Source organism: Meleagris gallopavo, chromosome Z (genome assembly GCF_905368555.1).
Source record: "Meleagris gallopavo chromosome Z, MGAL_WU_HG_1.1, whole genome shotgun sequence".
Taxonomy (NCBI): Eukaryota; Metazoa; Chordata; class Aves; order Galliformes; family Phasianidae; genus Meleagris; species Meleagris gallopavo.
Window position 1 is genome coordinate 1890146 of NC_139435.1, and position 52612 is coordinate 1942757.

Sequence of the window (52612 nt, forward strand, 5' to 3'; positions counted from 1 at the left end):
GCCTTGCCTATTGATTATTTACCCCCAAAATGGAACATGAATATTCAAGATGCATGAATATTTTCAGTAAGAGTGTGTTTTGGAAGGATTTATCCTGGCCAAAAGCACAAACTGTGTATGACTTACAGCAAGTCATTAATAGTAAATACAGATGGAGCCTTTGAAGCTCTCCAAGTCTGCCGTTTCGCATCTGCCCATAGTTTTTGAATGACTAGATATTTGGACACAGAAGACACCAACACTGTCATAACCGTGGCCTTTGTGTAACATGTTCTCACCTGCAAAAAATAATGGAGCACTTTGAGTTTGTGGTCCTGGCAGACCGTCGGTGCTGCATCGTTGCTTTTTTTTCCTCCCTGGTTCATAGAATCACAGAATCATTAAGGTTGGAAAAAACCTCCAAGATCCCCAAGCCCAATCTCAACCCACTCCCACCGTGCCAACTGACCGTGTCCCCACGTGCCACAACTCCAGGGTTCTTCAATACGTCCAGGAACAAGGACTATTTCTCTAAAAAGAAATTATTCCTAATATCCAACGTGCAGTGGATGGATATTCACATTCCAGATGAAGAATGCCATTTGTGTAACCTCAAAATATAATCTATCTTTACTCCAGATAAAAAAAACCTGCCGCTAATCAGAAAGAACAGAGGTACGAAAGTGGCTTTGGACACTTTGCCTCTTTCTACCCCTAGACAGCAGCCTTGAGGTACAGTTAGATTTTTGACTAAATTGAAACCAAGCCTCTCTGAAAGCAAACTTAGATGCCCATACATCTCTGGGTCTGCACAGCTTTTGTTTTCCACCGTGCTGAACGCAACTTTGTGCATAGAGAAGGCCCAAGAGAATTCTGGTGGAGCTATTAGGAGGGGAAGTGATTTTTTCGTAGGCTGATTAAAATTCGTTGGGCTTTCTGTTTGTTTGTTTTTAAACACCTATTTAGCTTTTAATTAACATTTAAGAGAAAGGAAGCTGGTTAAATATTCAATACCTCCTCCCTTTCAATTAAGGTATAACAGTACACAGCACTTGATGAGGCCTCTGGGAAGTATGGAAAAACAGAAGAGCAGACTCCTGATTATCATTTTGAGGGGGACTGGGAAGGTGAAACTCATCCGATTGCTGCTATTATTGCCATTAACAATAATAATGTCGAGGCCCTTTTATGAGCAGCACAAAGCAGTTTAAGAGCAAGGCTGATTCTTTAAAACCCAAACGCAAGGATTTGCATTTAAATACCTTTGCTTTTCCCATCCTGTTCTTTACTTATTTGGGAAGCAAGAATGGTTGATATTTACAATTTAACAAGTACTCTTCCTAAAATTAAATTCTTTCTTTTTGATTGTGTGTTCTCATTTATTTTAGACTTATCTAACAAAATACTTATTTTATTAATAACCCTGCTTAAGACTGCATTCTATTAAATTAAAAAAAAAACATTTTACATTACGGGACTACTTCAAAGAACTGCTTCAAGACTGATATATATTTTTCTTCTCGTTTCTTTTGCTTCTTTTAATTTGAGAGACAGCTCACCTGCAGAAAATGCTTTGTTCATATCAAATACCATACAATAATGATTTTTTTATTAATTGTGCTATGTAAACAGATTTAAATGGCACTAATGGCAGCAGGTATCAGTTGTGTAAATGTGCACATCTGAATGAGTTTATTTTTATTTTAAAGAAAGAAGTAAGAAGAGAGAGCAGATGCTGAAGTGCTCAGCTACTGGATATGTTTCATACATTAACAGTTCAAGGTTTATGGGACATAAGAGTGCATTGGTTTTTAAAAGCAGAAATAAATGTTTTGTGAAAATATTTCCGATTGCATAGAAAACAAGATTTTCCAATTCAACTTCACAATTAGCTCACTGTAGTGACCTGCTATCGACGGTCTGTGACTGTGAGCTTTTGAGTAGCTGCTGTCTTACCTGTTGTGTTCAGTGCTAGAGCTTTTCATTTTCCCCCAACCCAAGATATTTTCTCCATCTCTTTCAAATACATAAGTAAATGAACAGATTTACATATGTCTTCCTTGTGGTTATTCATCAGTAGTTAATGATGTGCACTTAGCAGCTGGACAAAAACCAAGAATTAGTCCAATTAGCTCAATAAATGCCTCCTTACAAAATATTTCTTAATTATTAAGAGTCCTTTTATACTTCAAGTAATAGAAAATCTTCTATTAATTTCAGTGAGAGTGGTATTTTGTCATTTAAAAACCTGTTTCCTGGCTTCTTTCAAAACCTCGTTCATAGAATCTACAGGAAAAAAAAAAAAAAAAACCAACACATTATCAGAGGACAATCAAACTAAACCCTTAAGCCTTAGAAGCCTGTACCAGGAAAAGTATCTTTGGTCTCAGCTAGGGTTGTGTTTGTAAATGACATCTGGATGTTGTAGAGAAACCTTAATCTTAATCGTTTTTTCTTCTTTAATTTTATTTTTTTTCTCCATGTTTTCTGAAGCAGTTGCACAATAAAGACAATTCTGATGAAAAGTGATATTAGTAAATCAATAACTTTTTTCCTTTCTTTTTTTAAGGTGAACACACACAAGAAACCAATTCACCTCATTCGCTGAAGAAGGATGTAGAAAACATGGGGAAAGGTAAAATAAATCAGGGTCTCTTCTGTTATAAAACTGCTCTTTGTTTTAATAGAATATGAGGATAATAGGGGGCATTTTTGTTCTGCACCATATTTTAAGCTTGTCAAGTAACATATGAATAATATATGGACCTTTGGGTGGATATAATTGAGATTAATGCATATATATCAATCAATACATGACACTGTAATATAATACTTTAAAATAATATATTACATTGATTTATATTCATGGCTTTCTGCACAAAATCTATCGTAGGTCTATGCAACACTTTTTTTTTCTTTTTTAATAACTACTAAAATATTTTGTCTTATCGTAATGAATTGCTCAGTAACTGTTCTCTCAAGAATTATTTCCACAGATTAGTAACACCACTTTTCTTCTCTCTTTTCTTTTTCTTAGAGGAACTCCAGAAGGTTTTGTTTGAACAAATTGACTTACGGAGGAGGCTGGAGCAGGAGTTCCAGGTGTTGAAAGGAAATACATCTTTCCCAGTATTCAGTAAGACACGTATCTGTGATTTTGGCATTTTTTTTTTTGAGAGTTGTTGTTTGTTGTTGAGTTGTGAAAAACAGGAGAAGCATGTTCTCAGTTCTATTGCCAGGATTTTCAGCTGAGGTTGACGGCACTTCCACTGTGGCTTTTCAGGCTTTTCAGGCTGCCAGCATCAGTTTTTTGTAGGAAAAATCTAGATGTCCCTTTTGGTGTGCATTCTAAAATGAAAGAGACAATTAAAAAGGTTTTCATGAAATTATCAGGAAGTTGAACTGCAGGCACAAGGAAATAGTAAAAGACATGAAGATGGGGGAAATGTGCATTCATGCAGAAGTTGGCTTTTTGCTAACTTCTCTTAAGTCCTGCATGACGAAAATATCTGACCAGCCCTCAGGTTGGTTTCCTGGAGCTTCCTGAAGAGTTCAGAAGCTCTCGGTTCTGTTAGAACTCCGAGTTGCTTCCTAAAAACTCCAGGGACAAAACCCACCATTGCAAGCACCCCAATTCAACAAACACCTCTGCTGCAAACTGAGGAATGTTTGGATCACAAGAAGAGGTGGGAATACAGATTGTGTTTTCTTGTTATTTAAAGAAAATACATTTTTCTGCTTTCTGTAAATAAGATAAATTCAGAGAAGTGCAAGGCAGGTCTCTGGAAATGACTCCAACTTTAGCTCAAATCTCGAAAGCTTCATAAATAAAGGAGAGCCTGAAGTGGTATAGATATTAATGAAAGGAGATAACCTCATCCTTCAGTATAAATTCAGTCATTACGTGGGTTTGAGAGTGAGGTAATTTTCAAATAATTTGTATAGATCAAAATGCTTGATGTGTGGTATTGGTAAAATGGCATCTTGGAGTTTTGCCATTCGGGTCACTCATTTATCGTTTTGTTCTTCTACAGTAAAATTAATGCTCTGTCATTGCCATGTAAATAAACAGTGCAATTAAACCACATGAAATACAATTCAAATAAAAGAAAAGAACACATATGGCTGACCAAGGAAGTGGCGACTGCGTATGCCGACTTGAAAAATATGTGGTTTCAGCATACCACAAAGCAGTGGTCAATTTTCTTCAGGATTAAAATAGAAAACAGATAATGTGCTATAAACAATATATGTAAGTGACCGTAAAACCTATTTACAGATTTAGATTTACCAAAAAAACCCTCCTCCACATATAATAAAACAAGGAAATGGGTCTTTGTCAAGCAAGTAAGTGTAAAATCTGAGATAAGTGCGGTTTGTCCTCTAGAACAGTGTGTGGTGCAGTGAAAGAGATGGGGCTGCTGCCTCAGGTCAGGTGTCAGAAGCTATTTGTCTTGCAGGTTTCCCTAGTAAAGTTTCTAACTGCCCGTGATGATGCTGGATAGGAAAGAGGTAGAGAGAAAAATCATAGAAAACCCAATTAAAAGAGAGAAACCTGAAAAGCGACTAAGGAAGGTACAGTTAAAATCGTGCTGATGGACTTCTCGTGGCTTGGAGACATGTGGGTCTGAACGAGGAAGAGAAGAGCAGGTTTGCGTTCCAGTCCTGAGCAGCCATGAGGGCTGTACCTCGGCCCGCCCCGAAGGTGCTGAAGGCAGAATCCTGCACCGCTTTTACATCTGGTGTGGACCGGCTCACGTTTTGTCCGGCAGCATTTAACGATGTGGCAGTAAAACAGTAGAAACGTAGCCTGGGTAGTTAAAGTATTTAAGTTTGTGTTAAGAAAACTCTTTAAATATTCATCTCTTTTCTCCTGGGCATTGCTCATGGCTTTGTCTGCCGCAGGAAGGAAAAAAAAAAAAAAAAAAAAAAAGCGTTATCCTCACCATTAACCCCATTTGCTCAGCGAGTTTGCAGTGCAGGACTGAGCAGGATTTCTGAGCTGTTTGTACCGAGCCTGTGAAGAGATGTTCAGGGAGGAGAGGAGATGAGGAGCATTTCTTTGCATAGCCTGCTCCTATTGACACGAAACTGGAAGAGGACCTACAGAGTAGCTAGCACGGTGACAAGAGACCATCACCTTTTGTCCCACATGGCTATTTTGGTAAGCAAAGGAGAAAACGCAAACTGGCTTGGATTCTTTTTCTTTTCAAGTTGGAGAGGAAAAAACAGGCTGATAAAATGAAACCTGAAGGAATTCCTGAAGATGTCATTGCCTTCTTTTCAGTGTAGCCATGCTGGACTCCTGCTGGTTTTAGCTAGATTTTCTCTCCATTTGTTTTCCTGGTATTTTCTCGCCATCCTGCACTGCCTCCATGCCTCTTAAGCAACATCCTTTGCTTTTCATTTAGACAGGACCTAATTACTGTGTGAAAGACAACAGAGCTCTGCCCCCTTCTAGTTTCCCTGTGCCCACATCTGATGAGGACACATCTCCTTTCCCCCAAGGCAAGGCAGCTCCTGCCACTCCACTGTGATGTGCTCTGTCTTCTTGCCTCTGCTTTTAGGTTTGAGAATGTAGTGAGCTTGTAGGGCTCTGCAGGGAATGAGTGTGTTCCCAGGCCCACAGCAGCACACGGAGCATTGATAGGAGCCACATTTCTCATCTGGGATCAAATCTTTCCATTGCAATTTTGGTATTTTTGTGACTCCCATTACTGCCCTATCAAAGTATCCCACAGTCATTTAATCTATTAATCCTCCCTATGCTCCAGGCAGATGAAGCAGTGCTATTATTCCTGATTTACTGGTGAAGAAACGAAGCGTGGCGAGACATATGCACAGAGCTTGGAGAGCAGATACTGAACTGAGGCTCCATGAGTTCTGGAGCCAGAGCCCAACAGCCAACATGACTGTTGAAGTCTTTTAATGTAAATAAGCCATTCTGGTTGCTTTGGCTTTATGGTACTCTTCAGCAGGACCCTACCAGAGCTGAAAGGTTGTGCCATAACCCAGCTGATTGGGAAGGCGTGGTCTGTCTTTCAATGATTTCTTCCTATCTGAATTCCACGTCACTCTTTAAGGGATTTGAGCTGCATTCAAAGTTGTCAGCACAATGTTGTAAACTGCAAATCAAATCCTGCATCCTTGAACACTTTCTGTTCTCACATCCTGGACGTCCCTATTGACGTCAGCAGATTTATACCAAAGCAAAGCAGCTTTTGCTGTTATCTCCAGTTCTTGTAGGAGTTTGACTGATGACTGCAGTCTGGTCCATTGAGAACATCACTGTGGGTATGAAAGTTATCAAGAGAAACACTGGAGCTTACATCTTAAAGTGGGGGGGAGGACAGAGCTGGATCAGTTTTTTTCCAAAGCTTTTTTTCTCATCAGCAGTGCCTCCTATCAGATAAGTTTTTGGTAAGTATATCGTACAAAAAAGCTTCGGTGTCCTTCAGTTGGGTTTGGTTTCATTTGATTTATATGAATTCTGCTATGGTCTCTATTTTAATTACTGCATTTACTTGTCTTTTTTTTTTTTTTTTTTTCCCTCTTAATAGATAATTTTCAAGATCAGATGAAACGAGAGCTGGCATACAGAGAAGAAATGGTGCAGCAGCTACAAATTGTGAGTCTATGTCTTTGACTAAAACTGTTATGAACTATCACTTTGATTTTTTAAGTACACCCTCAAGTTTTTCCTCTGGAAGCCATGTAGATGTAATATTACAGAGCTCACATTCCCTTATGCTTAGGAATATGTTAGCATGCAGTTCTTAACTGGTTTAGAGTTCAATTACCTGGAGATTTACTTTCATACCATAACCAGATGGGTCTTCATCTTTCAACTCAATGGAATGTGCTGACTGAACACTGAGACTACAGCTTTCCTGAGACAGGCTTGCCAAAAATCTCCATGTCTGAATCAGCCTTCTGCTTGAGAAGCTCACTTTTCCTCTTGCTGAAAATGGGAGGAGTTGTTGTCTTCTGGTGCTGTCATTTTCTACTTGATGGGTTAGGACATAAAAATAAAGCTGAAGGCCACGATTGTCAAACATGTGTACTGAGCTCCGAGGCATTTAGAGTGGCCTTATTTTTAGAGCTCTGAGCTCCCTGTTCCTGCTGACTTCAGAGATTTCAATGAGAGATGGAGGGTGTTGGAAGGAGGTTGTTTCCAGACCATTTTGGAGGGGTTTTTCTTTTGCTGGTCTCCACTCTTCAGCATGTACAGTTGTTACTGTGTTCCCCTTCATCTCCCAGTATCTGGCAGAGAGTTTCATTGGAATCCCATTGGCCTTCTTGGCTCACGCCATGGATAAACTAAATCTTTTGGTTCGGGGCACATTAAAAAGCAGGACTTATTTTGATATATTTTGTCTGTTGTTTTTAACAGGGATGAGTTATTTTGTTTTGTATGTTCCTGGAACACTGTAGCATTGCTTTCACAAAGTTGCCCACATGCAATTTTCTTGTCAGTGTGGTGCAAAGAAAAAAGATGAAATTTTTCATGCATACTCAAATCACAATTTTACTTTCAGCTTCATAGATATGTAGGGTTAAACACGAAAATTACTGGCTTAACTAGCCACAGAATTTGGCTTAGTCATTTTTATTTTTAAGATTATATAATGAGTTGGTTTGTTGTTTGTTTTGTTGTTGTTCTTGTTGAGTTTTTTTGTTTGTTTGTTTGCTTTTCTCACCATTGTGTGCATATGCAACTTAAAGTAGCTCTTCCTGAACGTTTCAGTAAGACCATGAAGACATCTATTTGTTTAAAAGCACTTCTGACATTGTGAAACTGCAATGCAGAGCACGATGATAAATTGCCACCCCAACAAGCACGTGCTGGGGAGTCGCGCTGTTGGATGGGAGGCGATGGCTCAGACTCCAAGTGCCCTCTGCTGTCACTCCGCAGCCACTGCACTCACAGCAACGAGGATGTGGCACGGGTTCAACATTGAGAGCCTCACTGTTTAATCAATGAGTTGTAATTTTAATGCTTTGTCCACTCCGGACTTCGAAAAATTATTTTATGGCTTCCTGAAAGTCAGGAGCGAGGCCCAGGTCTTTGAGAAAGCGTTCTGTTACAGCATCTGAAATGGATATTGACCTCTTTGGACACAACCTGGCTTGGTAGGTGGATGGAGTGTTGGACTCTGTGTGGCCATTGGCAATTTCTGTTAATAAGGAGTTGGTCCGAGTGCCTGGAGCAGCTGCCAGGAAGCACTGCAACCATATGCCAAGCTTTCAGCCAAGTGCCAAGAAGCGATCAATAAATCATCATATTTAACAAGAAAATTGATCTTAAATCACCGAGTATGTTTTTCTCTTCTTCCTGCCTCAAAGCATCATCTACCCAAATGGCTGAGTCCATGCAGGTCCCACTTTGCTTCAGGCATGGGTTGTGATCAACCCTACTACTTTTCCATGGGGATAAAGGCAGTAGTTTTTGAGATGTGTTAGAAATGTGAATTGTTCTGACAGCCTTTTGTCTTTCCATCTGGCTTAGATGGGTTTTATATTCACTACAGAGTCTTGGCTTCCACCCTACTGGCCAACTGTGGGGTGATAATAATGCTCAGTCCTCAAAATTGGATCCAGCTAGAACTCCTCTGATGTTCGATATCCTCTAGCCCTCAGTATTACTTTCAATCAGCTCTGTTCTTTGAAGGCAGACAAGAAAATAAATCAGGAACTATCTGCCTGCAAAATTGATTTCTCTTCATCATCTTCTATCCCGATCTTTAAAGGTTTACAAGAAGTCTTTAAAAGAAGGAAAAATCCACCCTGGTATGGCATTCTTTGGAGGTATGAGATCATGTTCCTTGGAGTCCTACTGTAATTAAGAACAGCTCTAATAGGTTCAGTTCCTATTTTATGCTGTACATGGAAAGTTGAGGCTTCGTACAATGAATGTATTCATGATACATGCAGGGAATATTCGCACTGTTATGTAGGTTTGCAGAGATGTTGGTCACTGCATGCTTGTCACTCCGTGAGTGAGAAGGGAAATGGGAAATAGTGGCGCTTTAAAATATTGATTTGATTTTGGTGGAATCATCTGTAGTTAAATTAGGATGGAAATTAGTTCTACATGCATAATGCCAGGCAGAGTTCAGTTCCCAGGAAGCCAAAGGGGGAATCTTATCAAAGGCATCTTCTTGCCCTTTTAAGTATTGATCCTATCTTCATCTGAACACTCACTCTGGATGCACAAAAAGGGAACAAACAGCCCTAAATATGTTCTATTGCAGCACTGGATTCACAAAATGTTCGTGCAACTCGAAAAGCAGAAGACATTGCACGTGATTTAACTTGTGAAAAACTGTCCCTGCTGAATACCACCCCTTCCACTTCCATTTATTACCGGGAGCATGCACAAACCAACACACATTGAAAAGACACCGATGTGCCAAATATAGCAGAAAAAAACGGATTGAGAACAGTCCCTTTCTGACAGAATGTACTTCGTTGTGTTATCTAGGTCAGCACAGCTTGGGAGATGTCCTATATAACTGACGGCCATGCAGAGTGATGTTGGGAGTGAGAAGGAGGTAGTAACATCACAGTCTCAGCTGAAACGTGCTTATTCAGCCACTTGTTGGTGGCTCCCTTTGCTCCCAGATTTGGACTGATCCTGTTAGCTCAGAAGTCAGGAAAATGAATTCACGATTTCAACACATTTGACATTATTTCTGAATATATCACAGAGTTCCTAGAAGCAGAAGCGGGTCACCTCAGTCTGCAGCAGCACCGGGAGTGGAGGTGCATAAATTTTGTGATCCCAATATGATTCTTTCCAAAAAACAGCTATTCACTATTGAGGAATAGTGAACATGTAGCCATTTGGATTCCCACCTACAGGGAAATCTCAGAGCAATTTAGTTTTGTTGCATTTTAAAGAGCTGTCCCATACTGCATTCCCAGCAGCCTACGAGCACATCATCCCACTTTGTTCCTAAATATAACTACGTTCCCTAATATACCTATGTTCTCTGTTTTGCTTTAATTATTTGTTCCACTTCAGTGGCTTTCCTCGGGTTTGTGCAAGGCAGAGATAGTTATTAAGAACTTCCTAATTATGGGGATATAAATACATGCAGACTGATACTCCCAACTTGCTGTATTTTGACTGTGCAGAGATTCCAGCCTGCATATGTTGTTAGCCAAACCTTGGCTTAAAACAGTGGCTTTGTTTCTGTGTCGTTGCAGATTCCCTATGCAGCAAGCTTGATCAGGAAAGAAAAGCTGGGTGCACACCTCAGCAAAAGCTAAAGGTAAGCTTCTGAAAGAAGGGGTGGGGGAGTATTCTGACCAGCCTGGCCATCAGATTTTTCTCTGCAGCCATTGCAAGAATTTAGAGAATTTTTTTGCTGTGTGCTACTGATCCATTCCCATCACGCCCACTGACCATGTGCCCAGCTGCCACATCTCCACGGTTCTTGAACGCTTCCAGAGACAGGGACTCCACCATCACCCCGGGCAGACTGTGCCAGGGCCTGACCATTCTTTGGAGAAGAAATTGTTCCTAATATCCAGGACCTCTCCTGGTGCAACTTGCCATTACCTCTTGTCCTAAATCATCACCCAAATTGTGGGACATAGTGTTGGTTGAACACAGGCTAATGGCTTGAACAAGAGCTTCTGCTCTCTGACACTAGAAAGTGGCTTCAAGGAAATGTACCTTCAGCAGAAAGTGGGAAACTGCCTTGACATTCAATTCCAGGTGCTAAAGACTTAACATTTAAATTAACATTTACTTAGAGAGCAACGAGGCCCTGGCATTGCTGCCCAGAGAAATGTTAGTGCTTCACTATGAGAAGAACCCAAGGCTGGGTTGGTTGGATGGGGCCCTGGGCAGCTTGAGCTGCAGACAACAGGGATTTCTTTGAGTAGGTCCTGGAAGATTAGTTGTATCTTAACTGCTAAGCTAAACCAGTAAAGCAGAGAATCACAACCCTATTGCTCAGAAGCAACTTCAGATTCTCAATGTACCAAGCAGGAAAGGGTTGTCTTAGTAAGAAATGTGCGTGCACATCCATACCCATGCAGTGCACCAAGGGAGTGAAGACCCTGTGCACTGCAGAGCAACCACTCAATTAATGCCCTATTTTCCAGAAATCCTATACTGCTCTTGTTGGACCTGCTGTGCCAAATCAGGTCTTGTTGTATTTAGTCATACTGCAGTCAGTTACTCCTTATCTGTAATGGAATATTTCAATGGGACTCTGAATTTTAACTAGCTAGTCTCAGAGGATGCTTATCATAGAATCACAGAATCAAGAAGGTTGGAAAAGACTTCCAAGATCCCCAAGTCCAACACACCCCCACCATTCTCACATGTCCCCAAGTGCCACATCCCCACAGTTCTTGAACACCTCCAGAGATGGGGACCCCATCACCTCCCTGGGCAGCTGTGCCACTGCACCACATTTTTTTGGAGAAGAAATACTTCCTAATATCCAACTGGAACCTCCTGTGATCCAACCTGAACCTCCCCTGAGCAGGTGACTTTCGCGTGTCTGTTTTCTTGGGACTGTGAGTAAATGTTGTAATTCTGTGAGTAAAGAAATGCCAGATTCAAGCTTAGAGATGGTAACACTTTCTCTTTGTTTTGTTTTGTGGATTTTTGTTGTTTTTTTTTTATTCCTAGAAGCGCAGGACCTTTTGCAGCTGTTCCCTTGTAAATAATAACCCACCGTTCTGAAATCTAACTTGTATAAAGACTGATAAAATGGAAGTGCTTGGGGATATAAAGAACAAGTAAAACAAATCAGGTTCCTCCGAACTCAAGGACAAGTGACCTCAAAACATCATGGACAACCATGTAAAATAGAACGTAGCAGCCATTTATTAGTAAAAACAAAACAAACAAACAAACAAAAAAATCAAAAAATGCCTGTCCTGGATCTTTTTTGGTGGTACCAAAGTTTAAGTCTTTGTGTTTTTAGAAGGACTACTAAACCTATTAGAGGAAACGCTTTTGATGAATCACACACATAAGCAGTGAAGAGAACTGATGATCCTTCCAACGCTACAAACACTGACACCATCCGCCAGATCATCTTTTGCTTTTGCAGAGTGATTGTTTTATGGAAAGAAACACGTGGCTTTGAGATGGAGCCTCACTGGGATGGAAGGATAAAAAAGCGTGAGCCATACACAGTGCTTTTTAAAAGCAGACTGGAAACTCTCATACCCCCCCTCCTTGGTCCCTTTCTCCTCTGGTATTTTGCCTGCTGTATGAATTAAGATTGTACTCTTCTGGAAATATTTTACAATTTAATATTGAGTGTAATTAAGAATATAATCACTGTTATCAAAAAAGGTATTTAACTCTGTTGTAGTTTCTTTATCATTCATGTGGATAAAAAGTCTATAATAAAACAAAGAAAACTATGAGATAATAGCCGAGCTTCTCTGTAATTCAATGCTGTGCTTATTCCCCTGGAAAAAAAGAAAAAGAATGGGGAAATTTATCCCCAAGAATAGCTGTTTAGAAGTACTTCGGTTCACAGGCCTGACAGTGTATTAACCAGCTGCCAGCTGTGTCCTTGTCACACCTGCCCACCTTCTCTATGCCAAAATGGTTTCATAAGCAGCCACTGAGCCTCTCTGGTTGTCTTTCTTCCAACAAATTGTCGTTGCTCCTCCAACAGAAGCAATCCCACAGCTTTCCTCTGCCTTTTTCTGATCAGCTGTATCCTTTGTGAGATGGGGAAATATTTGCATAGCACTCAGGACAAGGGATATCATATAGATCGTAGTGTAGAGTGGCACAGTGATGTTTTCCAATCTTTTCTGTGAAGAATGAACTCTTCTGTAGTGTCGTGGTAAAATGTCTTACCACTACAGATCAAAACTTTTGCCCAGACATAAAGCAATCCCATTGCTCAATAAGAAATTACTGCCTTAATGGCTTCAGAGTGCCAGAGCTCCTGGATGTGGTCAGGCGAGCGGAGCAGCCTGTTGTCTCCCACCATGTGTTCAACCCCGGGAGCAGACACAAAGGATCTGCATCAGATTTATTGCTTCTCTCTATTGTTCCGTTCTGTTCTGTTCAGCAGAGCTCAGACCATCATATTTCCCACTGCAAGCCGTGCTTCCACATGTTGGTTTTGCAAAAGTAACCGGCATGCACTAACTGCATAGCTCACACAAATGAAGGATATTTAACTAATACGATTCTAATTTAATGTTCAAACTTCAATTTTGCACTCTTACTTTGTTACCTACGCTAAGCCCCCAGACAAAAAACAGAAGCACCACTTGCCTTGTTGGTAAATAACCTGCAGATCTCCGCTACAAATGTGAAGGTGGAACGCTGGTGAAGCGTGAACAAAATCTCTTGAATTAAAAACTCATCCCTCACACTGCTCAAGAATGTGATCCTAGAAAACAAACACAGAGCAGTCACCGCCTAAGCAGCTCTCCTTCAACAAACATCCCACGAAGCTTCTTATCGCCCACTGGCTCTTGTTTGCTTTCCTCTTGCAACAAAATTGTACACGTTAAAGTGATGAGGTTCCCAACGCAGCAGTAAGCTGTTGTGCCCTACAGACTCAGCCCTCAATGTGTTGTTTTTTTTTTTTTTTCACCAGCTGGTGTCATAAAGAAAAGAAAAAGGATGACCTATGTAGCTGACCTGTAGGATGACCTACGCAGGATGACCTGTGTGTCTATCCTAACGCTGTTTGTATTGAATGCAACTCTGTAGATAGTTATAGAATCATAGAATCAATATCCCGAGTTGGAGGGGGCCCCTAAGGATCACTGAGCCCAGCTCCTGGCTCCACAGCACAGCTAAAAATCAGACCATATATTACGATGGTGGCCCTGATAGGTGAGATGCAGACATCCTGGGGAGCAGAGCCTGGCATGGTGAGTCAGCCCAGCCTTATCCACAGGAGGTGGCCATGCAGAGATGAAAGGTAAGAGCTTGCTGGTGAGCTATTTTTATGGGTGTTGGGTAGCAAATCCATACACATTCAGCTTTTGTTACATGCAGCCTGTCAATACCTCTAAAAAAACTACAGTTAACCAAATCTCAACTTCTACAGCCACTAACACGACAGGTGAGAGGTACTGCAGATCTTGGTTTTAGCCTTTCTTTTGTCCAATCCCCCGAAAATGCAAATTAAACACAATGCAGACTGCATTTGGAGCTGTGATTTGAATTGTTGGAGGATTTGGATCAATAATAAATACATGCAGAAAGCTCATCAGCGGCTAACTATCCCTTTTTCTTACACAGAACTGGTCTACCCCTTACCACACACATCTCCAAACCATCTTGAGCTCTGCCCTTCAGACGTACTGTTGCTTCTCCAGGACCCAGCTCCCAAACCGTTTGCTTCTGTGATACTTCAGCACCAAGCAAAAGCATGGAGGTACGTGCTTTCTCTTGCTCAAAACATAGGAACAAATTTCTCCCATCCAGAACAGTAAGCCTAGGTGCTTTCAAAGCATCTCCAAGACCATTGATTTCCTCCAAATGTTTTCTTCCCATAATTTTTATGTAAAACTTTAGAATCATAGAAACACCAACGTTGAAAACGACCTCAAAGGTCATTCAGTCCAACCACTCTTTAAGGTTGTTACACCGAAAATTCTGGATAAATTGAGTAGTAGACAAAAAACAGCACCTTCTCAGCAAATCTGCATGTTTAGGGCTGTATAAAAAAGGAATTAATGGAAGCAAAGATCAGCACTGGCTCAGCACTTTTGCCCCACTGGGTTTCAAAACAGAATGAAGCTGTACTCTGAAAGTACTACCTGCATTCAGGGTGAAGTTCTATTCACAAGAAAAGTTTGTGAGGAAGGGCTGTGAAGAGCTGCTTTGGTGCTGTTGATACGTGCAGGAGGAGCTGTAATTGTTTTGTGGCTGTTTACCTGCATGCAGCAAAAATAAAAAGCATCAGTCTCCATTGTTTTGAAAGCCCTGCTTACCTGCCAACCCAAAACACCAGAGTGTACAGATGGAAAAAGGAGTCTCCACCCTACGGCACCCCACCCTGTCTGCTCACAAAGCACAAATGCTTTGAGCAGTGACGAAGGTTGGTTTTTTTTTTTGTTTTTTTTTTTTGGCAAAAAAAACTCAATATAGTTGCCAGCTCAGCTCCAGCAGCAAGGACAGAGAAAAAGCAGGTCCTGATCTGCAGTGATGCCACTTCCCTGGAGAGGAGTGAGAAGAGGCAAGCGCTGCAGAATGAGATTCACAACACCCTGCTCGTGGTACAATGAAGAATAAGCAAATTAAAGCTAAGCTAAGAATAAGCCAACACCAAAATAAAGCACGTTTCAATCTCAGTCCTCTCCAGCAGCCCAGATCTTGGCCGTCATGGAGAAGCAGCTTGACAGCTGCTCAATGAGGGACACGGTTCGTGGGCATGGATGGTTGGGGTGGATCTTGGTGATCTTTGAGATCTTTTGCAGCCTTAATGATTCTAGAAGTCTATGATTCTAACACTGTTCCTTTCAGTGTGAAAGCCAGACTGGTCTGTGTAGCACCAAAAAAACAAAGTCTGGGTTCAGAGCTCTGTGCTCCTGTAGCTGCCCCTTGGCCAGGAGCCTTCTTAGCTGATTGGATTTCAAACCAGGAGGGGACCTCCACCAAACCTGCCGGTATGACCCAAAGGTCCTGGATGTGGCACATTTCTGCAGAGACTTCTGAATGCAAACAGCAGAGGCAGCTTTGTTGCAGCAGGAGAGGGTGCACGTGTGGCTGCTGGAAGGAGCCCAGTGCTTGGAGAAAGCTCTGGAGGCCTGTAGGTGGAGTCCAGCTGCGTCAACCGCTCTGCAAGCAAAGCATTGCTTCACAAGAGGACAGTGAGTAAAGCCTCTCTTTGATCCACCTCCACACTTTATTAACTGCCTGTGAAAGGAGATTATTCCGCCCTAAAAAAAAAAAAAAAAAAAAAACCACCTAAAAAAAAATAAAAAAACATGGAGGAAATAAAACAATCAGCTGAGGCAAATGAAGTGAGCAATTACTCTGGAACCATTCAGACCAGATTGACTTTCACTTCTGGTCATACCAGCTTGATGTCGACGCAAGGATCTCCAGCACCCACAAGGTAACCCAGAAATTTGTTATTTTTCTTCTCAGTCTGCTCTAGATTTAAACGGCCATGGCTTATTTTGTAACATTTTCAAGCTGAAGGGTGGGATGGAGGTGCTTCTTAGGACATCTTTCAACGTGAGTCAGCTTGTATCATGGAAATCTGGAGGAACTCCCTCACAGGAGTTGTTGCAGACAACTCTGATGCAGGTGGCATATGAGATTTCATTCTGAGCATCATTTCAGAGCTGGTACCGTTCCTCATATACAAGTGAGTGACTTTGGTTTATAAGATCTCTCTTTTTTTTTTTTTTTTTTTTTCTATAGGGTAGTATTTTCTTCAGGCACCTGGATTTTCTTCCAGAACTTGTGGCTACACAGATTTTTCACAATAATTCCACTTCAGCTTAAAGCTTTTTGGTGCAAAGAGAATAGAGTTGAAAGTGTAGTAGATAAGTCATTATAAACAAGCTGTTCTGATACCCAAGAGCACACTAGTGGACAGTTTATTAATAATGTATTAATAAAACGAATGTTATAGAATACAGCTTGTGATTGCACATTTTGTTCCTATCCTGAATAAAGGAACTAGAAGGGGGTAAAAGAGTGAATGGAAGCCTTTGCATCACACATGCAAGCTGGAAGTAATGTGCGCTTATTTCTCTTATTGCCTTAAAAGGAACATTCCAGTTTTTGGTGTCAGGTTAAATTCTGTTTGTGGGATTTGTCCCTCAGCTCCTCTATGCTTTAATTCCATGTCTGCAAAACCGTGCTATTGTAATGCTCCTATCTCACAAGGAAGTTGTAAAGATAATTCACATTAGAGATGGTGAAATACCCTGAGGGAACACAGGAATCTAAAACAGATACGCTGATTTTGAACATTAAAATGTGACCTGATTGTTGGCTTGCCTTTTCAGGATGCTTCATGATGCTGAAGAAGGTTTTCACACCACTTCCCTGTCCAAGGAAGAAGGTGCTTTATTTTCCTGTTTGTTTCCACTGGCATTTAAAATCAGCTGTGTTTGTTGGTGAGGTAACAGCACTGAGAGGCCCCAGGCAATAGCAGTGCTGACAAACATTGAGGATTTATCAGAGACAAAATGGTGAGCGGGCTCAAAAGGAATGAATGAATGAGCCGTATTCAGTCTATTTCTGTTGAAGTTTTAGAGAGGGAAGGACAGTGGAAATAAAAAGGGCTGTCACAGCAGAAGAGAGGAGGGAAAAGCTTGGAGATGGGTGCACATGGGGGAATCCAAGCCGCCATGCCCACTGACCATGTCCCTAATTCCCACATCTCCACAGTTCTTGAACACCTCCAGGGACGGTGACTCCCCCACTCCCTGGGCAGCAGTGCCAGTGTATTTTCACTCTTTCTGAGAAGAAACTGTTCCTAATTCCAAACCGGAACCTCTCCAGTGCAACCTCAGGCCATTACACCCTCCACCCACAATTTGCAGCAGGAGAACCTGCTTGCAACCTGTGACAGTTTCCCAGAAGGCTGCATTTCCTAAAGCTGTTCACTGACAAATCTCACCTGTGGTTTCCATCTGCTCTTCAAGGTTCGTCATCCATTATTTATGAAATCATCATGTTGTCTCTCTGTGGAGGTCTGCTGCTGCTCTTTGTGATCAGTGCCATCGTGAGAATTGTCCAGAGGTGAGTGCTGTGGCAGAGGACAGATCTGGGCTCTCCAAAGAAACGTGGGCAGTGATTATAGAATCATTAAAGTTGGAAAAGACCTCTAAAGTAGCCAAGTCTAACCTTAACCCATTTTCATCATGCCCACCAACTACGTCTCCAAATGCAGGCACCCCACATTTGAGTTGGAAGGTTGAGTTGAGTTAAAGTTGCACTCACTACCAATAGAACCTGGAGGATGAAAGGATTAAGAGCAGCCCTGCTGAAAAAGACCTGGGGGTACGGGTGGATGGGAAGATGAGCCAGCAATGTGCCCTTGTAGCCCAGAAAGCCAAACATATCCTGGGCTCCATCCCATCTCTGGAGACTTTCAAGGGGCCAGGCTGGATGATGCTCTGGGCAGCCTGATGGAGCTGTGCTGTCCCTGTGCACTGCAGGGCAGTTGGACTAGAGGGCCCTCAGAGGTCCCTTCCAACTCTAAGCATTCTATGATTCTATCCTATGATTCTAAAGAGGACCTGTAAACTCTTTAGATTCCATTTAAATTGAGATTAATATTCCAGATCTGACAAATACTAAAAAATCCTAAATCCATAAATAACCAGAGGTTAAATGAGATATGTAGACATGAACTATTCTTTAACAATTCTTTAACTATTCTAAGTTCTTCAACTGCTGCCGAGGTTTTACCTATATAGATGTACAGTGACATTTTACTGAGGAAAATGAAGTGACCCCTAATTTCTGACTTCTGACAATACTGCCATTTTTTTCAAGAAGTCACGAGATGAGGAACGTTCCTTGAGATGCTTATTTCCATGTGGAAAAAAATAGAAAATGTGTTTTGGGAAGTCTCCCCAAACAAACATTTTGTTTTGTTGAGCTTCTGTTTGAATGCAGCTATGGCCAAATGGAGGAGGGAGATGGGATCAGAAGAAGTGTTTTGTGCTAAAAGGACAAAAAGATAAGAGGGAAAGGGAAAAGGACACCTCTGTGATTATTCTTATCACCAGCACCACACTGCTGTTAATTATATCTTCTTATAAACTGGATTGGGTTCAAACTACAAATGGCTCTCCATGATAATGTGATACTCAGCGATCAGCTTTGTTCCATTTCTGTCTCGCAGCCACTGCACTCCACATTACTCTTCCAAAGACCTCAGTGCATCCACAGTTGCTCTGGAAAACACTGCAATGACCAACATCTGCTCTGATAAGATTTCAACAGTGAATTTGACTGGCCCGGTGTGTCTGAGTTACATTTCCAGCAGGCCCACTGGAGGTACAGAAGAGACAATTTCCATTTCTGAGCTCCCATTCTTCTCCTCTGCTGTGTCGATCACACCCCCGAATTCACCACTGGAGCAGTGATGGCTCCTCTTGTCAGCTGCTTTATTCTGGAGACAAACATGCACAAAAGGCTCTGGGGTGCACGTTGGCAAGCAATGGGCTGATGTGTCCTACATTTCCTCCACCATGACTTCAGGTTGCCAACCTGTACTACACCAGTATTAGAAAAAAGAGGAAACTGGGGATTTTTTTTTTTTTTGGTAAGGGGAGAAAAAGTATGAATTCACTCACCTTATCTTTGTGCAGTGAATGTATTAGAAGTGTACTATAGATTTACTCTCTTTCCGTTGAATGAGTCATGAGAAAAAAACATGGGGGAATTTCGGGTGATTTTTATTCAGGTAATTAGGGTGATTTCCAAATCCCTCTGATTCACACACAAATTGCAGCCTTCTATCCATGGTTTATAGCAAGCTATATGACTGTGGCTGTGCCAACACTATTGGACGCACTGCGGTCTGCAAGTCACCAGTTCTTTGACGTCTTTTTTAATCTGCCCACCTTTACAGTCTGAAGGAAGATACTATCTATTAATCTTTAAGCTAAGAGCTGCAGCACCGGTGACCTCTGTCTCTGGTGTGACATCAGCTTGCTGAGGAATGAGCTTGTTCTCCCCACTCAAGTACAAGGGTATATGATCTTCCATTTATCTTATCAACTTTTTTGGCCTACCTCCAGCATTGTTTTCCAGAGGAAGCAGGAGGAAAGACCTCTGACCAGTGAGTGTTCCCCCAAAAGAGATTTGGCATCATTCATTTCTTCTTCAATCATCAAAGTGACAATTTGAGCAACTCAACTGAGGTGGAAACCAAACTTTGCTTCGTAGAATTATGGAATCACAGAATCATGAAGGTTGGAAGTCCTTTAAGATCCCCAAGCCCAACCCTAACCATCCCACCATGGCCACTGGCCACATCTCCAACTGCCACATCTCCATGGTTCTCAAACACCTCCAGGGATGGGGACTCCACCACCTCCCTGCACAGCCTGTGCCACTGCATCACCTCTCTTTCAGAGAATAAATTTTTATATCTCTTATGGTTATGGCAAAATTCCCTTTCTTACCTCCAGTGTGGAATTCCAACACATGGAGACCAGGATAATGTGTATGTAAGGAACAAACAACAAACAGCAATTAGAGATTGTTATGCTTAGGGAGCCAAGCACAATAAACTTAGGAAATAGTACCAATAAATGGATGCGTGGGTTCTGAATTTTGTATTTGTTTTACTTTTGTTCTTTGCTCACCAGGAATAAAGCAACACAATCCTGACAACATGCATGCTACAAGCTTTGGTCTCAGTGGAGGAGATGAGGATGGTTTAGCCCCAGGAAATGTGTTCTGTTTGGTGATATTGAACAACAAACCAATGCAAAATGTAAAAGAATGAAAAATAGCAGGGTCTTCTCAATACTTTCCCAGCCTCAGCTGTAATCCTTTGGCATCTGTAGGGTGGTTTTGAACTCTTCCTTATGGTGATGGACTGCACTCTGCAGATGACATCGGAGGAATTTACTGCAATGAAACATAACACCTTAATGAGGAAAAGAACTGCTTTCCTCCTAATGCAGCAGCTTTGTCTGGTTTTCCCTCCACCACGCAGTGTGATGGCTCAGATCTAAGACTCGTGTGGTTGCTGAATTGCCATGATGGATTTTGGAAAGGGGAAAATCATGTCAACTTTATGTAAGCATTACAGCAGCTGCTCTTTGGAAATACATCTTAATGATGGGTAAAAATAATAAGCCATAACTTATATACTTCTTTTAAAAAACTTTTTCTTTCTTTCTTTCTTTCTTTCTTTCTTTCTTTCTTTTTTTTTTTTTTTTTTTCCCCAGCACTGTAATTCTAAACATTAGTTCTTCATTGAGGTCAGCAGCTAGAGATAGACAGGATGCTGTAAGGAGGTAGCCCAGGAAATTCCACTTGATGCTGGTGGCTACCAGACATGCCTGTCAGTGACCTCTCGTATCTGTCACTTATGTTGGAAGGGACATCACAGAGCCCCCACCGTGGGCTGGCTGCCCCCCCAGCTCAGCCTGTCCAGAGCTCATCCTTGGCCTCAGGTACCTCCAGGGATGGGGCACCCACAGTTCTGGGCAGCAGTGCCAGGGCTTCACCGTCCTCTGGGTAAAGAATTTTCCCTTCACATCAGACCTGAACCTGCCCTCCTTAGTTTAAACCCTTGTCTTATCAATATCTGCTCATGTAAACTCAGTCTCTCACCTGTCTGTTAAGCTCCCTTTACGTATTGATGGCTGCTGTGAGGTCTTCCTGGAGCCTTCTCTGGGCTGAACAAACCCAACTCCCTCAGCCTTCCTTAACAGCAGAAGTGCTCCAGCCCTCTGAGCACCTCTGTGGATGCTCTGGACCTGCCCCAGCAGCTTCCACATTTTTGCACTGGGAGCCCAGGCCTGGACACAGTACTAATGCATTAGTAATGATTATTTAGTAGCATAAAACTATATCACAGAATCACAAAATCATACAATCAAGTTGGATGGGACCCACAGGGATCATCACTGAGTCCATCCCCAGATCCCAAACAGCACTGCCCAAATCCAAACCTCATAACTGAGAGCAGTGTCCTGACTGTGAGTCTTACATGGTGATGATGCCAATTGCTGTGCCCTAAGCAAGGCACAGTTCTACTGCTGCCCAGGGAAGGAGCTCACGGTACGTTTGATTGCTGAGAGATAGAACTGGAGTCACGCAATGCTCCATCAGCTGCAATGAGAGATGTGAGCAACAAAAGCAAGTGTTCACGCACAGAGAGCAGCGCATTACAAGGAATTTAAAGCAATTAAAAAAGTCAATTTCCCCCAATTTCTCTCTGCACTCAGGTCTCACCCCTCTTAACCCCCACACCCCACCCCTGACTCCGCCCACTTCCGAAGGCCACGCCCACTCACCTACAGGCCACGCCCATTCTTCAGCGAACAAACTACCCAACCAGGCCCCGCCCACACCCATCAGGCACCGCCCATTCCGTGCAGGCCACGCCCATTCCGCCACCAAGCCCCGCCCTCCCCGCCACGTCCGTGCCCCGCCCCGGCCCGCCATGGCGTTCACGCTGTACGCGCTGCTGCAGGCCGGGCTGCTGGTGGTCAATGCCATCGCCGTGCTGCACGAGGAGCGCTTCCTTCGTCACGGTGAGAAGTCCCTGCCCCCACAGCCTCCCGGCCCCCCGGCCATGCCCGGAGGTGGCTGCCGGGCCCCGGGCCCTCCTGCTCGCGTCCCGCTTAGATACTGGGGGGAGGGGGAGAAACGCGATGCTCTGGGGTTTATGTTCACCCTGCGGTTGGATTTTGTGCTCAGCATCCTTCCTGCCGGCTCTGTGCCTGCCCTCTTCCACTCTCTTTATGCCTTTTCCAATTTACTCCCGCCGTGCCCTCTCTATGTCGGGATGCTGACATGGGGTGAATGCTGTTTTCCTCATTAACAAAAGAAACCCAAAGCGCAGAGCAGGGAAAAGCCACAGAGCAGAATTGCGGACTGCCACCATTCTTTTTAATAGGGCTCCCCATTTCCTGCTTTTGCCCTCGTTTCTCCAAACCAGGCCAAAGCAGGACGAGAAAAAACCCAGCGCTGTCTCCAGAGCTCCTGGTCCTTCCGTCTGGAGCATCCCGCTGTGCATCCCGCAGCTTTGTTTGCCTTCAGATGGGCTCTGTGGGGAGGGCAGGTTGGCCTTCTAGGAAAGGTCCTTCCCCAGAGCTTCTGGGACTCAGGGAGTGCTGAGCACAGCTCTCCGATGCAGTTTGCGTTTGTTGGGCTCCACGATCTGTGTTTGTGTGTCCCTTCCAGCTCATGGCGCTGATATTGCTGATACATTGCATCTGTTGGACGGTTCTGGGGCGGTGGTTGTTCTTTGCTTTTTAACGTGGCTGTTCTTACGGTGTGCAGTTGGCTGGGGAAGCGACCAAGGGATCGGAGGATTCGGAGAGGAACCGGGAATCAAAGCACAGCTGACGAACCTCATTCGATCCGTACGGACCGTGATGAGAGGTGAGATGACGGCGGTCGTTTGGTCTGAGCAGCCACTGCCTGTGAAGTTCTGTTGCTGTGCTTTAAGGACATAACGGCAGCATTTGCCCCTTCCTTTTGACAAACAGCTGCTGTTTCTGTTTGTCATCCTGTGGCAAATATGGTCTTGCTCACCACAAAATAAACTTCTTCTAAATCGTGCTAAAGCCACGCAGAGAGAAAGTGGAGAAACACCAGGCCACGGTCCTGGCTCCTTCCACTGATCCCGACTCTGCGTAGGGAAATGTCTTCAGCAGTCAATGATTTTGCTCCCTGAAGGGTGACACTGTGAAATTGCATCAGTCTGTGATGCGCAGAAGGAAACGGATTCAAACTTCCTCTTGTTTTCTCTGCAGTGCCACTGATAGCCGTGAACTCCGTGACAATTGTGCTCCTCCTCTTGTTCGGCTGAAGATTCCTGTGGCAAAATCTTATGGACATCCAAAGAAGCAAATTGCTAGCCTCATTGCTCTGAGTTTTCCGGGGATACAGCACGGTTTAACTGTCAGTTTGCCGTTCAACTTAAAATAATAAAAGACACTGTTTGTATTTATCCTATTTCCTAATGTTCACTTTCAGTTTCATTAAACAAGGTAATGGGATCCATGCAAAAACGCTGCAAATCTGTTGGATTGTGACGAGGTCTGTTGGTGTCAGTAACATACCGTGATGGCTGTTGGTAGGAGGCAGGTTTGAAATGTCTTGTTACTCAGGGATGAACTTCCTTCGGTTAGCATTTAGAATTTAGAAACAAACTGCTTCCCAGTTTGTTTCTGAATTTAAAAATGACAGTGGTTTTTATTTCAGTTATTGCCATAGTTCTGTTTTAAGGGAATACGAGTTAGGCTCCAAACGTGTTATAAATTATTGAAATACCACAGGAGGTGAAATGAAGATGGGCAAATTTGTGATTTAGCACAAATTAGTAACAAATTTTTCCTGGTCTGACAAAAGCTAGGATTTTTCTTTTCTCAGATCAATGATACTCAATGTGAAACAGGTTGAGAATAGGAGCAATTGCTATGCAAAATCTAAAAAAGCTGTACTCTGGCAACTCTGTGTTTATTTAGCAGATCCTGTTCACGTTTAGCATTTGTTACTGTTCTGTCAAGTACTGTTATTTTTTCTGTGTGTTAAGCCTTTGGGCTCAGCAGTGTGTTGGGAATGGGGAGCTGCTCTGTTTGGAGGTTCTCGGGTAATGTGGGAAGAATACCTTTTCCTTTTCAAATGCAGTTCTTTGCTAAAAACAGCAAATTTGCAGGCTGCTGCTTCTGTCTTCCTTTGTTCACTTAACTGCTTACTGAAAGTGAGAATCCTGCAGTTCTTTCACAGATAAATTAGTGATGACCACAGTAAGGAGGCAGCCTCAGTTAACACTGCTGCATTGGGTCTGGTGTTAGATAGCAGTGCTGAATGACCAGTACTCAAATAAGTTTTTAGAAAAGCTAGACTTTGTGTTTTTTCATCTTTGATCAAGTGTCTGAAGTTGATTTAGCTTATTATTAAACTAGGAAAGGCGAAAGGGAAGCCGGCAGGTTCACTGTTTTAAAGCAGCTAAGTTCGTCATCTCTTCTTCTGGCGTCTTGGCAACTGTAGCATTCACTGTTCTTGTATACAAGGATAATCTGTACAATGTGTAAATGAATTTAATGATCTCCAATTACAGTATTTTGCAGAGTAGAGCATAACCAGGAGAAGAGTCTACGTTGTTGCCTTTTTTTTTTTTTCTTAGCGAAAACTTATAAATAAATTTTGAATTTCTAAGTTAAGCACTCTCTTTCCTAAGTCTTTGTATCCATCTACAGTGGGAGTATCTCAAAGCTCAGCTTTGTCCAGTTCCTGGTAGCAGAGCTGCTGTTCTCAGAACACGTGGCTTTTTTCTTACCCTCAGCACGTGCTCAGAGCAGAGAGCTGCTATGAAGTCGTAGTGTGGTCTCAGAGTGAACCCAACACAATGTCGAGAGGCAGAGGCCTAGCAGCGCCCGGGAGACAGCAGTGGATGCTCCCATCGGTTTGCAGCGCTGCTAGCATATCATGTATTTTATCTGTGCGGACTTAAAGCGGTTCTTAAGTGCTAAAGGCTACGAGCTGCAGCTCTGAAAATGAGGTAAAGAAAGGACCTCGCCCTCCTTCCACCTGCGCTCTCAAGAGGCTGAGGTCTCAGTGCGCGGTTTGCAGACGTGGCTAACTGTTCCAAACAGATGAGCGCAGTGAGAACGAACGGCAGCTCTGCGCGGCGGCGACGCTGAGATAAAACGGGGACTCGAACTGCGCGCATCCCAAATTCGCGTTTCGTTCGGGTTTTCCATCCGCATCCTCTGCCCGTCGCATCTCGTGCGGCGCTGCGCCAAACGGCGAACCATCACCTACGAACTGGCAGGCGGGCGCTCGCACCTCCCGTCACCGCAACCCCCGCGTCCTCACACGTGACGGAGCGGCGTCGCGAACGGGGTCCTCACGGCTCTCTCGGGCTGCCCGTCGCGCCGCCTGCGTGAGCGTGTCGTCGTCCCCGCGCGTACCGGCGCTCTGCGGGGCAGCCCGGCGTTGTGAGGACCCCGCGAGGGCCCCTGAGCGGCAGGTGGGTGCGGCGGGGGGAGGGGTCGGGGTCCCTTGGTTTCATCCCGCTGCTGCGGTTGTTAACGGGGTCCCTTCCAACCCAAGCCATCCTATGGTTGTGTTGAGCCTTTTCAGATGGAATGTTAAATATTCCCAGTCACAGTTCTATTCAGTCTATTCAGTCACACTGTTCTAGCAAGCTCGTGCAATCGTGTGGTTTGTCTCTGAAGCAGCTCAGCAGAAGACGGAAGCCGCTGGGTCGGGTGGTCGTTACCGCCTGGCAGACGGGAGGAAAGCTACTGTGCTGGACGTTTGCTCAGCACGGCTGCAGACAGCTTGCGGAGCAGTCCGCGGGGCTCGCAGCACAGCTGTCACGTCGTATTTTCCAAAGACGGCTTTTCAGACTTGCACGTAGCCTGACTGCTTTCTTCCCCTGCTTCTGTTTCACACCGAATCTCTCGTACCTATTTCTGTAACGCAGAAAAGCTGCTGGACCGCCTCCTCTGCAAGAAGGAATAACCTTCTTTTGGGTGCCAGGAATCCCCAGGCTGGCAGCCTGCAGAATCCCCAGGGGCACACACCTGCGAAGACCCAACTTCGAGGAACAAAATGAACGACATCCGCTTTTTCAGAGTGCTCTGAGCTTTGTCGTCGGAGCTCAGTAGGGCTGTATTCGTTTCTCCTTGAACAGCACCTCTGGTGTGGCTGGGACTCGCTGCGATGTGCTCGCTGAGGCCTTGAACCAGCAATCGCAGACCTAATGGTCCCCTTCCCAACTGCCGTCATTGCGCGGAGAGTTTTTGACGCAGGAAAAGAAAGGCAGTTAACAAACAAATAGCACCTGATTTCCATATATAGAGTCTTTGGGAAAATACCACTCCATCAATTATGCATTTTTTTTAAACGCTGCCTTTTATTTCTCTGTCTGAAGGGGCCCATTTCACAGTACGAGTAATGTTCTGAATAATCCCAGGCTTGGCACCAATGAGGCGCTTAACCGAGCTCCTTATTTTTATTACCCATTGTCTGCTAACCGGTTTTCTGTCATTTCATTTCTTTGCCTTCTCCCTGGGGATGAAGGATGGCAGCTCGGCGTGCGCTGAAAGCTGTCCTGGTGGATCTCAGTGGCACGCTGCACGTCGAAGACTCGGCCGTGCCGGGTGCGCAGGAAGCTCTTAAAAGGCAAGTAGCCTCTTTCTGTTCCCTCTGATAGGTTGTGTCAGGACTGCTTGCACAAAGATCCTTCTTGAAATGGGCCTGAAGATCTTGCCTTCTTCTCAAAAAACGGTGTCTAAAGAAATGATGGCATAGTGAATCAATTTCATCTCGCTTAGATGAAGGCAGAGCAGGCTGTGCAGCCCCAGGGATCTTTTTGTTGTTGTTCTGACACCATTTCTGTGGAGAATTCATCTTGAAAAGGCTGAAGAAAAGCAACAGGAAGTGGTGAATGGGCGGTAGGAAGAATAAGTCAGGAAGAATGGGTAGGGTTGAATTAAACATGGAAAGTTTTTACTGGAGTTTTATTGACTGCTTTAAGCTTTTGCAAAGCTGGACCATCGTTTGGTTGGAAATCTCACAGAGGGACTAGGAAACTACAGTTCTTTCCAGAAATAATTCAGTCATTATTTTTTGAAGATGTAGAATGTAAGGAACTAAAAATGACTGAAGTGTTGGATATCCATTCGCTACTCAGTGGATCTTGTTAATCCATGCCATTGTCCTCCCTAAAGAGATGACAAAATGAAAGTCCTGCAGCTTGCTTGGGAAATAAATGCACAGATTTCCATTTTTAGGGTTAGCGTTCAGTATTGAGGTTAAAGTTTTTAAAAAAATATTAACAAACTTTTTTTTTTTTTTTCTTTTTGCTGGTTCATACTTGTGAAAGGTCAGTCCATTTTTTTTTCTGCGGAATGAACGAGAGAGAAGTGGCAGGTGCAAGCAAGACTTCCAGATTGACCAACTATACAATGATGTACTCCATACAGTCCTGATACCAGCATTTGTTTCTATAGTAACAAATAGAAGAAAGTGATGGTAGGGGAATAATTAAAGGAAATGCCATTGAAATTGTCACCTAAAATTATTTGGCTGTTCAGTAGTATGTGCTAGTAATGTAGGGCAGTCTGTAAACAAAAAGTGTTCTGCAGCAGTTGAGACTTTGCTTTTCATCCGTCAGGCTGCGTGGTGCTCCGGTTACAATTCGCTTCGTGACCAACACCACCAAAGAGTGCAAGAAGGACCTGCTGGAGAGGCTGACCAAACTGGGCTTTGACATTGCAGAACATGAAATCTTCACGTCTCTGACAGCAGCCAGAAATCTCCTGGAGCAGAAGCAAGTGCGGCCACTCCTCTTGGTGGATGAGAAGGCCCTGCCTGATTTCACAGGTGAGGTGGGCAGAGAGCAGCATGGGAGGAGGTGTTGAACCAGTGTCTGTCTTCATGGCTTCCTCCTCTTGACACCCTTCCACAGCTCCAAGTGGCAGTCAGAATCTTCAAGTAGGCAGGAATTCAGATAAAACTTTATACATGTTATTAATTCACAGTGTAGAAAGTAATGTTTATCACTGGTTTGATGGAGATTTATTGCACCTGCCAATATCCAGGGGTAGAAGAATGCAGAGCTGTTCGAACAGGTCCAGAGGAGGGCAGGAGGATTCTCAGAGGGCTTGAGGCAAGATAGGCTGAGGGAGCTGGGCTTGTTCAGCCTAGAGAAGAGAAGGCTGCAGAGAGACCTCATGGAGAACTCTGCAAATACGAAAGCTGTGGAACCTAATAATTTCCACCTGACATCACATCCAGAGAAATACAGTCCCAGCAATGTTTTGTATTCTCAGTAAGGCTTTTTTTCTGGGGGGTGGGTTACAAACAGCTGAAACAGCAGCTGAATTCACTAAAGTTAAATCTTAACATGTCTGCGATCTTTCCATCAATTTTACAGTAGCTGTTGCTAGTTCTCTGTCAAATGACAAAGAATACAGAATACAGTGGCAACACTTTATGCACTGCTTGGATCTGGTATGAGTTGTTCTGTTTCTTTGTTCTGCAGGCATTTTGGCTTACACTCAGTGCTGCTCTTGAAACTTTGAAGTACGCTGGAGAATATTTTGAATTCCTGTTAGTGACTGCTATTGAATTATTCTTAGATAATCTCTCAGTAAAGTTGGTCACAGATGGATGAATGTAATCCATTCTTGGTTAATGGACCAGATGCTTTTGGGTGGTGTCACAAATCCACGTGGCATCTCTGCATGCTGTGCTTTACTGTCTGAGCTCACTGCAGGATGTGTGCAGGAGACAGCTCTGACTATACTCTCCGGAGACCCAGGAGCTTGAGCTGTCACTGTGAAAGTGCAGAGAATATTCCATGTATAGATCCACACCTTTTCAACAAAGGTTTTCTTCCATTCTAAAATACATAAAACCAGTCTACAAGACACATCTGTGTCAGAAAACGCTAAATTTTGCTGCAAAGTGATTAATTTCACTTGTTGCGCTTGCTGACTGTCTATTGCTGAGTATAAACAAAATTTAGCTCATTCAGAATGATCATTAGCGTGTTTTGATTTTTCCAGGGATCGCCACTGATGACCCCAATGCAGTAGTCATAGGACTGGCTCCTGAACACTTTCACTATGAGATGATGAATAAAGCTTTTCGGTAAGTCAGCCACTTCTTGTGGTTGTCTTGTGCTTTTCCTACAGTGGTTCCTTGCTTGTTCCTACAATGCCAGAAGTTATTCCCATATCACTACTACGTAGTGAGGATGATGTTAACTTCTATGGGTTTGCACCCTTAACCATTAACTTCCACTTGAAGAGGCTGGGATGTGAGTCTGTTGCTGCATCTAGCCCTCATTTCCCATTCACAGGGAAGTTGGCAGATGGAATTTCTACTGGCGTCAGCTTTGTTTGGTCTAAAGGAGTTTTAGTGCCTGGCAGCATTCTGCTTTTCTTCAGCCTTGTGTCTGGTCCACATGCCTTGTCCTATACTGCTCAGAATAATTCAGTCAGTCACTGACTGTGAAGAGCCCAGTATGACTGGGCTGGTAGGCAGCTGGGTTGAAATCTATTATGAGGCTGGCTAAATCCAACCTGGCACATGTCCCAAAACAAAATACATAGCGTAAGTCCATTCTCTAGGCACCGTTTGAAATGACTGATACTAAATTTCTTTTCTCATATACATGGGATTTTGATGCCACATTTAAAAGAATTCTCTCAGGTGAGATCCTTCCTGTAAACTGCTGAATGCAAGTGGTTGTAGTGCCATTGCCAAATTAAATCCTTCTGTGTCCTGGAGGCATCCTCCCATTGAACATAGCTGGCTGCTCTCTGATACATGTGCCAACTGTCTTCTGACAGCTTGCTTTGGAATGCATTGATCTAATAGAAATATTTTATGATAATTAAGTGAGGAGCTGACTGAGATCAGAGAAGTTATGGTCATTTCTTAATTACTTCTCTTCCATTTCTCCACTCACTGCAGACAGTCCCATGTTCCATGCCGGTTTTTAACAGTTTGGCCAGCTGGGAGATGCACATGAGAACCCTTTTCATAGAATCATAGAATCACAAGGTTGGAAAAGACCTGTAAGATCATCCAGTCCAACCGTCTTCTCACTACCACTGCTACCACAAGCACTAAGCCGTATCTCGCAGCTCCTCGTCCAGACGCCTCTTGAACACTGCCAGGAACGGCGACTCCATGACCTCTCTGGGCAGGCCAGTGGTCCAGTGCCTGACCACTCTCTGAGAGAAAAAGTTTTCCCTCGTGTCTAACCTAAGCCTCCTCTGGTACAACTTGTGGCCATTTCCCCGGGTCCTGTTCATTGCATGGGAGAAGAGGCCAAACCCCTCGTCACCCCAACCTCCCTTCAGGAAGTTGAAGAGTGCAATGAGGTCTCCCCTGAGCCTCCTCTTCTCCAGACTAAACAATCCCAGCTCCCTCAGCCGCTCCTCATAAGACTTGTGCTCCAGACCCCTCACCAGTTTTGTTGCCCTTCTCTGGACACGCTCCATGGCCTCAGTGTCCTTTTTGTAGTGAGGAGCCCAAAACCGAACACAATACTTGAGGTGCGGCCTCATCAGAGCTGAGTAGAGGGGGATGATCACCTCCCTGCTCCTGCTGGCCACACTATTTCTAATGCAGGCCAGGATGCGTTGGCCCTCTTGGCCACCCGGGCACACTGCTGGCTCATATTCAGCCAAGCATCAGCCAGCACCCCCAGGTCTCTTTCTTCTTCACAATCATCCAGCCACTCATCCCCAAGCCTATAACGCTGCTTGGGGTTGTTGTGGCCAAAGTGCAGGACCCGACACTTGGCCTTGTTGAACCTCATCCCATTCATCTCAGCCCAGCAATCCAGCTTATCTAGATCCCTCTGTAGGGCCTCCCTACCCTCAGGCAGATCGGCACCACCTCCCAACTTCGTGTCATCTGCAAATTAACTGCGGGTAAATTAGATGAGGGTAAATCCCCCCATCTAGGTCGTCAATAAATATATTAAACAAGATAAGCCCCAGTTCTGACCCCTGGGGGACACCACTCATAACGGGTCGCCAGCTGGACTTAACTCCATTAACCACCAATTGTACACAGAACTGTAGGGAATCCAGTGACCAGTTGCTTTCAGCTGTCTTCCACCTGGGATTTTTGCCTATGGAAAGAAGCCCAAATCCACCTCTGTTTCTGAAGCATACTTAACTGGGGAATCCAAAGGAACACAACTGTGCCTAATATCTTTGTGCCTTTTCAATACGGAAATAGAAAATCAGTGCAAAATGATCCACCTCCTTCCTGAGATTCACAGGAACACCCATCTCTGCTGAAATTTTACTTAATTCTCCAAATAAATGCTAGCATACTATGATTCCATGATTCTAAACCATTGAAAGACCTGTTTGGGTCCCCATGAAAGTTACTGGGTGTTTTGTCAGACCTTCAGCTGTAAATATCTTTACTTTTTGCATTTTTCTCTTCATCCTTCAGGTTGATTTTGGATGGTGCTCCTCTTATAGCTATACATAAAGCCAGGTATTTCAAGAAAAAAAATGGCTTGGCTCTGGGACCTGGACCTTTTGTAGCTGGACTGGAATATGCCACAGACATCAAAGCAACAGTGGTGGGAAAGCCAGAGAAAACATTCTTCCTGGAAGCTTTACGAGGGACTAGCTGTGCCCCAGAGGAGGCTGTCATGATTGGTGATGTACGTGGGAACCTTACCACCTGCCTGCTAGTGCAGCGCTCAGCTCCAGTGTACAGAGGGGCTCCCTACCCTTGTTAAGAAACTGTGTCCCTGACCACAACCTAACTGTTCTCTTCCATCACAGGACTGCAGGGATGACGTTGGTGGGGCCCAGAATGCAGGCATGCGTGGGATTTTGGTCAGGACTGGTAAGTACGTGATGAATTGGTCATTTCATGAGGCACTGGTGAGTCCCATCATCTTGTCCTGGGTACTGGCAGCTCACATGCCCAAAGCAAAGCTGTGCACTGAGCCTCTGGAATCTAAAGAACTGTTACTGTAACATCTTTGATTGTCAAAATTAGTCATATCACTGTAACCTCTGCTCATGAAGGACCTTGATGACATTCCATAGTAATTATCTGGCAGTTATGTATGGCAATTCCTTCAGACAGAAGTGGAACCTTGTAGGACTGGAAGGTGTTACCAGCATTACTGATACTGTGATAGATCCATGGGCTAGGGAAGGTCCTTCTCCTTTAGGGAAAAGCTGGGAGATGCTTGTTGCAAGACAGCAGATCAGCATTCCTGTTGTCATGTGTGACTGTTGCTGATCTCAGAAGGCTGCAATTTTTAGAGGAAAAAAAAGATATCCGAAGCAGTAACTGCACTTTTTTGTTCATTTCTTCTAGGTAAATATCGACCAGCAGATGAAAACAAAATCAATCCAGCTCCTTACTTAACCTGTGAGAGTTTCCCAGAGGCAGTAGAACATATCTTAGAGCATCTGCTATGAGAACTTGGATAGTTTGAAGAAACATCTGGTTCACATAATTTACTCTTGCTTCCAAAATTAAGGTCACAGGATCAGTGCATGCTCATCAGAAACCTAGCCGTAAGCTCCTTCCCATCAAGGTGTGAAAGGAAAAGTGGTGGTGCATGGCCCTAGCTTGGTCACAACACAGCTCTTTTCCTGCACTCATTTTTTTGAGGCAGTGATTAGAGACCTCAGATGATTGGCAGGACAGGTAGCACAGGAAGGCTACAGCACAACTGCTTTCCTGAAGGGTTCACGGAACGTGGTAGAAAGTTCTGTTTGTTTTCAGTTTTCATGAAATAGCTGATGGAAAGCCCACTCTGAAAAGTGTTAAGAATAAACTAAACAGGAAAACCTACTGGAAACACTCAAGTAAACTGTAAAGCCTAACAACACCTTAGTCAGTCTGCAGTGACCTCTCTGTTCTAATTTAAAGGCAGAGATAAGAGCCTCTAGAAGTGACTTTTATATTAAAATAGTGCCATTGTTAATAATAACTACTGTTAGCATCTTTATTCTCGTTGGACCAGATCCTGGTTTATGTTTTTCAGATTTTGCATAAAATTAAAAGTGTCAGCAGTGTACAGATGTTTTAATTAGATGCTGTTATTAAAAAGAATGGTACTCAAACAAAAATCTGGTATTAAATGCCCTAGACTTTGAATTTTTAAAGTAAGTTAGACTTCAGCAGGGTCCTATTAACGCTACAATTCCAAAATTTCACTGTTGTTTTTTTTTGTTTCTTTTTAATGTTATGGGAAAAACCCTTTGTGAGCCATGGGGACATATTCAAGTTTTTACACAGTTGGTTAGTAGAGCTGTAAAATGAAATTTAATTCTGTCGTGTGTGTTGCTTCTCCTCTGTGTTAAACACACCAATATTGAACCAACTCTGTAATGATGGGAAATAGCTTTTCTGGTCCATTTGCAAACTGTAATAATCAAAGTCCTTTACCGTTGTTTTATAGTGCTCCTGAGTCTTAAATTACTAGATTGTAATTATACAGTACTGAACTATTAAGCTTATTGAAAATACAGGTTTCTGTTAATGAGCCATGCTCATTCTTTGTTAACAAAAAATCATTGTGATGAATGAATGGGAAGCTTGCCTTAAATGAAAGATAGTCTGGCTGCAGCCAGGTGGTGGGTTACTTACAGTTAGGTTAACCTACAGCTGTGAATAAATTTAAACATCTGCTGTTCTGCAGCACTTCTGAATCTGTGTTGTTTGTTACTGGAGAGCATAAAGGAGGTTTGTGGACTGCAGTCAAAGTCAGGTCAGGGAGATGAGAGATCTCTTAAGTAAAATCCTGGGAAGAAACTTCTCTCATGATTATGCTAGATTATATTGCTTTTTCTACCACAACTCCAAATTGTTTCTAATCCCTTGCCCTTTCCACCTTGGAAATAACCCAAACCAGTAAGTAATACACTAAGGCTTCAATTTCATACGAAAACAACAAACCAACCAAATGTACCAGGCACTGTTAAGCTCAATTTCATTGAAAGCAATCACTTAAGCTTGGTTAAAAAGGCACACAGGTCTCTGCTGGCAGAGCTGTGCTGATTGTGAGGCTTTAGTGAGTTTCAGAAAGGAGAGTTACCCTCATCACCTGCTCCGGTTCTTGGACTCCAAACCTGTAAACAGCTACTGAGAATAAAGACTGAAAAGCAATCCATCTTTAGATCTTTATACTTGAAGTTAAGGCTGGAGTTTTAATGTCCTTTGACATTTCCTATTGGTTTCTCTTCTCCCAGAAACTCAGCACTCCCTTCTCCATCACCATTCAGTCCTTCGGAGGTGGCATAAATGCTATTTTGGATAGTGAAAGTCTTTGAGGGACTCAGTCTTTTGGGATTTTTCTTCTCAGACTGATTCAAACTCTCTCTGCCAAGCTGTGTACTTCTGGCTGAGTTTCTTTGCTGAAGGTTTGGTGTGGGTGATCACATCCAGGAAATCTGCTGTTGTGATCGTGTCCAAACGGATTGTAGCTAAGTTACTGTTACCTGCAGAAAATAGAGCCAATGTGGTTTTCAGTACCAAGAGACACTCTTTTATGATCCTGCCCAGTATACCAAAAAATAACAACTTAGTGAGATAAAGAAAAATTCAAACATATGCAAAGAGCACAGATATTGACAAAAAACAGGCTCAATTTCAGATGATGTTAGCTAGATGTTTCAGGAAGATACAGGTTAGAACTTTTCTAAGCAGATGACAGAGCTCCACCTGCTGGACTTTGGAATTTCCAGACTTGTAGCAATAGCTCAGCGTTTCCCAGATCCCATTCTCTAACTGGAGCTGTGTACCTGGTTGATGGTTTTCAAGGGCATCGAAAACTTTCCTCACTGGTCTCATGGCTGCTTCCTTGCACACGAGTTTGATGTCTGAGCCAGAGTACCCATCGGTTTCCTACAACATTACAGCTTTCAGGCTTACAAATCAGAAAGCAATGGTATTTAGAAGCATAGAATCATAGAATATTTTGTGTTGAAAGGAGCCACACGGATCAGTGAGTCCAACTCCTTGCACCTTTCTTTCTAATTTTCTGTAGGTAAACTAAAACTAAACTAAAACTCACCTTTCTGTGTCCTCATCTTCCCTGTTAATAAAATAACTATATTTCTTCCCTTTCTTTTTCCTTTATGAAACAAAATAGGGAACTTTCTTTGAACAGAAGTGAAAATGGTCAAACTGGACAAGCTGTAGGTATTTCCAAAGAATTTAGGAAGTGATAAGGGGCTGAATAAAGCAAGCCCAATTTCCTTATTGGTCTCACCCCTGTCTGAATGCTTTTTTCTCCTGCAAAAATGGAGCTGGCACAAACCTTCCCTATGCAATTAACTGCTCGTTACCCCAATGGATTGGAAGTGCTCCCAGCTTGGTGAGCTGGGACCTCGAGCCCTTGCTGCAGTGCTACCTCACCTGGCCCAGCAAGCTGTAGTCCAGGTCGGTTCTCAGCTCCACTCCTCCACTATTGCTCAGAGGTGGCAGCCAGTGCTGGATCATTGCCTGCCGTGCCTCTTGATTTGGGAGGTCGACCAAAATCCTCTTCTCCAGCCGCCTCAGCATGGCAGAGTCCAACTCCCTGCAAGCAGAGAGGAAGAATCACCTCAGTGTGTTGTGTCAATGAGCCAAAATTCTAATGGAATTTTGAGTATTCAAAGGAATACTCTTCATTTTCACTTCCTTGTGATGAATTGATGAAGCCCGAAAGAAAAAAGATTGATTCTTTCTGTTCCTTTCTCAAAGCATTCCATGACAAATTTCTTCTTTCAAACAAAAGACTACACCGATTCCTTGAGTGAAACCCTTTTTCCAGCAAAGTCTGCACACAAACACTACTTCAAGAAGGTGCCAGCCCAGGTTTCTGCAGACCTCAGGATGCCTGGCTATCACATCAGAGGGATCAGGAGTCTCTCTGTCCACTGAAAATACAAATTTTTGTTATCTTAAGAGTGAATCGTTCTGTTAGTGATCAAATGTACAGTTTAGTGACAACAACCAGAGCAGAATAGTAAGCACTACACCAACCCAAAAAGCCTCTGAAATAACAGCACAGATGTATTAAAAAATCCCTGCATGAGGAACCTATACATCTCCTACGGGAGAGGGTGGGTGGCTCTTCAGAGCTCTCCAAGGTTGGCATCATAAGGCATCACTCCTTCCTAGCACTGCCAAATATCATGGAGATAGACGAGATAAACAATTTTCATTTCCAGTTTGTTTCTTTTGACAAGTTATTTGTCCATACCAAGTGCTGATGAGCAGTGGGAAGCAAGGGTGGGCAGCAAACACAGGCTGAAGGGGAAGATCAATAGCGGCAGTGCAGCTTAGGACAGCGTAAAGAGCTTTGTTTAGGCTTCTTTTCATTCATCTAAAAGCAGCTTGGTACTATCTTTTTTTTTTTCATAATCAATAAATATCCAAGCTATACAAATCTCTTGAAATCCAACTTAATACCGAATGTTTGCAAGAACACACAGGGCTCTGCTGGGAAGCCACAACCTCTGTGCTATCATACCAGGGGTATTTTGAAACTTTGCTATAAAATACCCCTACACAACTCAAGATTTTTGTCAAGAGCAGAGGAGATTTGGCACTTGAGGACACGGCTATTGGCCATGCTGTGGATGGGTTGTGGTTGGACTTGGTGATTGTACTGCTCTTTTCCAGCCTTAATGGCTATATGGTTCTAAGACTGCTGCTAGCCTAACACGCACAAAAAACATTTAGGTGAGATCTTTAAGGAAGTTCAAGTCCCACTGACCTATCTGGAAGCAAAAAATTCCATATCAAGGCTAGGAGCTTCACTATTGGTGTAAGATGCTCATTGTTTTCACTAGATTTCCATCCTCCTAAAATACTCTTCCAAGTGTATACTCAGAGATCCACCACCAGCCACGTGGTGACCTTCATTCTACTAATGAATCACACAAGAGATGAACAGGTTCTTGATGTGTTATTTAAACTTAACTGTTCACACTGTAGCTACTTATTTTTCAGCATTTTTATACCCAACTAGAACATAATTAAATCATAGTCTGCTCAATTGCTTTCATGTAGATACCTAAAGACAAAATGGGGTGGATTTTGTACTGATTTAAATTCATGAGATTGTCTTAGACTTAAACCCCCAAATTCACACACATACTCTGTATTAGTATAGCTATAAAAGCCACTGATGGTTTTGTACTCACACTATTGGGCCAGGCTAGGAGCCAGGCTTGTTTGTGCATCTAACTTCCACATAAATTTTGGGTGCTTACAGTCATTCTCCCAGTTAAAGAGCCTGTGAGCCCCAAGCAGGCATCAAGTCAGGTTTTCAGCATGTCCATGCAGCAGAGAAACAGGGCATCTATTTCTCTGTTGATAGTCTCACACCACGGAAAACCTACCTTTTACTTAGATGCAAAAATTACATTTTATGAACACAGAGAGGATTTCCCCATATATGTCCCTATGGCACCCTTGTAAGAACCAGCCAGAAAAGCATTAATCATAAAAACCTTCTGGGCTGTTACCCAGAAGTGAAGCAAAAATGAAGCAAATCCAGACTAGTGCCAGACCTATGAAAGCCAACTTCAAAAGCAAGCTTATTTATGTGCTTCAATTCCCTGCGTAGGTGTTAACTTCTTCTACTTTGAAAAAAGCTTTATGAGCTACAAATCCATCCATTGAAAATAGCTGCACTTGCTCAATAGCCTCTATTTTCCCCATTTACGATTTGCAGTTGTTTAATAAGGTTTGTAGGAAAGGTCCAATTTCAACCATTTATTCTGCATTAAATAAGGGCTGTATTAAAAAAGGGGTGGCCAGCAGGGAGAGGGAGGTGATTGTCCCCCTCTACTCAGCTCTTCTGCAGCACCGTGTCCAGCCTGGGGCCCCCAGCACAGGAAGGACGTGGAGCTCTTGGAGAGGGTCCAGAGGAGGGCACTGAGATGATCAGAGGGCTGGAGCAGCTCTCCTGTGAGGAAAGGTTGAGGGAACTGGGCTTGTTTGGCTTGGAGAAGGGAAGGCTCTGGGGAGACCTCATGTGGCCTTTCAGTACTTGAAGGGAACGTATAAACAGGAGGGGGAACGGCTGTTTGTGAGGGTGGATGGTGATAAGACAAGGGGGAATGGTTTAAAACTGAGACAGGGGACGTTTAATTTAGATATTAGGAGGAAGTTTTTCACACAGAGAGTGGTGACACACTGGAACAGGTTGCCCAAGGAGGTTGTGGATGTCCCATCCCTGCAGGCATTCAAGGCCAGGCTGGATGTGGCTCTGGGCAGCCTGGGCTGCTGGTTGGTGACCCTGCACATAGCAGGGGGTTGGAACTGGATGAGCATTGTGGTCCTTTTCAACCCAGGCCATTCTATGGTTCTATGACTCTATTCCCAATTTTGTTAAAGAAACCAAAGAATTTTGTCCCTCAACTTATAAAAGTCCCATTTGTTACCAATAAAATCCAACCTTCCTATTTATGGAGTATCCTTCTAAGCACTAGATGTTTTAAGCACCTTACAGTTCCAAGCTGAAACCCTTCTTAGCTTAAACATAGTAAATAACTTGCCTCTAAAGTCAAATACTCCATTTTAAATATTAGCAGCTGGTAGCACTGGCATATGTTGACTTTATTATGGATTATTCTCATATGGCACAAATAGCAAGAATTGTAGAGTTTAAAAGTAAAAGCCCCAAATTAATCTTTAAATGCTTTAACCAAATATCAAGGCTTTTTCTGCAAAAGTCTAAATAAAATCTTTATCTGTGCTTAGAAGCTCATGCAAATGTATTCAAAACGTACTCTCTGGATCTCTTACCATGGCAGATTGGAAGCTGCTAAAACAAATACAAGATCATCAGATCGGGCCAAGCCATCCATCTGCACCAGTAATTCTGTTTTCATCCGCCGACTTCCTTCGTGTTCACCGCTACCAAGATTCAGAGAAACATTATTTGCTCAGTGCATTAAAGTAATCATCTTTATTTATACAATGTCATTCACAGCAACCGAGCCCTCGTCACCACTTTGCCCCAGTTCCAAGCATGATTAAGCTCCATTAGCTAACATGGAAGTATTAAAATCAAGCTTTCTAATGGTTACTTAAATGCACTGTTTTCAGAGCATTAAAGTGAGGAGAATTCACCATTTCCAAAACCAAACAAAATATATACATATACATTTTCTGTCCTTAATCTGGGTAATCAGTTGGGTGTTCTGGTCCCAGACACAGAGTAACTCCTGGACCAAATCCAGAGAACTCCTGGACCAAAATCTCAGAGCTTGAAGATGGTAACTACCACTCAAGTTTAATTACTTACCTCTACAAAAGCACCCACATATCAGCATGATGTTAGTACTTAACAGGGTTATGTAAAAACAGTTGTATAATCTTTGATAAAGGTCTTTACTGAAATGCATAACTGATTGATGCTAATAAGAGTTTTTAAAAATACGAAAGCAAAATTTGGTCCATAATTTACATCTATTAACTGACAATTACTATAATTTGTATTTTTACTATATAGTATGTTCAATTTACACATCTCTGTAAGAATATAACTTGCAGCAGATGATGTACATACACCCCCCACTGTAATGGGTTCCAATTGTCAGAACAACATGTGTGTATTTCTCTGCTTCTCCTGCATGTTTGATCTTTTCAATCTGTTTTAAACTATAAATTTTCTACTCCATGGATGGCAGTAATAAAACTCTCCTGTCCTTGCAACCGTAAGTCCTGGCAATGTCATCAGAATTAGTCCCTTAAATGAAAATGCCATTCCATTGTGGACATTGCATCACACTGTGTTCTGCTTCAGCCTGTGCTAAGTGTTATAAACCAGCTGCTTTTTACTGGCCTCTCTCAAGATATTTGTTGTTTCCCACAGCTGTCTTTACTAACTTTTCCAATACAACACCACTGTTTATGCATTATTGAACCTCTCTCCTGTTTACAATCTTTCTAGATGCATGCTTTTCACAGTTCCATGCTCAGTTCCCTCAACCTTTCCTCATAGGAGTGGTACTCCAGCCCTCTGAGCATCTTTGTGGCTTCCTCTGGATCCTCTCCAACAACTCCACAATCTTCATATGCCGGGAGCCCCAGGCCTGGATGCAGTACAGCAGATGGGGTCACGAGGGCAGAGCAGAGGGGGACAATCAGCACCCTCTCTCTGCTCCCACCCATCTGTTGATGCAGCTCAGGATACTGCCTTCCTGCTGCGAGTGCACACTGCTGGCTCATGTCCAGCGTTTTGTTCACCAAATGCTTCTCTGCTGGGCTGCTCTCAGGGGGTTCTTCTCCCATTCTGTACATGTGTACTTGGGACTGCCTCGACCAAAGTGCAACACCATGCATTTGGCCTTGTTGAGCCTCATTAGGTTTGTGTTGTCCCATTGTTCCAGCCTGTCCAAGTCTCTTGGGATGACATCCCTTCTTTCTGAGATGGAACTCAATCCCACTTTCTATGTTTCTGATATTGATCTTGAAGAGCACCAGTCCCAGATGAGCCCCTGGGGGATACCACTTGTGAACAGCTTCCATCTGGACACAGAGCCATTGACCACAGCCCTCTGGTTGCAACCCTCCAACCAATTCCTTACCCACCAAAAAGTCCACCCTCCAAAACCCATATCTCTCCAATTTAGAGAGAAGGATGGGATGTGGGATTGTGTCAAAGGCCTTTTACAAGTCCAGGTAGATAACATCAATTGCCCTTTCTTTGTCCACCAATGCTGTCACTCCATCACTGAAGGCCACCAGATGGGTCAGACAAGGCCTTTGGTGAAGCTGTGCTGGCCGTCTCAGATCACCTGCTCATCCCTCATGTGCCTTAACATGTCCTCCAGGAGGATCTGCTCCATGATCTTCCCAAGCACACAGGTGAGGCTCACCACCCTGTAGCTCCTTGAGTCTTCCTTTCTACCTTTCTTAGAAATGAGAGTGATGTTTCCCTTTTTCCAATCACCAGGAACTTCACCTGACAGCCATGTCTTTTCAAACACGATGGACAGTGGCTTGGAAACCTCATCAGCCAGTTCCTTCAGGACCCTGAGATACATGCTGTCTGGCCCCATAGACTTGTACATATTCAGCCTCATGAAATGGTCTTGGACTCGCTCTACTCTTACACTGGAAGAAATTTTACTCCCCTGACTCTCACTTAGAGGTTCAGGAATACAAGAGATGTGGGAACCTTGATAGCCAGTGAAGACTGAAGCAAAGACCTTGTTGAGTACCTCAGCCTCCTTAATGTCTGTTGGAGCCAGTGCACTCTTCTCATTTATCAGAGGAAGTATGCTCTCTATGGCCTGTCTCTTCTGACCAAAGTATCTATAGAATCTCTTGTTATTTTTCATGTCCCTTGCCACGTTCCATTCCATCTGCACCTCGGCTTTCCTCATCCCATCTCTTCATGTCTGGACAGCATCCTTGTGTTTATCCAAGGTCACGATATTCCACTACTTATAATTTTCCTTCTTTTCCCTCACTCAGTCTGACAAGCAGGTCCTCGCTCATCCATGCCACCTCCCTTTCTCCTCTGCCTGATTTCTTACACTGTGGGGTGGTGAGCTCTTGTGTTCCCCAAAAGGTCTTCTTGAAGAGAGCTCTGTTACTCAGAGGCAGCTCTTCACAATCTCGAAATTCCTTAACACAGAGAGCAACTTCCCCATCCCTCCTGCCTTGCCTATCCCTTGTATAAAGCTTGTAGCAGTCAGTTGTAGCATCCCATCATGTTTCTGTAACAACAACTAGGCCTTAGTTTTCTAATTGCACTGTGGTTTCCATCTCCCCTTGCTTATTTCCCATGCTATGTGTGCTATTGAAAGGATGCATTGAAAAGGGGTAAAAATACTCTCCTAAATCTACTGGAAGTGCTCTTCTTAGGTTACCCAGAGATGGTGCCTCTTTGACTCATCACAGACTCCAGTTCATCCAAGAAAATTGTGGAAGGAGCATGGTACCGGGCAAGCTCAAACAGCACCTGTTTAGAGAGAAAAGAGACAAAAAAAATAAAGAAAAGTAAATAAAAAAAAGCATCAAGAGACACTGGGACAGAAGATCAATAACAGAGCCCAGACACCAACCTTATAGGACAAAAGAGGGTATGTGCTCTGGGTAGGCTGAGGGTCCCAGAATCCTCTCAAATTCTGAAAGGTTTATAAAGGAGATATAAAGAACACAGGATGTAATCCCGTCTTTATATGTAAATCTTTCTAGCCAAATCCTATCAGAGTACCCTGAGAATAATGGGATAGAAGAAAATGATCCCTCAGAGGATTCTGGGAACTCCTGCATTGTTATCGGATATTAAATAAACTGTCTTTTATTGGTGCTCCATTTGTAGTTTTTTAAATAAGGATTTGAGGAGAAAAAAAAACCAACAAACTGCATCATCATGAAAAAAAATGGACTTACTCCCTTGCTGAGAATTATGCAGTTATTTTGTTTCTCCTGATGAAACAAACATAAACTGCTTGAACCACCAGGGCTAGATTAAAAAATGGAATACTAAGCTGACTGACAAAATCTGGGTCTGTCATTCTGAAAAAAAAAAAAGTTTCATCTATTTTTTGTGGAATCGGGGAGAGATTTACATTAGTAGTAGGAACATATAGTCCTTTCTTTTCTGTGGTGAAATACCACAGATTTAGTGGTATCATTGCAACTGCTGTATCATATTCTCAAAACCCTTTTGGATGGTGTTGTGTCAAAAAACAGACACTCCCAGTCTTCTCCTGACAGGAGGGAAACTAGGGAGCCTTAGAGCCAACCCTTGCAGAAAGGCTGAGAAGCACTTTGAAGGAATCATTACGTTCAGTTAGCAGTTCTGCTTGGCTATCTCTTATTCACTGAGCCAAAAATATTTGCTGACTTCATTTTGTATTACAAAACAAAATTCCACACCAAGAATCTATTTTAAGTCTTCTGCAGAGGTGATGTTCCCATTTTAAGAACTAGATACAAAATTGCATGTTTTGTCTGAGACAGAAAGGATTATGAGTATCAGAGGAACACACCTTGCCAGTTCTGTTGTAAGTTCCAGTTCTTCAAGCAGGAATCTGATATTTGTGTAATGAAGAAGATAATCATTCTTACCCGGACAAGCTTTTCTGAATCACCTCTCCATTTGCTGACAATGGTGGATGCTGATATGTTGAAAAATGTTGTGTTGCACTCTGTGGCAACAGCCTTAGCAAGCAATGTTTTGCCAGTACCTACAAAAAAAAAAAAAAAAAAAAAAAAAGTTGAAGAAATTCACTTTCTAAAGGAATACAATTCAAATTCTTGAATAGTTCCCCTCATCCTCCTATTAGTCAGATTACATAGGAAAAGTCTATCCAGGATTGCCTAGGGGTTGGACTGGATGACCTCCAGAGGCCTCTTTCAGCCCCTACAACTGTGTGACTCTGTGACTCTATCAGGTCAAGGCAAAGTTGATTCAAACTGAGCTGCAGAGATATAATACTAATTCTTGCTTCTCCTGATAGTTAGTGCAACTATTGTATTTTGCAAGATTCCAATATAGAAGTTGTTAGGATTGTGAGAAAGGCAAATGGACAGGTTCGAGAGTGAGAGAGAGATGTAGTCAACAAACTGTCTCCCTCATTTCAAATTACAGAACATTTTCTTAGCAATACATTAATACATGAGATCTCGTTAATCACTGATTTATTTGTAGTACCAAAATAGAATGGACAAAAAGCTGGAAGGGTTGTAAAAATGTCCATACCTGGTGGTCCATACAGCAATAAGCCTTTCCATGGAGACAGAATGCCTGTAAACAGCTGAGGGTACTGTGGGAACCAAAAAGGAATTCATGGATTGTAACTGTATTATCTATAACAAAACACAAGGGGTTGTAAACCCTACCCGTGCTGCTCCTACCGCACTCAGGAAATCTTAGAACTGTGAACAGAGGAGGAGAAACAACACAGTACAATACATACAGTCTGAGTATTGAGAAAAATACTGCACTGACCATCTGAAATTGTTTTAAGTGTATCACTCAAATGCTTCAATTCTTCAATGATATTCTCTTCTACGCATTATTTCACATTGAAGTAGCATAGGCCAAACCCTTTTACACTGCCAGAAATGTTAAAGAATAGGACCCTAAACTTAAGAGTTTTTACACTGAAAGGATGTTTTCCTATACAAGAATGCCCCTTCTGTGAACAGTTCTAGCAGGAAATGCCTACAAAAGCACCAAAATAGGTAGAAAATGTGACCACCATTCTAATCACAAGAAAAATGTTAATGAGACCAACAGTTGTTTTCATCTATTTAGTCCCTTACCCTTATAGGATAAACAACTGCTTCCTTGACGAGCCTCTTAGCTGCATCCAGGCCAATGATATCATCCCATTTCACGTTTGGGTTATGGAGATAAATGTCCTGCAACACATGTCACATCCTGTTAGCAAAACTTCACCTCTGGCAAAGTGAAAAATCAACTCTGTTATAAAGTCATACTGTTACATAATTAACATTTAATCTTATGTAACAGTACAAACTATCCAAGTCTTCTACGAATGTTTCCTTTCCTTTAGTAATATTTTGTGGCTTTGCCTTCCAGAGACTAATTGTTCTGCAGAAGATATCCTCAGTATAAGTACTTGGGATACATTCAACTCTCTAATAAAAACAGGCAGGCTCCAGAGACTGAAGAAAAATTATGTGCTTGTGTCCAAGGGGAAAATTTGATTTAATACAATTAGAAAAATTATTTATATAGAGTAGATTACACTTTCCCTTTCTATTAACAGCAAATTAAGATGAATCAGATTTATGACACCAAGTAGAGGCTTCCATAACTGTTTCCAAATTAAATTAGATTGTGCTGTGAAACAGATACCACATGCTATTTATTTTTATTGATTTAAACAGTGATGATTACCATAGCAACTAGGCAATTTAAAAAACATATCCCTTAAAAAGCATATCATAGTGAAAGCTAAAGCAACAAACAGCATTCCCAGCTAACAAAGATAGCCAAGAATCCGACCTTACTTTGCTTACAACAGTTGCAAGTTCTCTCATCTCACCATTCATGCCAATAAAAGCACTAAGGGGTTTCAGCAAGCGTTCCTAAAATTAAAAAAAAGTAAATTCTTACCAGACTTCAGTTATTTTAGAACAGATAAAAATACAGTTTTTAAACTGTAGAATAGTTTCAGAAATAAAAAGGTGCCTCTTAGCAATAGCAACTTTGAAAGATGTAAAATATGGGTAAGAATAATGTTTTTGAAACAAGCCGTATTGGTGGTAACTTATCTTTTCAACTGACAGAACCTAACCCCAAGTTAACATGAAAATGAGAGGCTCTCTTATTGCAGATGTAATCCTAAACATGCCATATGTAAATTAAGAGAAGTGAAAAATGTAAATACGGTCACCACATTGCCACAGACTCTGTTTTGAAACTTTCAAGTGTAGCAATTGCCCAGCCACTGAAGTACTGTGTGTTTCTGCCCATCTGTGAATCACAAGGCACAATTTGTATCTGCTGCCTACTTTTGTGTTCAAAGAGTCAACAACTGTCAAGAAGTCAGACAGCATCAAGTATGACTGAAGGAAGAAATACACCACTTCAAAAGCCAAGACCTTTTGTAGCACTTTGGAAGCACTGCTGTGGTGTTTTATTTTGTTCCTGGTTATATAAACCTTATTTTAATGTACACTGAGAGGAAATACAAAAGGAAACACTTACCGATGGGTCTGGATCCCAATTAAGGCTGCTTAAACCTATTCCATTTGGGGATACTTTGACATCCTGGATCATCCCATGCAAGTCAACCACTTGGCCCTAAAGAAGAAGATAATGTGATAGGGATGGTAGCTCTACTGTTGAAAACACAGTGGGCCAGAATTGTGCTTAACATTATAGCAATTAGATTCTTTGCTGCAGATTTCAAATACAGGAAACAGCTGACTAAGGAATCTGCATTCATTTCTACCATAAAGCATGTTAGGATTCCACCAACCCTTCTTGGGTGAGGGCCTTCTCCTCCTCCTCCAGTTCTGTTGATTGCTGAGATGCTTAAGCCAAAGTCAGATTGCTCCAGAGTTACTGCGCTCTCATTGTTCTGAAAAAAACAACAATTTTAAAACAATACATTGTTGTACTGTTCAAGGGCTACATTTTTTGTAAGGGTGATTAATGGTGAATGCTTAAATCTACTGACATTAATGGAAAGACTGCTGATTTCCATATAGGTTGAGTTACATGACTTCTCTTCCTCTGATTTTGATTTGTGACTTGCCCCCCCAGCTGAGAGCTAGAAAGCAATTTCTCTTCACTGATGGTGGGACTTGATGATCTTAGTGGTCTTTACCAACCTTAATGATTCTATGATTCTATAATGCTTAAATTACATAATTAGGAAAATCCCAAAGTTACAAAAATTGTATGATCATCTCACTGACTCTAGCTACTCCAGATAAAATCCCACCAATCTCAACTGCAATGCTGCCAAAATTAAGCACATCTCAACCTGTTTGGGGCTCTCCTTGGTGGGTGATTTTAGTTCTGTGCTCCCCAGTGAGGTTTTTGATGATGGTTGTTGCATTGGCTGCTGCTTGATCCTTGGGAGATTCTGAGAACTCGCTGCCCTACAATACAACAAATTAAGGTTTCAAAGGCATTCACAACTTCTTTCTTACTTCAAAACAACATTATTATAATTGTGCTGTATGTTGTTCTTAGAGGAAAATGTCCTGCCTGGAAAAAGTTCCATGCATTCTTCTTACCTTCTTTGCCTTCCTCCAGTTCCCAGCTGTTGTTTATTTTCTGCTGTGGCAAAATCAATATTGAAAGGGAATTAAGACACAGTATTTTAAAAAATAACAACTTCCTTTCTTTCCCCCTCAGAAATATTTTGGAGCATATTTTAATGATCTTGGAAATAGTGATGCAAAAACAAGAATATCCCCATGGGTCCTCCCAATCCAAGATATTCCATTTCCTTTGGATTGCTCTCAGACTTATGAAATGTTGAAAGCTGCTCAGAGCTACTACTACACCACCACCCCTACCCTGCTGATTTTTTTTTTTTTTTCTTAAAAAAGTGTAGGAAGAGATGTTGGTGTTTTCTACACCCTCCACGCTCTTTAGAAGTGACGTCTTAGGAATTCCATACATCGCATTTTGTGCTTAAGCACAGAACCACTCAGGCTCTCAGAGTTGTAACAGAATGCTCATGTTTGGTTTGCCTTATTCTGCATCATTCAGTTGTTATATCTCAGACCTTTAAGCCCTTTGGAGGAAATAAGCCAACTACTTGTTTGGCACATTACTTTTAATGCACGTCCTAGAACTATACTAAGAGCATTCAGTGAGCACAGAGGTACACCAGAAGTGTCAAGAGTGTATCATTTTAGGTTTTGATGGAAAAAAAAAGGCTTTCTTTTGGAATACATACCAGTGTCCAGGACCTTCCTTGTGATTTTAGGGTACTTTTGAAATTTTACAAAGTAATAGCTTTCATATTCCATCAAAATTGTCTCAAGGTCAACGTTGTCACAAACTTCAAAGCCATGTAAACCTAATTTTGTCTCTCGTTCCAAAGTGTTTGCAGCATCCATGTACCTGGTAATTACAAAAAAAGCAATGAGCAAAAAGCTGTGACCTGTACAGAACAGAAAGTTGTGAGTTACTACAGAACACAACATTGTGAATTATTACCTCATTGTGGTTTCTGAGAGAAAAGGGAAACAATGGTAATAGTAAGTATATGGTATTTTTAACCTCTATCTGTCATCAAATCCACAAACTGTAATTTAAAAATCCTTTCAGCAAGGGATTGCTAAATGTGCTTCAGAATTACATAGGATGCTGTTGCTGCAGAACTGAAACAAATAAGGAGAATCATCAAGATATTTAATAGCAGATCAGCTCTTTTTCGCACTGCCGTGTGGTCTGTTCACCAATCAGAAGACAGAAGTACACAGCGTGGGAGGTCAGACATTGAAACACAGACATAGGGCACTGTTGCTTAGATAACATACCCTTCCTCCATTAAGTAATGCAAGATGAGAATGAGGAGATTTTTCCTCCGAGCTTCTGTTCTCAGCTCATCCTGTGAATGAAGACAGGACTTGAGATCAGATGCAATGTGCACTCTATTGCTGTAAACAACATCTCAGTGCAGCCTATGGAAAAAGATCAAGGGCAACAGCATGCAAGAACTGCAAAACAGTGCACTGTTAATAAACAGAATTCATGTGGCTTTTATGTTACTTTTCTTACGCATTATCAGATCTATTGATGGGTGGAAAACTGTTCCTAGAAGAAAGAAAAAAAGCTTAAGGTTGACAAATAACTTATGGCCTTGCTGTGACTGTGGATCTCCACCAGATTCGAGTTGCTAGCATTATGGGGTAGGGTTCTTACAGAATAACATACAGCATCCTGCAAATGTACACATTTGAGACAGCACAACCTGCAAAAGGCACTGGGTAGAGCAACGGCTGAGCAGAACAGGTATTTCTGTGATTTTGCTGCGGGCGTGGGGCCATCTGGTGGAAAAATGAGGAAGGGCTGGGGGTTGGTTTGAATATTTCTTATCAGTTGGAAATGTATTTTACATATTACTAAACAGATCGGTAACATTTTTCTTTCTGGCTTTGGAGACAAAGGAATCGAAGGGGCTGGTGGTGTATCCCAGTGAGGTGCTGCAAAAAGAAAGGAACCAGCTCATGCTCATGAGCAAAGGCGAGAAATCAGCATCCTGCTGTAGAAGGATCTTTCATTTCACACATTTCCAAACTGCTGATATTCAGTAAACATTCTGAATTGTGGGTGTTTTCCTATTTCTGCAGGACTTCAGCTGCGTGTAGAGAGGAAATGGTAAATCTTCTGCTGTGTGAAAAAAACAGGAGAACTTCTGAGTGCAAAGTTACTTAAAATTCAGCTTAGCTTTATAGTGATTTAGCCTTCCTGTTTAATTAGTAGTTGGAATTGCACGTTGTTTAGAGCCACTGGTATTTCGGAGGATGCTTGAGTGCTTAAAGTTTAATAAGCTTCTATTCTTAAAAGAAGAAAAACTGGATGTAATTACATTTTCAATTACTACAGGGGACTTAGGGGTCCGTGCAATTAATAAAAGCTTAAGGCACTTAAGTGTGATCTTCTTTTAAAAACTACACAGTTGAGCACTTAACCAATTATCTCCAACACTTAGAGAACATTTTATTTATTTCTTGCTTAACAAAAGCATGCAACATATCCCTTTCTTAGCAGACATTTGAAAGTAAATTCTAGCAGAACCACGTATTTTTTTTAATTGAATTCATTTTGTTATTTCCATCCCTTTTACTAAAATGCATTTACTTCAAAAATCAACTTAGTTTTGTGCAGTTCCTTCAAACTGACTGGGCTACAAAAAGACTAATTTTACTCTATAGTATTTCATTAGTATTTGGCCCTGGACTTTGGTGTGAATATGCATGATTGTGTGAAGGACACTAATAACTCAAATAACACAAATTAAAGATGCTGAGTTTACAAATTAATTAGGAAGAATTAACTCTCCTTATCATTTGTACAAATTGAGTTATACAACAGTGAACATCCACTCCTGCAGCTGAACTGTGTTCATTACAGCTTATTTTTTGAAACAATTTCCACAAATCTCCACTGGGGAGGTTACAAAACAGATCCCTTCTGTCCTGCTGAAGCCTTCTTGTTGGGAGACGGTCCAGAGGAGAGCCATAAAGATGATCAGGGGACTGCAGCACCTCCCCTACGAAGACAGGCTGAGGGAGCTGGGCTTGTTCAGCCTGGAGAAAAGAAGGCGGCGGGGTGACCTCATTGCAGCCTTCAGTACCTAAAGGGAGCCTACAGACAGGAGGGGAATCAACTCTTTGAAAGGGGAGATAACTGCAGGACAAGGGAAATGGTTTGAAGTCGAGGGAGGGAAGATTGAGGTTGGATGTCAGGGGGAAGTTCTTTACAGAGAGAGTGGTGAGGTGCTGGAAAAGCTGCCCAGAGAGGCTGTGGATGCCCCGTCCATCCCTGGAGGTGTTCAAGGCCAGGTTGGATGGGGCCCTGGGCAGCCTGGGCTGGTTAAACGTGGAGGTTGGTGGCCCTGGATGTGGCAGGGCGTTGGAGATTCATGATCATCGAGGTCCCTTCCAGCCCTGGCCATTCTGTGATTCTGTGATTCTGTGTATCTGGGCCCAGGAAGGGACTGTCACAGAGCCCCCCACTCCTGGTTAAATACACCATCCACAAGGGATGCTCCAGAAGTAGTGCCTCCCACTTTATTATATTGGCCCACGATGTCAGATGTGGTTATTGTTGGCATGGCAGTAGAGTTTGAATCTTCCCACCATTCTAGTAGCCTTCTATGATGGACTGGAGGCACTGGTAGACAAAGGGCAGGTTATTCCCCATGTATGGACTAGTCCAAGGCCTTTGACATCACACTTTATCTCTAAATTGGAGAGATAAGGGTTTGAAGGACAGGCTATCTGGTGGATAAGGAATTGGTTGGATGGCCGCAGCCAGGGGGTTGTTGTATAGCTCTATGTCCGGGTGGCAGCTGGTCACAAGTGCTGCATCCCAGCGGCCCATGTGGGACCAGTACTCTTTTATCAGTGACACACGATGGGATGGAGTGCACCCCCAGCAGTTTGCCGATGGCACCAGGCTAAGTGGCACATGGACTCAACAGAAGGGGGGGATGTCATCCAGAGGGTCCTGGACAGGCTGGAGCAGCGTGCCCATGTGAATCCAATGAGGTCCAAGAAGGCCAAGCAGGCAGGGAGGGGACTGTTCCCTCTGCTCTGCCTTCCATAAGGCCCCAATTGGAGCATGCCCTCAGCACAAGAAAGGTGTGAAAGCTGTCAGAGCGCGTCCAGAGGAGGGTTACAAAAGTCGCCCAAGTGCAGCAACACTTCCCGTGTCACAACACAGCCCGCACATCCCGCTCAATCAACCATCAAGGCAGCTCGCAGCGCCTGCGCTCTGCGCCCGGCCCGCCGAGCATGCGCAGAACCCAGCGCTGTTCCCATAGCAACAGGACGCGCGGCCTGGCGTTCTTACCGCCTCCCTCGCTTGGCGCGCGGCTCGCAGCGCCTGGCAGGAGAGCTCCATCGGGCGGCAGCTGAAAGGCGCAGTGAACGGGGAACGACAAAGCTGCCGCAAACCGCCGAGGCACGCGGCTCCGCTCCCGCAGCCAATCGAAGCGCCCGAAGGCGAATGAATGATTGAAGAGCCGCCCAATCAGAGGTGGAGAAAATGATGGCCGTTTAAGCGATGAGCTAACCACTGTGGGGAGAAAGGGCGGGGCTGGAAGTGGTGCTGACCAATCGCTGCCGGGCTTACCTGAGCAGTGGGCGGTGACGGGTGAGGCAAAGCTGGCTGAAATCAAACCGAATGAAATCGCACAAAACCAAAACCAAGCCAAACGGCCCTGAGAGGTGTTACCATCTCACCACGGCAGGCTCCCGTGGCGGCGGCAGTGGGTGTTAAAATGGAGGCGAAGAGCTCAGGAGGCCGTGAGGGCCCGAAGAACAGTGCTTAAAAAATGGAGTTGCAATGGAACGAGTCAAGCTTTGTGTTCAGGGACCTGAGTGCATTGGAAACCTCCAAAGAAAATACTTCCACTCACTGTCGCATGGGGTGCATCCAGCTTTGGAGGACTCTGATGTGTGATGTAGGAACCGGGCTAAAGCTGCTCCAAAGCAAAATTCCCCATAATACAGAGGATACATCAGCTTCCAGTGTAACTGTCCCTGTTTAGGGTCCTTACAGATATCCTCAACCATCCCAAGACACGAGTTGCTCTTTCTTAGCAGTGCTACTCATTTCTAGCCCAGCACAGATCAGCAAACTTAATTAAAAGGGTGTCACAAGTGTGCTTCTTTGTTAATGAATGGTCAAAAAAAGTTTTAAAAGAAGCAACGCTATTGCTGATAAATTGGTTATGGTGACCCCTGTTAATCTGTTTGATGCTGCTCATAGCTCTCATGAGATGTTTCATCAAAATGCGCGTGGTTTACATAGATAGTTTAATATTGGCATGAATGACGCTAGGTTGAATGGTACAAACACGCCCACAGTGCAGTCACCATAGCGGTGGCCTTGGGCTGGGGACTAATCCCCGCGGCTTGCAAGCATTGGAAGTGTGGCAAACAGATGTCACCCATATTGCAGAGTTTGTTTGATTGCAATGTGTTCATGTCGCTATCGACACTTACTCTGGATTTATATGGGCGTCTCCTTTAGTGGGTGAATCTGCTAGATATGTCGTTAAACATTGGATTGTATGTTTTGCTATTTTGGGAGTTTCAAAACAAATTAAAACGGATAATGGGCTGGCCTATAAGTTGCAGTCAGTACAGTCTTTTTTGTAAAAACTTTTTGGAACTCAAAAGATCGGTAACACATCTAAGGGATGAGAGAAAACATATTTTATGTTTGGAAATTCCAGGAAATGCTTTTGGGGGTCCATGTTACGTTGATAAACTCGCTATATTTTCTCTCACTTTCCAGGA

The 52612-nt window shown here is 42.9% G+C and overlaps 5 protein-coding genes and 1 long non-coding RNA gene across 10 annotated transcripts in view; 4 read left to right on the forward strand and 2 right to left on the reverse strand.

Annotated features, from left to right (window-relative positions):
* SKOR2 (SKI family transcriptional corepressor 2) overlaps nucleotides 1-12350 on the forward strand; it is a 25363-nt gene extending 13013 nt beyond the window's left edge. Inside the window, exons 6-10 of the mRNA XM_085213736.1 lie at nucleotides 2549-2614; nucleotides 3017-3115; nucleotides 6540-6607; nucleotides 10192-10256; nucleotides 11633-12350. Coding sequence (XP_085069862.1) covers nucleotides 2549-2614; nucleotides 3017-3115; nucleotides 6540-6607; nucleotides 10192-10254 — 296 coding nt within the window. The 3' untranslated portion in view covers nucleotides 10255-10256; nucleotides 11633-12350. The remainder of the gene's footprint in view (nucleotides 1-2548; nucleotides 2615-3016; nucleotides 3116-6539; nucleotides 6608-10191; nucleotides 10257-11632) is intronic.
* A 3543-nt stretch (nucleotides 12351-15893) lies between these two features.
* Nucleotides 15894-19308, forward strand: LOC146542100 (uncharacterized). The gene is made up of 4 exons (XM_085213822.1): nucleotides 15894-16055; nucleotides 16960-17015; nucleotides 17602-17698; nucleotides 18810-19308. Exons 1-4 carry the CDS (start codon nucleotides 15925-15927, stop codon nucleotides 19051-19053), a joined length of 528 nt encoding a protein of 175 aa, XP_085069948.1. The 5' UTR covers nucleotides 15894-15924; the 3' UTR covers nucleotides 19054-19308.
* A 931-nt stretch (nucleotides 19309-20239) lies between these two features.
* On the reverse strand, nucleotides 20240-21882 carry LOC146542101 (uncharacterized). Its single transcript, XR_014880577.1, has 2 exons — nucleotides 21639-21882; nucleotides 20240-20548 (listed from the first exon to the last, which is right to left on the reverse strand). It is a non-coding gene; the product is annotated as an uncharacterized LOC146542101 (long non-coding RNA).
* Nucleotides 21883-22026: 144 nt separating this feature from the next.
* IER3IP1 (immediate early response 3 interacting protein 1) lies at nucleotides 22027-23614 on the forward strand. Its single transcript, XM_019610154.2, has 3 exons — nucleotides 22027-22185; nucleotides 22937-23038; nucleotides 23413-23614. The coding sequence occupies exons 1-3, from the start codon at nucleotides 22095-22097 to the stop codon at nucleotides 23466-23468; spliced, it is 249 nt and encodes an 82-aa protein (XP_019465699.2). The 5' UTR covers nucleotides 22027-22094; the 3' UTR covers nucleotides 23469-23614.
* A 1889-nt stretch (nucleotides 23615-25503) lies between these two features.
* On the forward strand, nucleotides 25504-33820 carry HDHD2 (haloacid dehalogenase like hydrolase domain containing 2). The gene is made up of 7 exons (XM_085213091.1): nucleotides 25504-25634; nucleotides 26693-26794; nucleotides 27789-27997; nucleotides 29185-29269; nucleotides 31601-31817; nucleotides 31942-32005; nucleotides 32489-33820. The coding sequence occupies exons 2-7, from the start codon at nucleotides 26694-26696 to the stop codon at nucleotides 32590-32592; spliced, it is 780 nt and encodes a 259-aa protein (XP_085069217.1). The 5' UTR covers nucleotides 25504-25634; nucleotide 26693; the 3' UTR covers nucleotides 32593-33820.
* Nucleotides 33821-34294: 474 nt separating this feature from the next.
* Nucleotides 34295-51344, reverse strand: KATNAL2 (katanin catalytic subunit A1 like 2). Of its 5 annotated transcripts, none has more exons than XM_085213087.1 (16): nucleotides 51159-51343; nucleotides 48119-48189; nucleotides 47533-47699; nucleotides 46862-46901; nucleotides 46606-46723; nucleotides 46096-46197; nucleotides 45822-45917; nucleotides 45122-45199; nucleotides 44408-44506; nucleotides 43842-43905; nucleotides 43208-43326; nucleotides 42001-42092; nucleotides 38924-39034; nucleotides 35540-35702; nucleotides 34924-35026; nucleotides 34295-34620 (listed from the first exon to the last, which is right to left on the reverse strand). In XM_085213087.1, exons 1-16 carry the CDS (start codon nucleotides 51207-51209, stop codon nucleotides 34481-34483), a joined length of 1614 nt encoding a protein of 537 aa, XP_085069213.1. In that variant the 5' UTR covers nucleotides 51210-51343; the 3' UTR covers nucleotides 34295-34480. The 5 variants fall into 5 exon arrangements, with proteins under 5 accessions (XP_085069213.1, XP_010723459.2, XP_085069216.1 ...); XM_010725157.4 differs by having other exon boundaries at nucleotides 46862-46904; XM_085213089.1 differs by having other exon boundaries at nucleotides 34484-34620; nucleotides 34924-35001; nucleotides 46862-46904; nucleotides 51159-51344.
* Nucleotides 51345-52612: the final 1268 nt, after the last annotated feature.

Excerpts from the sequence above, each read along its gene's own strand:
- LOC146542100 (XM_085213822.1), top strand. The coding sequence starts at position 15,925 with ATGGAGGAAATAAAACAATCAGCTGAGGCAAATGAAGTGAGCAATTAC. Across the intron at positions 16,056-16,959 it reads GGATCTCCAGCACCCACAAG|GATGCTTCATGATGCTGAAG; the intron begins GTAACCCAGAAA and ends TTGCCTTTTCAG. Across the intron at positions 17,699-18,809 it reads ATCGTGAGAATTGTCCAGAG|CCACTGCACTCCACATTACT; the intron begins GTGAGTGCTGTG and ends TCTGTCTCGCAG.
- IER3IP1 (XM_019610154.2), top strand. The coding sequence starts at position 22,095 with ATGGCGTTCACGCTGTACGCGCTGCTGCAGGCCGGGCTGCTGGTGGTC. Across the intron at positions 22,186-22,936 it reads GGAGCGCTTCCTTCGTCACG|TTGGCTGGGGAAGCGACCAA; the intron begins GTGAGAAGTCCC and ends TACGGTGTGCAG. Across the intron at positions 23,039-23,412 it reads CGTACGGACCGTGATGAGAG|TGCCACTGATAGCCGTGAAC; the intron begins GTGAGATGACGG and ends TTTTCTCTGCAG.
- HDHD2 (XM_085213091.1), top strand. The coding sequence starts at position 26,694 with ATGGCAGCTCGGCGTGCGCTGAAAGCTGTCCTGGTGGATCTCAGTGGC. Across the intron at positions 26,795-27,788 it reads GCGCAGGAAGCTCTTAAAAG|GCTGCGTGGTGCTCCGGTTA; the intron begins GCAAGTAGCCTC and ends TTCATCCGTCAG. Across the intron at positions 27,998-29,184 it reads GGCCCTGCCTGATTTCACAG|GGATCGCCACTGATGACCCC; the intron begins GTGAGGTGGGCA and ends TGATTTTTCCAG.
- KATNAL2 (XM_010725157.4), bottom strand. The coding sequence starts at position 51,209 with ATGGAGCTCTCCTGCCAGGCGCTGCGAGCCGCGCGCCAAGCGAGGGAG. Across the intron at positions 46,198-46,605 it reads CCAAGGAGAGCCCCAAACAG|AACAATGAGAGCGCAGTAAC; the intron begins GTTGAGATGTGC and ends TGTTTTTTTCAG. Across the intron at positions 45,918-46,095 it reads AAGGCCCTCACCCAAGAAGG|GGCCAAGTGGTTGACTTGCA; the intron begins GTTGGTGGAATC and ends CTTCTTCTTTAG.